At 44.4% G+C, this 71,705-nt stretch overlaps 2 protein-coding genes across 2 annotated transcripts; one reads left to right on the forward strand and one right to left on the reverse strand.

Annotated features, from left to right (window-relative positions):
- Window positions 1-17,091: 17,091 nt before the first annotated feature.
- LOC139372734 (deleted in azoospermia-like) lies at window positions 17,092-23,745 on the reverse strand. The gene is made up of 8 exons (XM_071112531.1): window positions 23,628-23,745; window positions 23,134-23,225; window positions 22,991-23,042; window positions 22,810-22,876; window positions 22,393-22,532; window positions 17,838-17,918; window positions 17,497-17,547; window positions 17,092-17,136 (listed from the first exon to the last, which is right to left on the reverse strand). Exons 1-8 carry the CDS (start codon window positions 23,667-23,669, stop codon window positions 17,092-17,094), a joined length of 570 nt encoding a protein of 189 aa, XP_070968632.1. The 5' UTR covers window positions 23,670-23,745.
- A 20,924-nt stretch (window positions 23,746-44,669) lies between these two features.
- Window positions 44,670-71,314, forward strand: LOC139372379 (putative selection and upkeep of intraepithelial T-cells protein 1 homolog). The gene is made up of 11 exons (XM_071112090.1): window positions 44,670-44,931; window positions 60,261-60,626; window positions 60,853-61,134; window positions 61,558-61,677; window positions 63,387-63,428; window positions 63,762-63,794; window positions 65,691-65,723; window positions 65,820-65,840; window positions 66,032-66,066; window positions 66,455-66,472; window positions 67,038-71,314. Exons 1-11 carry the CDS (start codon window positions 44,871-44,873, stop codon window positions 67,140-67,142), a joined length of 1,116 nt encoding a protein of 371 aa, XP_070968191.1. The 5' UTR covers window positions 44,670-44,870; the 3' UTR covers window positions 67,143-71,314.
- The last annotated feature ends 391 nt before the right edge of the window (window positions 71,315-71,705 follow it).

Here is a 71,705-nt window from a genome sequence, read left to right on the forward strand (position 1 = left end):
GATGAATTTACTGTATTACAAATCTATGTACAGAGAGGCCCCGCTAAAAGCTTAAACCCAAACAAACCGACATTAAAATAATTTCAACATAAATAGTACAAAATAAAATATAAATATGCACAGGTGAGCGTAAAAGTATTTTGGTTTGGGACAATCAAAAAACCCAACAAAAACCACAAACTAAAAATAAAAAAGTGCCACCACACATTGCCTTGTGTTATGAAAATGCAGAGGCACCAAAATTACTTCCTCTCTTCCCTGCGTGACAGTGGTTGAGGTGGTTTAAAAGCGGTCCAAACCCCAGGACCGTGGTCCTAGCCAAGCCAATCATGGAGCACAGTCAGTGACCACGCCCATCAGGTGCAAGTGTTGAGCCGCCACGGTCGGTGTGTTAAAATGGGTCTCAAAGCAAGCGAGGGAGGGATGTCAGGGAGAGAAAGCATCCTGGTAATGTAGATTTTTTAAGTTTGTTGCTTCTAGCACTCCAAAGGCCAGGATGTCATCTTGTCGCAGTGCAGACTGGCACACATCACCCCCTGTGGTGGACAGAAAACAGACAAGCATTCAGCCAACCATCAACTAGGATTATAGGGCTTTTTCAACTCCATTTTTTGATTCCTCACATCCTCTCGCCTTCTCAAGACCCATTGGATGAGGCGTGTCTGAGGTCCCTCCCCTCTGACCATCCAAGCCAATGGGTTGAGAAGTAGGCGATTCTTTCCTTTAGTTGTCAGATTGTGTGGACAGTTCTAGTATCTCAATTGGTCTTTTCTCAATTCCTCGCATTCTCTCTCCTCAAATTGCATTCAGAATGACCTTGGGTCCATCTCCTCCAACGGTTGAGAAAGAAGCGAGGAATCACAGGAAGACAAATTGAGATACTAGGACTGGCCAGTCTGACAACAAGAGGATAGAAGGTTCTTCAGGACGGACAGATTGTCATCATCCATAACAGACAGACAATGCTTCTTAAAATATTTTAAAAAAAAGAGCTGCAGAAAAATCACTTGGAGCGTTCAAATGAGTACTTAACACAATCACTAAATACTAATATCTTTGTGTGAAGAAATCACTGCAAACTGGAGGTAGAGAACAGAGAAGAGTTGTAAGAACAAGACCATAGAGGAGAAAGGAAAGACGTATAGAAAGAGCTAAAACAGAGGGAGGTCTGTGTGTTAGCACCTGGTACAGTGGGGGAGGGTCAGTGTGTGTGTTAGCACCTGGTACAGTGGGGGAGGGTCAGTGTGTGTGTTAGCACCTGGTACAACAGGGGGGGGGTCAGTGTTTGTTTGAGCACCTTGTACAAGAGGGGGGGTCAGTGTGTGTGTATGAGCACCTGGTCCAGTGGGGGGGGGGGGGTCAGTGTGTGTATGAGCACCTGGTACAACAGGGGGAGGGTCAGTGTGTGTGTATTAGCACCTGGTACAGTGGGGGAGGGTCAGTGTGTATGTATGAGCACCTAGTCCAGTGGGGGAGGGTCAGTGTGTGTGTGTTAGCACCTGGTACAGTGGGGGAGGGCCAGTGTGTGTGTGTTAGCACCTGATACAGTGGGGGAGGGCCATTGTGTGTGTATGAGCACCTGGTACAGTGGGGGAGGGTCAGTGTGTGTGTATGAGCACCTGGTACAGTGGGGGAGAGTCAGTGTGTGTGTATGAGCACCTGGTACAGTGGGGGAGGGTCAGTGTGTGTGTTAGCACCTGGTACAGTGGGGGAGGGTCATTGTGTGTGTATGAGCACCTGGTACAGTGGGGGAGGGTCAGTGTGTGTGTATGAGCACCTGGTACAGTGGGGGAGAGTCAGTGTGTGTGTATGAGCACCTGGTACAGTGGGGGAGGGTCAGTGTGTGTGTTAGCACCTGGTACAGTGGGGGAGGGCCAGTGTGTGTGTGTTAGCACCTGATACAGTGGGGGAGGGCCATTGTGTGTGTATGAGCACCTGGTACAGTGGGGGAGGGTCAGTGTGTGTGTATGAGCACCTGGTACAGTGGGGGAGAGTCAGTGTGTGTGTATGAGCACCTGGTACAGTGGGGGAGGGTCAGTGTGTGTGTTAGCACCTGGTACAGTGGGGGAGGGTCAGTGTGTGTGTGTTAGCACCTGGTACAGTAGGGGAGGGTTAGTGTGTGTGTATTAGCACCTGGTACAGTGGGGGAGGGTCAGTGTGTGTGTATTAGCACCTGCTACAGCGGGGGAGGGTCAGTGTGTGTGTATTAGCACCTGGTACAGTAGGGGAGGGTCAGTGTGTGTGTATTAGCACCTGGTACAGTGGGGGAGGGTCAGTGTGTGTGTATTAGCACCTGCTACAGCGGGGGAGGGTCAGTGTGTGTGTATTAGCACCTGGTACAGTGGGGGAGGGTCAGTGTGTGTGTGTTAGCACCTGGTACAGTGGGGGAGGGCCAGTGTGTGTGTGTTAGCACCTGATACAGTGGGGGAGGGCCATTGTGTGTGTATGAGCACCTGGTACAGTGGGGGAGGGTCAGTGTGTGTGTATGAGCACCTGGTACAGTGGGGGAGAGTCAGTGTGTGTGTATGAGCACCTGGTACAGTGGGGGAGGGTCAGTGTGTGTGTTAGCACCTGGTACAGTGGGGGAGGGTCAGTGTGTGTGTGTTAGCACCTGGTACAGTAGGGGAGGGTCAGTGTGTGTATTAGCACCTGGTACAGTGGGGGAGGGTCAGTGTGTGTGTATTAGCACCTGCTACAGCGGGGGAGGGTCAGTGTGTGTGTATTAGCACCTGGTACAGTAGGGGAGGGTCAGTGTGTGTGTAATAGCACCTGGTACAGTGGGGGAGGGTCAGTGTGTGTGTATTAGCACCTGCTACAGCGGGGGAGGGTCAGTGTGTGTGTATTAGCACCTGGTACAGCAGGGGAGGGTCAGTGTGTGTGTATTAGCACCTGGTACAGCAGGGGAGGGTCAGTGTGTGTGTATTAGCACCTGGTACAGCAGGGGAGGGTCAGTGTGTGTGTGTTAGCACCTGGTACAGTGGGGGAGGGTCAGTGTGTGTGTTAGCACCTGGTACAGTGGGGGAGGGTCAGTGTGTGTGTGTGTTAGCACCTGGTCCAGTGGGGGAGGGTCAGTGTGTGTGTGTGTTAGCACCTGGTCCAGTGGGGGAGGGTCAGTGTGTGTTAGCACGAGTACCTGGTCCAGTGGGGGAGGGTCAGTGTGTGTTAGCACCTGGTACAGTGGGGGAGGGTCAGTGTGTGTGTGTTAGCACCTGGTACAGTGGGGGAGGGCCAGTGTGTGTGTGGTAGCACCTGGTACAGTGGGGGAGGGCCAGTGTGTGTGTGTTAGCACCTGGTACAGTGGGGGAGGGCCATTGTGTGTGTATGAGCACCTGGTACAGTGGGGGAGGGTCAGTGTGTTAGCACGAGTACCTGGTCCAGTGGGGGAGGGTCAGTGTGTGTTAGCACCTGGTACAGTGGGGGAGGGTCAGTGTGTGTTAGCACCTGGTACAGTAGGGGAGGGTCAGTGTGTGTTAGCACCTGGTACAGTGGGGAGGGTCAGTGTGTGTTAGCACCTGGTACAGTGGGGGAGGGTCAGTGTGTGTTAGCACCTGGTACAGTGGGGGAGGGTCAGTGTGTGTTAGCACCTGGTACAGTGGGGGAGGGTCAGTGTGTGTTAGCACCTGGTACAGTGGGGAGGGTCAGTGTGTGTATGAGCACCTGGTACAACAGGGAGGGGTCAGTGTGTGTATGAGCACCTGGTACAACAGGGGGGGTCAGTGTGTGTGTATGAGCACCTGGTCCAGTGGGGGAGGGTCAGTGTGTGTGTATGAGCACCTGGTCCAGTGGGGGAGGGTTAGTGTGTGTGTATGAGCACCTGGTACAGTGGGGGAGGGTCAGTGTGTGTGTGTTAGCACCTGGTACAGTGGGGGAGGGTCAGTGTGTGTGTGTTAGCACCTGGTACAGTGGGGGAGGGTCAGTGTGTGTGTGTTAGCACCTGGTACAGTGGGGGAGGGTCAGTGTGTGTGTGTGTTAGCACCTGGTACAGTGGGGGAGGGTCAGTGTGTGTGTGTGTTAGCACCTGGTACAGTGGGGGAGGGTCAGTGTGTGTTAGCACCTGGTACAGTGGGGGAGGGTCAGTGTGTGTGTGTTAGCACCTGGTACAGTGGGGGAGGGTCAGTGTGTGTGTGTTAGCACCTGGTACAGTGGGGGAGGGTCAGTGTGTGTGTTAGCACCTGGTACAGTGGGGGAGGGTCAGTGTGTGTGTGTGTGTTAGCACCTGGTACAGTGGGGGAGGGTCAGTGTGTGTGTGTGTTAGCACCTGGTACAGTGGGGGAGGGTCAGTGTGTGTGTGTTAGCACCTGGTACAGTGGGGGAGGGTCAGTGTGTGTGTGTATGAGCACCTGGTACAGTGGGGGAGGGTCAGTGTGTGTGTATGAGCACCTGGTCCAGTGGGGGAGGGTCAGTGTGTGTGTGTGTGTGTGTCTGTATGAGCACCTGGTACAGCAGGGGAGGGTCAGTGTGTGTGTGTTAGCACCTGGTACAGTGGGGGAGGGTCAGTGTGTGTGTGTTAGCACCTGGTACAGTGGGGGAGGGTCAGTGTGTGTGTGTTAGCACCTGGTACAGTGGGGGAGGGTCAGTGTGTGTGTGTTAGCACCTGGTACATTGGGGGAGGGTCAGTGTGTGTGTGTTAGCACCTGGTACAGTGGGGGAGGGTCAGTGTGTGTGTGTTAGCACCTGGTACAGTGGGGGAGGGTCAGTGTGTGTGTGTTAGCACCTGGTACAGTGGGGGGAGGGTCAGTGTGTATGTATTAGCACCTGGTACAGTGGGGGAGGGTCAGTGTGTGTTAGCACCTGGTCCAGTGGGGGAGGGTCAGTGTGTGTGTGTGTTAGCACCTGGTACAGTGGGGGAGGGTCAGTGTGTGTGTGTTAGCACCTGGTACAGTGGGGGAGGGTCAGTGTGTGTGTTAGCACCTGGTCCAGTGGGGGAGGGTCAGTGTGTGTGTTAGCACCTGGTCCAGTGGGGGAGGGTCAGTGTGTGTTAGCACCTGGTACAGTGGGGGAGGGTCAGTGTGTGTATGAGCACCTTGTACAACGGGGGAGGGTCAGTGTGTGTATGAGCACCTGGTACAACAGGGGGGGTCAGTGTGTGTGTATGAGCACCTGGTCCAGTGGGGGAGGGTCAGTGTGTGTGTGTTAGCACCTGGTACAGTGGGGGAGGGTCAGTGTGTGTGTGTTAGCACCTGGTAAAACAGGGGGGGTCAGTGTGTGTTAGCACCTGGTACAGTGGGGGAGGGTCAGTGTGTGTATATGAGCACCTGGTACAACGGGGGGGGGGGGGGGGGGGGGGGGGTCAGTGTGTGTATGTATGAGCACCTAGTCCAGTGGGGGAGGGTCAGTGTGTGTGTGTGTTAGCACCTGGTACAGTGGGGGAGGGTCAGTGTGTGTGTGTTAGCACCTGGTATAGCGGGGGAGGGTCAGTGTGTGTGTGTTAGCACTTGGTACAGTGGGGGAGGGTCTGTGTGTGTGTTAGCACCTGGTACAGTGGGGGAGGGTCAGTGTGTCTGTGTTAGCACCTGGTACAGTGGGGGAGGGCCATTGTGTGTGTATTAGCACCTGGTACAGTGGGGGAGAGTCAGTGTGTGTGTATGAGCGCCTGGTACAGTGGGGGAGGGTCAGTGTGTTAGCACGAGTACCTGGTCCAGTGGGGGAGGGTCAGTGTGTGTTAGCACCTGGTACAGTGGGGGAGGGTCAGTGTGTGTTAGCACCTGGTACAGTAGGGGAGGGTCAGTGTGTGTTAGCACCTGGTACAGTGGGGAGGGTCAGTGTGTGTTAGCACCTGGTACAGTGGGGGAGGGTCAGTGTGTGTTAGCACCTGGTACAGTGGGGGAGGGTCAGTATGTGTTAGCACCTGGTACAGTGGGGGATGGTCAGTGTGTGTTAGCACCTGGTACAACAGGGAGGGGTCAGTGTGTGTATGAGCACCTGGTACAACAGGGGGGGGTCAGTGTGTGTATGAGCACCTGGTACAACAGGGGGGGTCAGTGTGTGTGTATGAGCACCTGGTCCAGTGGGGGAGGGTCAGTGTGTGTGTATGAGCACCTGGTCCAGTGGGGGAGGGTTAGTGTGTGTGTATGAGCACCTGGTACAGTGGGGGAGGGTCAGTGTGTGTGTGTTAGCACCTGGTACAGTGGGGGAGGGTCAGTGTGTGTGTGTTAGCACCTGGTACAGTGGGGGAGGGTCAGTGTGTGTGTGTTAGCACCTGGTACAGTGGGGGAGGGTCAGTGTGTGTGTGTGTTAGCACCTGGTACAGTGGGGGAGGGTCAGTGTGTGTTAGCACCTGGTACAGTGGGGGAGGGTCAGTGTGTGTGTGTTAGCACCTGGTACAGTGGGGGAGGGTCAGTGTGTGTGTTAGCACCTGGTACAGTGGGGGAGGGTCAGTGTGTGTGTGTTAGCACCTGGTACAGTGGGGGAGGGTCAGTGTGTGTGTGTTATCACCTGGTACAGTGGGGGAGGGTCAGTGTGTGTGTGTTAGCACCTGGTACAGTGGGGGAGGGTCAGTGTGTGTGTGTGTGTTAGCACCTGGTACAGTGGGGGAGGGTCAGTGTGTGTTAGCACCTGGTACAGTGGGGGAGGGTCAGTGTGTGTGTGTTAGCACCTGGTACAGTGGGGGAGGGTCAGTGTGTGTGTTAGCACCTGGTACAGTGGGGGAGGGTCAGTGTGTGTGTGTGTTAGCACCTGGTACAGTGGGGGAGGGTCAGTGTGTGTGTGTGTTAGCACCTGGTACAGTGGGGGAGGGTCAGTGTGTGTGTGTTAGCACCTGGTACAGCGGGGGAGGGTCAGTGTGTGTGTGTATGAGCACCTGGTCCAGTGGGGGAGGGTCAGTGTGTGTGTATGAGCACCTGGTCCAGTGGGGGAGGGTCAGTGTGTGTGTTAGCACCTGGTACAGTGGGGGAGGGTCAGTGTGTGTGTATGAGCACCTGGTACAGCGGGGGAGGGTCAGTGTGTGTGTGTATGAGCACCTGGTACAGTGGGGAGGGTCAGTGTGTGTGTGTGTGTGTGTTAGCACCTGGTACAGTGGGGGAGGGTCAGTGTGTGTGTGTTAGCACCTGGTACAGTGGGGGAGGGTCAGTGTGTGTGTGTTAGCACCTGGTACAGTGGGGGAGGGTCAGTGTGTGTGTGTGTGTGTGTTAGCACCTGGTACAGTGGGGGAGAGTGTGTGTGTGTTAGCACCTGGTACAGTGGGGGAGGGTCAGTGTGTGTGTGTTAGCACCTGGTACAGTGGGGGAGGGTCAGTGTGTGTGTTAGCACCTGGTACAGTGGGGGAGGGTCAGTGTGTGTGTGTTAGCACCTGGTACAGTGGGGGAGGGTCAGTGTGTGTGTGTTAGCACCTGGTACAGTGGGGGAGGGTCAGTGTGTGTGTATTAGCACCTGGTACAGCGGGGGAGGGTCAGTGTGTGTGTATGAGCACCTGGTACAGTGGGGGAGGGTCAGTGTGTGTATGAGCTCCTGGTTTTCCCCCTGGGGGAGGGTCAGTGTGTGTGTTAGCACCTGGTACAGTGGGGGAGGGTCAGTGTGTGTGTGTTAGCACCTGGTACAGTGGGGGAGGGTCAGTGTGTGTGTGTTAGCACCTGGTACAGTGGGGGAGGGTCAGTGTGTGTGTGTTAGCACCTGGTCCAGTGGGGGAGGGTCAGTGTGTGTGTTAGCACCTGGTCCAGTGGGGGAGGGTCAGTGTGTGTTAGGACCTGGTCCAGTGGGGGAGGGTCAGTGTGTGTTAGCACCTGGTCCAGTGGGGGAGGGTCAGTGTGTGTTAGCACCTGGTACAGTGGGGGAGGGTCAGTGTGTGTTAGCACCTGGTACAGTGGGGGAGGGTCAGTGTGTGTTAGCACCTGGTACAGTGGGGGAGGGTCAGTGTGTGTTAGCACCTGGTACAGTGGGGGAGGGTCAGTGTGTGTATGAGCACCTGGTACAACAGGGGGGGTCAGTGTGTGTGTATGAGCACCTGGTACAACAGGGGGGGTCAGTGTGTGTGTATGAGCACCTGGTCCAGTGGGGGAGGGTTAGTGTGTGTGTATGAGCACCTGGTACAGTGGGGGAGGGTCAGTGTGTGTTAGCACCTGGTACAGTGGGGGAGGGTCAGTGTGTGTTAGCACCTGGTACAGTGGGGGAGGGTCAGTGTGTGTTAGCACCTGGTACAGTGGGGGAGGGTCAGTGTTTGTTTGAGCACCTTGTACAAGAGGGGGGGGTCAGTGTGTGTGTATGAGCACCTGGTCCAGTGGGGGAGGGTCAGTGTGTGTATATGAGCACCTGGTACAACAGGGGGGGGGGGGTCAGTGTGTGTATGAGCACCTGGTACAGTGGGGGAGGGTCAGTGTGTGTGTATGAGCAACTAGTCCAGTGGGGGAGGGTCAGTGTGTGTGTTAGCACCTGGTACAGTGGGGGAGGGTCAGTGTGTGTGTGTTAGCACCTGGTATAGTGGGGGAGGGTCAGTGTGTGTTAGCACCTGGTCCAGTGGGGGAGGGTCAGTGTGTGTTAGCACCTGGTACAGTGGGGGAGGGTCAGTGTGTGTATGAGCACCTGGTACAACAGGGGGGTCAGTGTGTGTGTATGAGCACCTGGTCCAACAGGGGGGGTCAGTGTGTGTGTATGAGCACCTGGTCCAGTGGGGGAGGGTTAGTGTGTGTGTATGAGCACCTGGTACAGTGGGGGAGGGTCAGTGTGTGTGTGTGAGCACCTGGTACAGTGGGGGAGGGTCAGTGTGTGTGTGTTAGCACCTGGTACAGTGGGGGAGGGTCAGTGTGTGTGTGTTAGCACCTGGTACAGTGGGGGAGGGTCAGTGTGTGTGTGTTAGCACCTGGTACAGTGGGGGAGGGTCAGTGTGTGTGTTAGCACCTGGTACAGTGGGGGAGGGTCGGTGTGTGTGTGTTAGCACCTGGTACAGTGGGGGAGGGTCGGTGTGTGTGTGTGTTAGCACCTGGTACAGTGGGGGAGGGTCAGTGTGTGTGTGTTAGCACCTGGTACAGTGGGGGAGGGTCAGTGTGTGTGTGTTAGCACCTGGTACAGTGGGGGAGGGTCAGTGTGTGTGTGTTAGCACCTGGTACAGTGGGGGAGGGTCAGTGTGTGTGTGTTAGCACCTGGTACAGTGGGGGAGGGTCAGTGTGTGTGTGTTAGCACCTGGTACAGTGGGGGAGGGTCAGTGTGTGTGTGTTAGCACCTGGTACAGTGGGGGAGGGTCAGTGTGTGTGTGTTAGCACCTGGTACAGTGGGGGAGGGTCAGTGTGTGTGTGTTAGCACCTGGTACAGTGGGGGAGGGTCAGTGTGTGTGTGTTAGCACCTGGTACAGTGGGGGAGGGTCAGTGTGTGTGTGTTAGCACCTGGTACAGTGGGGGAGGGTCAGTGTGTGTGTGTGTTAGCACCTGGTACAGTGGGGGAGGGTCAGTGTGTGTGTGTTAGCACCTGGTACAGTGGGGGAGGGTCAGTGTGTGTGTGTTAGCACCTGGTACAGTGGGGGAGGGTCAGTGTGTGTATTAGCACCTGGTACAGTGGGGGAGAGTCAGTGTGTGTGTATGAGCACCTGGTACAGTGGGGGAGGGTCAGTGTGTGTGTATGAGCACCTGGTACAGTGGGGGAGGGTCAGTGTGTGTGTGTGTGTGTGTGTGTGTATGAGCACCTGGTACAGCGGGGGAGGGTCAGTGTGTGTGTGTTAGCACCTGGTACAGTGGGGGAGGGTCAGTGTGTGTGTGTTAGCACCTGGTACAGTGGGGGAGGGTCAGTGTGTGTGTGTTAGCACCTGGTACAGTGGGGGAGGGTCAGTGTGTGTGTGTTAGCACCTGGTGCAGTGGGGGAGGGTCAGTGTGTGTGTGTTAGCACCTGGTACAGTGGGGGAGGGTCAGTGTGTGTATTAGCACCTGGTACAGTGGGGGAGGGTCAGTGTGTGTGTGTTAGCACCTGGTCCAGTGGGGGAGGGTCAGTGTGTGTGTTAGCACCTGGTCCAGTGGGGGAGGGTCAGTGTGTGTTAGGACCTGGTCCAGTGGGGGAGGGTCAGTGTGTGTTAGCACCTGGTCCAGTGGGGGAGGGTCAGTGTGTGTTAGCACCTGGTACAGTGGGGGAGGGTCAGTGTGTGTTAGCACCTGGTACAGTGGGGGAGGGTCAGTGTGTGTTAGCACCTGGTACAGTGGGGGAGGGTCAGTGTGTGTTAGCACCTGGTACAGTGGGGGAGGGTCAGTGTGTGTATGAGCACCTGGTACAACAGGGGGGGTCAGTGTGTGTGTATGAGCACCTGGTACAACAGGGGGGGTCAGTGTGTGTGTATGAGCACCTGGTCCAGTGGGGGAGGGTTAGTGTGTGTGTATGAGCACCTGGTACAGTGGGGGAGGGTCAGTGTGTGTTAGCACCTGGTACAGTGGGGGAGGGTCAGTGTGTGTTAGCACCTGGTACAGTGGGGGAGGGTCAGTGTGTGTTAGCACCTGGTACAGTGGGGGAGGGTCAGTGTTTGTTTGAGCACCTTGTACAAGAGGGGGGGGTCAGTGTGTGTGTATGAGCACCTGGTCCAGTGGGGGAGGGTCAGTGTGTGTATATGAGCACCTGGTACAACAGGGGGGGGGGGGGTCAGTGTGTGTATGAGCACCTGGTACAGTGGGGGAGGGTCAGTGTGTGTGTATGAGCACCTAGTCCAGTGGGGGAGGGTCAGTGTGTGTGTTAGCACCTGGTACAGTGGGGGAGGGTCAGTGTGTGTGTGTTAGCACCTGGTATAGTGGGGGAGGGTCAGTGTGTGTTAGCACCTGGTCCAGTGGGGGAGGGTCAGTGTGTGTTAGCACCTGGTACAGTGGGGGAGGGTCAGTGTGTGTATGAGCACCTGGTACAACAGGGGGGTCAGTGTGTGTGTATGAGCACCTGGTCCAACAGGGGGGGTCAGTGTGTGTGTATGAGCACCTGGTCCAGTGGGGGAGGGTTAGTGTGTGTGTATGAGCACCTGGTACAGTGGGGGAGGGTCAGTGTGTGTGTGTGAGCACCTGGTACAGTGGGGGAGGGTCAGTGTGTGTGTGTTAGCACCTGGTACAGTGGGGGAGGGTCAGTGTGTGTGTGTTAGCACCTGGTACAGTGGGGGAGGGTCAGTGTGTGTGTGTTAGCACCTGGTACAGTGGGGGAGGGTCAGTGTGTGTGTTAGCACCTGGTACAGTGGGGGAGGGTCGGTGTGTGTGTGTTAGCACCTGGTACAGTGGGGGAGGGTCGGTGTGTGTGTGTGTTAGCACCTGGTACAGTGGGGGAGGGTCAGTGTGTGTGTGTTAGCACCTGGTACAGTGGGGGAGGGTCAGTGTGTGTGTGTTAGCACCTGGTACAGTGGGGGAGGGTCAGTGTGTGTGTGTTAGCACCTGGTACAGTGGGGGAGGGTCAGTGTGTGTGTGTTAGCACCTGGTACAGTGGGGGAGGGTCAGTGTGTGTGTGTTAGCACCTGGTACAGTGGGGGAGGGTCAGTGTGTGTGTGTTAGCACCTGGTACAGTGGGGGAGGGTCAGTGTGTGTGTGTTAGCACCTGGTACAGTGGGGGAGGGTCAGTGTGTGTGTGTTAGCACCTGGTACAGTGGGGGAGGGTCAGTGTGTGTGTGTGTTAGCACCTGGTACAGTGGGGGAGGGTCAGTGTGTGTGTGTTAGCACCTGGTACAGTGGGGGAGGGTCAGTGTGTGTGTGTTAGCACCTGGTCCAGTGGGGGAGGGTCAGTGTGTGTATTAGCACCTGGTACAGTGGGGGAGAGTCAGTGTGTGTGTATGAGCACCTGGTACAGTGGGGGAGGGTCAGTGTGTGTGTATGAGCACCTGGTACAGTGGGGGAGGGTCAGTGTGTGTGTGTGTGTGTGTGTGTATGAGCACCTGGTACAGCGGGGGAGGGTCAGTGTGTGTGTGTTAGCACCTGGTACAGTGGGGGAGGGTCAGTGTGTGTGTGTTAGCACCTGGTACAGTGGGGGAGGGTCAGTGTGTGTGTGTGTTAGCACCTGGTACAGTGGGGGAGGGTCAGTGTGTGTGTGTTAGCACCTGGTGCAGTGGGGGAGGGTCAGTGTGTGTGTGTTAGCACCTGGTACAGTGGGGGAGGGTCAGTGTGTGTGTATTAGCACCTGGTACAGTGGGGGAGGGTCAATGTGTGTGTGTGTTAGCACCTGGTACAGTGGGGGAGGGTCAGTGTGTGTGTTAGCACCTGGTCCAGTGGGGGAGGGTCAGTGTGTGTTAGCACGAGCACCTGGTCCAGTGGGGGAGGGTCAGTGTGTGTTAGCACCTGGTCCAGTGGGGGAGGGTCAGTGTGTGTTAGCACCTGGTACAGTGGGGGAGGGTCAGTGTGTGTTAGCACCTGGTACAGTGGGGGAGGGTCAGTGTGTGTATGAGCACCTGGTACAACAGGGGGGGTCAGTGTGTGTGTATGAGCACCTGGTACAACAGGGGGGGGTCAGTGTGTGTGTATGAGCACCTGGTCCAGTGGGGGAGGGTTAGTGTGTGTGTATGAGCACCTGGTACAGTGGGGGAGGGTCAGTGTGTGTGTGTGAGCACCTGGTACAGTGGGGGAGGGTCAGTGTGTGTGTGTTAGCACCTGGTACAGTGGGGGAGGGTCAGTGTGTGTGTGTTAGCACCTGGTACAGTGGGGGAGGGTCAGTGTGTGTGTGAGCACCTGGTACAGTGGGGGAGGGTCAGTGTGTGTGTGTTAGCACCTGGTACAGTGGGGGAGGGTCAGTGTGTGTGTTAGCACCTGGTACAGTGGGGGAGGGTCGGTGTGTGTGTTAGCACCTGGTACAGTGGGGGAGGGTCGGTGTGTGTGTGTTAGCACCTGGTACAGTGGGGGAGGGTCGGTGTGTGTGTGTTAGCACCTGGTACAGTGGGGGAGGGTCGGTGTGTGTGTGTTAGCACCTGGTACAGTGGGGGAGGGTCAGTGTGTGTGTGTTAGCACCTGGTACAGTGGGGGAGGGTCAGTGTGTGTGTTAGCACCTGGTACAGTGGGGGAGGGTCAGTGTGTGTGTTAGCACCTGGTACAGTGGGGGAGGGTCAGTGTGTGTGTGTGTTAGCACCTGGTACAGTGGGGGAGGGTCAGTGTGTGTGTGTTAGCACCTGGTACAGTGGGGGAGGGTCAGTGTGTGTGTGTTAGCACCTGGTACAGTGGGGGAGGGTCAGTGTGTGTGTGTTAGCACCTGGTATAGTGGGGGAGGGTCAGTGTGTGTGTGTTAGCACCTGGTACAGTGGGGGAGGGTCAGTGTGTGTGTGTTAGCACCTGGTACAGTGGGGGAGGGTCAGTGTGTGTGTTAGCACCTGGTACAGTGGGGGAGGGTCAGTGTGTGTGTGTTAGCACCTGGTACAGTGGGGGAGGGTCAGTGTGTGTGTGTTAGCACCTGGTACAGTGGGGGAGGGTCAGTGTGTGTGTGTTAGCACCTGGTACAGTGGGGGAGGGTCAGTGTGTGTATTAGCACCTGGTACAGTGGGGGAGAGTCAGTGTGTGTGTATGAGCACCTGGTACAGTGGGGGAGAGTCAGTGTGTGTGTATGAGCACCTGGTACAGTGGGGGAGGGTCAGTGTGTGTGTGTGTGTGTGTGTGTGTGTGTGTATGAGCACCTGGTACAGCGGGGGAGGGTCAGTGTGTGTGTGTTAGCACCTGGTACAGTGGGGGAGGGTCAGTGTGTGTGTGTTAGCACCTGGTACAGTGGGGGAGGGTCAGTGTGTGTGTGTTAGCACCTGGTATAGTGGGGGAGGGTCAGTGTGTGTATTAGCACCTGGTACAGTGGGGGAGGGCCAGTGTGTGTGTATGAGCACCTGGTACAGTGGGGGAGGGCCAGTGTGTGTGTATGAGCACCTGGTACAGTGGGGGAGGGTCAGTGTGTGTGTATGAGCACCTGGTACAGCGGGGGAGGGTCAGTGTGTGTGTGTGTGTGTGCGTGTGTATGAGCACCTGGTACAGGGGGTCAGTGTGTATGAGCACCTGGTACAACAGGGGGGGGTCAGGGTCAGTGTGTATGAGCACCTGGTACAACAGGGGGGGAGAGTCAGTGTGTGTGTGTATGAGCACCTGGTCCAGTGGGGGAGGGTCAGTGTGCATTAGCACCTGGTACAGTGGGGGAGGGTCAGTGTGTGTCTGAGCACCTGGTTCAGTGGGAGGGTCAGTGTATGTATGAGCACCTGGTACAGCGGGGGGGTGGGGGGGGGGGGGGGGCAGTGTGTGCTCACTTGGGCTGACCACATTTAGTCGAGTGGTCTATTGTTTGGGCGATAGGCTGACCACATTTAGTCGAGTGGTCTACTGTTTGGGCGATAGGCTGACCACATTTAGTCGAGTGGTCTACTGTTTTGGCGATAGGCTGACCACATTTAGTCGAGTGGTCTACTGTTTGGGCGATAGGCTGACCACATTTAGTCGAGTGGTCTACTGTTTGGGCGATAGGCTGACCACATTTAGTCGAGTGGTCTACTGTTTGGGCGATAGGCTGACCACATTTAGTCGAGTGGTCTACTGTTTGGGCGATAGGCTGACCACATTTAGTCGAGTGGTCTACTTTTTGGGCGATAGGCTGACCACATTTAGTCGAGTGGTCTACTGTTTGGGCGATAGGCTGACCACATTTAGTCGAGTGGTCTACTGTTTGGGCGATAGGCTGACCACATTTAGTCGAGTGGTCTACTGTTTGGGCGATAGGCTGACCACATTTAGTCGAGTGGTCTACTGTTTGGGCGATAGGCTGACCACATTTAGTCGAGTGGTCTACTGTTTGGGCGATAGGCTGACCGAGATATCTTTAGTCGAGCAGTCGCAATAAAAAAATAATAATCATCATGGTGCACAGGACTCCTGTCTGATTCGCGCCTGTCTCGGTGGACTAATCCATTGCGGACCCCGTGGGGATGGCACAGTCCATCAACAAGACATGTCACACTGGAATTGTATCTGGATAACCTTCTCCACATCCTCCATATTCCCAGTGGAGGAATAAAAAGATGCTTATGTGTTCTTGTATGTCTGACCTTTGACCCCCTGCTCCTCCCCCAGTACGCCTCACCACATGTTATATTTGGGTAAAAATAAAATGGTGCAACACTAACAATTCTAATATTTTATAACAAATGCGCTTTCTCCTGCGTTGGATACGGTCGCACCGCAGAATCGGCGCCTTTCCCTATGTTGCTAAATGCATATTAGCAAAGTTAACCAGCACATTGGGATTGAGAACAATGCGACGGAGGCAGCAGCAGCAGAGAAGCAACAGCCTAATTATCTAAGAAAATGGAGGAGAGGAAACCAACTTCATTAGGTCTATAATTAATAGCCCAACTTAAAATGTGCCTGGCTTTAGAAATCATTCATATATATCTACAGAAATAAAACAGATCTTGCTTCTGTTGTCTGTTTTGAGTGTTTGTTTAAAAGCTTACTGATTCCATGAGCACCAAGCCTCATGCAACGGCAAAATGCAGGATAAAGCAATTTAACACATTTGTCTGTTATTAAATCTTTGCTATGCTGTAATAAAGGCTTGAAAAAAAAAAATAAAATCACCAAAATAATAAATGTTTGTTTCGAAATGATAGGTCATTAATATGGTCAAATCCGGAGACTAAGGTTAATTCGTATCTGTGTGTTTATTATATTATAATTAAGCCTATGATTTGATAGAGCAGTCTGAGCGGTGGTAGGCAGCAGCAAGCTCGTAAGCATTCATTCAACCAGCACTTTCGTGCGTTTTGCCAGCAGCTCTTCATTGTGCGTGATCATAGCGCTGTTTATGACTTCAAGCCTATCAACGCCTGAGATTAGGCTGGCAATACTAAAGTGCCTATTAGAACATCCAATAGTCAAAGGTATATGAAATACAAATGGTATAGAGAGAAATAGTCGACGCGTCATAATTACTATAATAACAGCAACCTAATTTTCTTTGCTGGGAATATTGAAGAACTGGGAATTATGAACCACCAGCTTTCATATGTTCTGAGCAAGGAACTTAAACGTTAGCTTTTTTACATGGCACATATTGCACTTTTACTTTCTTCTCCAACACTGTTTATGCATTATTTAAACCAAATTGAGCATGTTTCTATATTTGAGAGCAAATATATTTTATTTATGCATTATATTAAGTTAAAATAAGTGTTCATTGTTCATTCAGTATTGTTGTAATTGTCATGTATAAAAATGCGGTTTCTGTGTTGAAAAATCATAATCGGTCAACCTCCTTTTTCTTTATCTCCAGTAGTTTCCACAACCAAGTCAAATGTCTTCCACAGATCTGACTTCTCCTTTCCCCCGAGCAACCAGTAAACATTTGCCCATTTCCAGTTTATTTTTCACGTCCTCTGCATCCATTTTGCTGTCACGTGTTACTGTGTTGAGAGTTTGTTATAGCCAATTTATTGATGTGATAATGATAGGCTATAGGTCAGGCCCATTGTTTATTTTAAAACCTTTATTTAACAAGGCAAGTCAGTTAAGAACAAATTCTTATTTTACAATTACAACCTACCCCGGCCAAACCCTCCCCCAACACGGACGACGCTGGGCCAATTGTACACCGCCCTATGGGACTCCCAATCATGGCCGGTTTTGATACAGCCCGATTTCAAACCAGGGTCTGTAGTGACGACTCTAGCAATGAGATGCAGTGCCTTTTCAGTCAGAAACAAGAAATTAAATGGCTGAAATGATGTAGCAGCTTCAGCACGGAGAGCGCAATAAACACTTGCTGTGGTGCCTTTTCACTGCAGTAGGGAGGAGAGCGAGACAACGTGCGCCAGTCACACAGACCCTCTTTTTAAACAGCGTGACCATCGGGCTCTGAGTAATTTGTGTCTTCATTATTTAATCAAACAGTGTGCTTAAAGCTTCAGTCAATCTAGTTGCATATGTAGTTGGTTTTATTCAAACACATAGGGTGTTTGTCTATATGGAAAAATAAGTTTAGAAAATACCAATCGGTTGATGAAAAGAACAGGACGACCAAGATTTTCTTTTGTCGTGGACAGCCCTAGCGGGAGGGTCAGGGTGTGTGTGTGTTCACCTGGTACACTGGGAGGGTTAGGGTGTGTGTGTGTGTTCAGCTGGTACACTGGGAGTATCAGGGTGTATGTGTGTTCACCTGGTACACTGGGAGGGTCAGGGTGTGTGTGCGCTCACCTGGTACAGGAGGGTCAGTGGGCTACAGCAGAGTCAGCAGAGTCTGGACTCCACAGTCCACAAAGTTCTGGAAACGGTGCACCACATCACATCAAATAATGAGCCGGCTGAAACAACCACAGTGAACCTTAACACAGGAGCTATTACAGCAAAAACACTCTTGAAGAAAATCCGTCATCCTTAGCCTACACATGAATTACTGATACAGACTGGCGGATGGTACTGTTTGTGAGCTCAAAAGGACTCACACGAAAATATAAGCTTTACCAAACACTGCCACCCAGTGGCCATTACTTGACCAGCCAACAATACAGACAATACAGACGGTACAAACATTCCAATCAGTTCAAATAAAATTACATATCTGGTCATGTATTCCTAACAGTAACCAAAAGGTATAGAGTTATTCAGAAGACGTGAGCGTCACCTGGTTGACAAGCCGTGTCCTCTGCTCCCCGGTCCAGTGTGGTGAGGCGTACTGGGGGAGGAGCAGGGGGTCAAAGGTCAGACATACAAGAACACATAAGAACACATTATTCCTCCACTGGGAATATGGAGGATGTGGAGCAGGTGGGACTGTCTATCATGCTACGTTACAGTATGTCAGATGTATGTAGGTGGTCTAGGCATCTAGCATTTCACGCATGTATATTAGTTTAGTATATTATATTGTTGATACTCAATGTGTCATGTTGTATTGCGTGTTTTCTCCAGAGGACAATAGAGTTGTTTTATTAATAGGTTCTCTGCCTGTACAAGTGTGTTTACCTGGTACGCGTAGGCGGTTTGTGAGTAGCTCATGGGCATCTGTGGCATCATGACTCCTTGAAGGCCGTTATACGAGTAAGGCTGAGAAGAGGGAAAAACTAATAGTATAATATATACATATATATATATTCCCTCAGTGTAAGATATAAGATGGTCAACTGTCAATCTGGTGGAATTTCAGGAGCACTTGTGTAGTTTTCTTGGGCCATGTTTAGAGCACAGCTTAGTAGAATGTTATGTAGAAAAAAAAAACATGCCTCTGACATCTAGGATAAGGAATCCCATCAGTTCTATTCAGGACATTTCTATTTGCAACGTCCAGTGTTTGCCTACTGAACATGGTGGGCAGATGCACTTTTGGGACCACTATTAGTCCAAAAGTGTGAACTGATCCAAGCCCATCTTCAAATCAAACTTTTTTTGTTACATGCACTAAATACAACAAGTGTAGACCTTAGAGAAATGCTTACTTATAAACCCTTAACCAACAGTGTAGTTCAAGAAGAGTTAAGAAAATATTTACCAAAAGAAATACGAAGTAACACAATAAGAACAATGAGGCCATATACAGGGGGTACCAGTACTGAGTCAGTGTGCAGTATACAGGTTAGTTGAGGTAATTTGGACATGTAGGTGAGGGTGAAGTGACTATGCATAGATAATATACAACGAGCAGCAGCACTGTACAAGAGGGAGGGTCAAAGTAAATAGTCCAGGGGAGATTTGATTAATTGTTCAGCAGTCTTATAACTTGGGGGTATAAGCTGTTGAGGAGCCTTTGGTCCTAGACTTGGCGCTCCGGTACAGCTTGCCGTGCGGTAGCAGAGAAAAGTCTATAACTTGGGTGACTGGAGTCTGACAATTGTATGGGCTTTCCTCTGATACCGCCTATTATATACAGTTGAAGTCGGAAGTTTACATACACTTAGGTTGGAGACATTAAAACTTGTTTTTCAACCACTCCACAAAGGTTGTTAACAAACTATAGTTTTGGCAAGTCGGTTAGGACATCTACTTTGTGCATGAAGTAATTTTCCCAAAAATTGTTAAGACCAATCATTTGGGGTACCGGTACTGAGTCAGTGTGCAGCGAAGTGACATACATACACTAAGTAGACTGAGCCTTTAAACAGCTTGGTAAAATCCAGAAAATTATGTAAACGCTTTAGAAGCTTCTGATAGGCTAATTGACATCATTTTAGTCAATTGGAGGTATACATGTGAATGTATTTCAAGGCCTATCTTCAAACTCAGTGCCTCTTTGCTTGACATCATGGGAAAACCAAATATTAATTGAGTGTATGTAAACTTCTGACCCACTGGGAATGTGATGAAAGAAATAACATCTGAAATAAATCACTCTACTATTATTCTGACATTTCACGTTCTTAAAATAAAGTGGTGATCCTAACTGACCTAAGACAGGGAATGTTTACTAGGATTAAATGTCAGCAATTATGAAAAACTTAATGTAGTTGGCTAAGGTGTATGTAAACTTCCGACTTCAACTGTAGGCCCTGGATGGCAGGAAGCTTGGCCCCAGTGATGAACTGGGCCGTACACACTACCCTCTGTAGCGCCTTATGGTCATATCCCGAGCAGTTGCCATACCAGGCGGTGATGCAACCGGTCAGGATGCTCTCGATGGTGCTGCTGTTGAACCTTTTGAGGATCTGGGGACCCATGCCAAATCTTTTCAGTCTCCTGAAGGGGAAAAAGGTTTGTCCTGCCCTCTTCACGACTGTCTTCATATGTTTGGACAATGATAGTTTGTTGTGTATGTGGACACCAAGAAACTTGAAACTCTTGACCCGCTCCACTACAGCCTCAATGTTAATGGGGGCCTGTACGGCCCGCCTTTTGAGGGAGAGGTTGGTGTCCTGGCACCACACCGCCAGTTCTCTGACCTCCTCCCTATAGGCCGTCTCGTCATTGTCGGTGTCATCAGCAAACTTAACGGTGTCGGAATCGTGTTTGGCCACGCAGTCGTGAGGTGAACAGAGACTACAGGAGGAGACTAAGTACACACCTCTGAGGGGCCCCAGTGTTGAGGATCAGCGTGGCAGACGTGTTGTTGCCTACCCTTACCACCTGGGGGCGGCCTGTCAGGAAGTCCAGGATCCAGTTGCTGAGGGAGGTGTTTAGTCCCAGAGTTCTTAGCTTAGTGATGAGCTTCGTTGGCAATATGGTGTTGAATGCTGAGCTGTATTCAATGAATAACATTCTCACATAGGTGTTCCTTTTGTCCAGGTGGGAAAGGGCAATGTGGCATGAGATTGCATCATCTGTGGATCTGTTGGGGTGGTATGCAAATTGGAGTGGGTCTAGGGTATCCGGGAGAATGCTGTTGATGTGAGCCATGACCAGCCTTTCATAGCACTTCATGGCTACCAACGTGAGCGCTACGGGGCAGTAATAATTTAGGCAGGTTACCTTCGCTTCCTTGGGCACAGGGACTATGGTGGTCTGCATGAAACATGTAGGTATTACAGACTCGGTCAAGGACAGGTTGAAAATGTCAGTGAAGACACTTGACAGTTCGGCCGCACATGCATTGAGTACACATCCTGGTAATCTATCTGGCCCAGCAGCTTTCTTAATGTTGACCTGTTTAAAAGGTTCACACATCGGCTACCGAGAGCGTTATCACAGTCATCCAGAACAGCTGGTGCTCTCGTGCATACTTCAGTGTTGCTTGCCTCGAAGCGAGCATAGAAGGTATTTAGCTTGTCTGGTAGGCTCGCATCACTGGGCAGCTCGTGTGTGGATTTTCCTTGGTAGTCTGTAATAGTTTTCAAGTCCTGCCACATCTGACAAGTGTCAGAGCCTGTGTAGTAGGATTCAATCTTAATCCTGTATTGACGCTTGCTTGTTTGATGGTTCGTCTGAGGGCATAGCGGGATTTCTTAAAAGCGTCCGGATTAGTCTCCCACTCCTTGAAAGCGGCAGCTTTAGCCTTTAGCGCGATGCGGATGTTGCCTGTAATCCATGGCTTCTGGTTGGGATATGTACGTACGGTCACTGTGGGGACGATGTCGGCGATGCACTTATTGATGAAGCCGAAGACTGACATGGAACCCAAACCGGCTGCGCGCATGTGCTATCGTGCATAAATGTATTTTGTTCCCCTACACCAAACGCGATTACAACACGCAGGTTAAAATATCAAAACAAACTCTGAACCAATGACATTAATTTGGGGATCGGTCGAAAAGCATTAAACATGTATGGCAATTTGGCTAGTTAGCTTGCACTTGCTAGCTAATTTGTCCTATTTAGCTAGCTTGCTGTTGCTAGCTAATTAGTCCTGGGATATAAACATTGAGCTGTTATTTTCTTGATTCCTGGATATCCTGGAACATATTCCAGTCGTAGCTTGCAAACAGTCCTGTAGTGTAGCATCCGCGTCATCTGACCACTTCCGTATTGAGGGGGTGGGTCACTGGTACTTCCTGCTTTAGTTTTTGCTTGTAAGCAGGAATCAGGAGGATCGAATTATGGTCAGATTTGCCAAATGGAGGGCGGGGGAGAGCTTTGTATGCATCTCTGTTTGGAGTAAAGGTGGTTTCGGATTTTTTCCCCTCTGGTTGCACATGTGACATGTTGGTAAACATTTGGTGAAACTGATTTAAGTTTGTCTGCATTAAAGTCCCCAGCCACTAGGAGCACCATTTCTGGATGAGCATGTTCTTCTTTGCTTATGGCCTTATAGAGTTGGTTGAGAGCGGTGTTAGTGCCAGCTTCGTTCTGTGGTGGTAAGTAGACGGCTACAAATAATATAGATGGTAAATAGTGTGGTCTACAGCTTATTAGAAGGTACTTTACCTCAGGCGAGCAATACCTCAAGACTTCCTTAATATTAGACATCTCGGACTAGCCGTTATTGACAAAGACACACCCCCACCCCTCGTCTTACCAGACGTAGCTTCTCTGTTCTGTCGGTGCATAGAAAAGCCTGCCAGCTATATATTATCCGTATCATCGTTCAGCCACATCTCGGTGAAACCGAAACCGGTGAAATTACTGTTTTTAATGTCCCGTTGGTAGGATAATCTTAATCGTAGGTAATCAATTTTATTTTCCAATGATCGCCATCCGTTGTTCTTGCTAATGTGCAGTGGGAGTTTACTCGCTCACCTACCGATTCTCAGAAAGCAGCCCTATCTGCGGCCCCTTTTCCTGCGTCTTTTATTCAAGCAAATGACGGGGATCTGGGCCTGTTCCAAAGAAAACAGTATATACTTTTCGTCGGACTTGTTAAAGGAAGAAGTTTCTTCCAGTCCAAGGTGAGTAATCGCTGTTCTGATGTCCAGAAGTTATTTTCGGTCATAAGAGACAGTAGCAACAACATTATGTACAAAATAAGTTACACAAAACGCAAAAAAACGATTTGTTAGAAGAATGTAAAACATTAGCCATGTTCTTTGGCACCATCTTGCAACAGTGTATGTTCTTAAAGGCACCCTGGGACCTGGTCAAAAGTAGTGTACTATATAGGGAATAGAGTGTCATTTGGGACCCAGCCAGTGGCTTTGGGGTGATGACAGGGCCTTACCTGGATGTAGGGATTGCCCCCGTTGAGTACAGGTGGGGGCTGAGCCACGCCCACTCCCATAGGAGAGCAGCAGGTGCAGTAAAGGTACTGGGAGGGGCTCATCCAGGGGACCTGACCAACCAGGTGAGACGGCATGGAACCTGGGCGGGGCAAACAAACAGAATGCCAGATCTCACAATGCCTAGATGTGGTCAGCTAACCACATAATTTGATGTAGCAATTTTGATGTCTGACTGCAGTCGATGACCTGGCACGCCACCATTGGTTGATGCTATGCAACATCTGCAATGTAGTTGACCTGGAACACGTTTAGCCACAACCCAGACTTCAGCAGTGGCAATAGAGTACAAAAGACAAGGTCAAATAGCTACTACAAACACACAGATTAACAAAATCAACACAAGTGAAGCAACTCACGTGAGCTCCTTTCCTTCATGATTGCTGGACCCAGCTTCAGTTTCCGCCCTTTAAAACTGATCTGTTGCTGCAGAGTAAACAAGGTGAAGAGGAAACACATTCACTTGTGATTAGAATGAAGGCAAAGTTTTAAAGACTTAACTCCATTTAAGATGCATTATGTTAAATAAATGGTTCTTACGTCAACGATGGTTTGGATGTCGACATCTTCATTGAAGTAAACAAATCCATATCTACACAAAGAATGACATTGTTCCATATAAGGCCAGGTTAATTTGAATGGATCCAATTGCCTTGACTAAAGCCTACTAATTTGGGACTCACCCTTTACAGATGCCGCCACGGTAAGTGATGATTTTCACTTCCTTCACCGCACCAAATCTCGCAAAGAAGTCCCGGATTTCATTCTCATCCACCTAAAAAAAGGGCAATATGAACAAGTTAGATGTTGACTTTGTATCCATTAGGGAATTATTTTTAGTTTAGGATCCGTTTAATTCCAGTGAGCAGGCCAAATGAACAGACTATCCCAGTGAAACATTTACTCATAGACAACGCAACTTCCCCATGTGGAGGCTCTGCATAATAAGTAATCAAATCAAAGTTTATTTTTCACTTGCACAGGATACAGCAGGTGTCAACGGTACAGTGAAATGCTTACTTGCAAGCTCAGTGTAGGGGTCAATATCAAAATAGAAAAAATGTAAATAAAAAAATTATCATTATAAAAAGTCAATACAAGTATACTTTAAAAAAAAAAAATGGAAATGCCAGCAGAAAGAAGACAAGAATATACACTATAGCAGTTAGTTATTCACCTTCATGTCGATTCCTCCAACAAAAAGTGTGTTTGGTGTCATTCTACCTTCAGGTAAAATATAACCATTTGACAGCTTCAAATTTAGGGATGTCTGAAATCCATCTCTCTGTTTCTGAACATCCTGGAATAAAGAGAAAATAAATATTTAATTGGTCACTAGTTCATTTGCCTGGCACTTTTCTATATGCAACCACAACAGCCTGCTGAAGAAGTTGGCAGAAAGATATTAGCCAACTACTGTAGGCATCCATTGTGGCCAGTACCTGAGGCGTCAATCATCAAGATAGATCAAATCTAGCTAGCTAGCTCAGACACAGATGAAAGGCGCTAGCTAGCTAATATCCTGGGTAAACTCAATCGCTCTAATATAATTTCCAAAAGGCAAGCGGGAAATCGTTGACAATCATGAGCACAATCCACTTATATTTCAGCAATCAGGATATTGTCATTGTCCGACAGTTCCCGGCTAGGTAGCTAGTTCCCAACCACTTAATAGAAAAACGGATTAGTCCTAAGAAATTTTTATTAGTCTGTGCTAACTACAACTTCGACATATCAACTAGCTAGCTGCCTTATGAACGAGTATATTTTAGTGCCAGGGCCGTGGCTAACTAGACTAGGAGGCACCCACCATCACCAGAGCTGGTAGCTAGCCATGTCAACTACCTACTTAGCTATAAACATGCTTAACCTTGTAATAAACTGGCATATCAACTGGTTTAATCAAGCATGCTAGTTAGTCTTTTAGATAATGACCTAGAAATGTTTCACTTGTAGCTTACAAGTTCGCTAAAGTCAGGGAACTTTAGCTCGCTTTTGCGAGAAATTGGACAGCGAAAAAAATATCACAGTTCGCTAACTTGATCCGCGTCTCAGAAAACTGTTCACTAGACGTAGTAGAGGCCGAGCAATTCGTTCATTAGTTCACTAACATATTGAATATATATGTATTGTGGTTGGATCATTGCCAAAACACAGATTTAGCTAGATACTCACCATTTCTAAAACCGTTAAAACAGAATAAATTAAACACACTGCCGCGCAAACTTTCCCCGCTTCAAGTGCACGAAAAAAAAAGTTGAAACTAATGACTGTCAAAAAGTCTCGCCCAACGCACTTGCTGAACCTAATTGGGATGTTTCAAAACGTAGACAAGGGGTGTTTTTCCGAATGTTTTTATGATCTATAATGGTTTATACCGGTCATTTAGTTACAACTTTGCTAAAAACAGTAGGCTATATTTTAAAGATTTACAATATTTAATGGTATACACTTTTATTGATAAATAACGACGTCTGATATCGAGAATCTAGTTTACAACTCCCTCCCAGATGTGAATCAATGGTGTGATACAAAAATGGGAAGTGTTTCTGTTATGAGATGCGATATGAGGTAAGTTTCACAAAGATCAAGATTGTAGCTGTTTAAAATGTGTGGAAAGTAAAAGTATACGTATCCATCCAGCTACAGCTTCATTATTTAAAAAAATCACAATATGACAGAAATGGCAATCAAGTCCATATTTGATTAAATATAAATCAGTCAGATGAGGATAAATCGAGCTGCCACATATTAGTATTGCTCATGCATAGCAGGTAGAGTGGCATGCAGAGAAGGGTCCGACTGCAGCCAGTAAACAACAATGGACCTGATCGAACAATTCAGAGCTTCTGCTCTTTTCTGTCCATAAGAAACAAATGGATTGGTGGAAGAGGCAGGGCAGGAGGGTGTGGTCAAGCAAGGCATCCCCGGAGGCTAAATGCCCTAAGGTTTGTATCAGAACAGGCGTAGATTAGTTTCACCTTTTTCTTTCCCCGACATGAGTTTGTGGTGTTTAAAAAATGTAAAACGTTTTTAAAAACTTCATAAAAATGATAGCTTACAACTGTGCAGGAGGAGAGGGGTGGGGGCGCTGAGGAGTGCATTCACATATATCTATCTACACACTTTCATACACACACAATTTTTTTTATTTTAATTATTTATTTATTTATTGTATTTTTGTTTAGCAAAAAATGTTGCTTCTCCCCTTTCCTCTCTTCTAGGTCTGTCCCTGGCATGTCCCACAGCTTCCTTCAGTGATGGGTTGTGAGTGGCTCTGTTGATGATTGACTGTCTATTGTTGATTGATGTCAGTCCAGACGTAGTGGTTGCTGATGTATCTTGGTAGTCTGTAAGCCATTTTTATTGCCATGTTTTGGATTATCTGTAGCCGATTCATCTGCTGCGGTGAAGCTGTTATCCAGGCTGGTAGGGCGTATTCAAAGAGAGATCGGATGTAGCTGATGTAGACTTTCAGCACTGTCTGAGGTGAGGCTCCATATTTTCTTTCACACAGCGTTTTTAGGTGGTTTAGTCTTTTTCGTCCCTCTCTCTCCATGTTCGCTATATGGGTTGTCCAGTGCATGTTCTTCTGGAAGGTGACTCCCAGGAATTTTGCTTATTTTTCTACTTTTATAGTTTCACCGTAGAGTTTGAGATCTATGGGTTTCCTGTTTTTTTTTTGCTGGTGCTTCTTGTGAAGAGGACACATTGGGTCTTTTGTGGGTTCAATTTTACTCGCCACATGTTAGACCATGTCTCGATCATTTCAATAGACTTCTGGAGTTTTTTTGCAGCAAGTTGAGGACATTTGGAGCTGGACCAGTAGCAGAGGTCATCGGCAAACTGTGAGACTTGACCTATGGTGGGTGGAGGGTAATAAATATCTGATATGTAGAGTAGAAAAAGTAGTGGGCTTAGAACTGCCCCCTGTGGGACACCTGCTTCAGGGGTAAAAGGTGAGGATATTGCTGTGGAAGCATTCACTTTAATTGTACGATTGTGGAGAAAGCTAGTGATGATGTTTCTGATGGAGAGTGGTAGTTTGAGATTGGAGTCTGCAAGCCGGTAACACAACCCATTGTGCCACATCTTGTCAAATTCCTTTTCTATATCAAAGAAAACCACCAGGGTAAGTGATTTTTTCTTGAAGTTCCGAAGGATGTCCTCTGACAGTCTTAGAATGTTATCGGTGGTTGATTTTGTTTTCCTGAAGCCAGCTTGGTGGATTCCAAGGAGGCCCATTTCCTCAGTGTGGCTGCTCAGTCTTTGGGTGAGTACTCTCTCAAACAGCTTCCCGACATGACTGAGGAGGCTGATTGGTCTATAACTTGTGACGTTGTATGGGTCTTTGCCAGGTTTGTGGATCATTGTGACAACTGCAGATTTCCAAGGTAGGGGAAAGTAGCCTTCCATGAGACATGTGGTGAAGAGGTTAGAAAGGAGGTGCAGGTATTCATCAGGTGCTTGTTTGATGGGTGTGCTGTCAATGTTGTCTTCCCGGGTGCTTTGTTTTTTGTTTTTTTCAAGTGAGTTTTGATTTCTTCAATAGTAACAGAGCGGGTGAGGGGATGGTCTACTGGTGTCGGATTTGAAGTGTACACTGTTTTCTGTATTTCTCTGTCGACAATGTTTTTCCAGTCTTTGTCAAAGAGAGGATCGTCGGGACAAGAATGCACATTTTGTAGGTGGTTTCTGAATAATGTTGCTTTTGTTTCATTGTCTTCGATGAGTTGGTTTTGAGACTTTAGAACAGGTATGATATTGTTGGTTTTGTCTCCGTTAATTGTTTAGATTTTTTGCCAGAAGGTCCGGGGGTTGGTGTTTGTATCTAGCTGGTGATAGAAGGCTGTCCACTGTTTCTGTTTGTGGAGGGTGAGTTGATGTCTGATGTGATTCTGCAACCGATGAACTTCTGTCTTCAGGTTGGGTGCTCGTTCTAATAAAGTCTCTCCGGATCTTTCTTTTCTTGATGAGACTGAGGATATGTGGTGGGAGTTGTTGTGGTGGTCTGATGGTGGTAAGTGAGATAGTCTCTTCCCGGGCCTGGATGAGGATACTCCCTATTCTCTCAGCCAGCTGGTTCAAATCCTTGGGGTTCTGTGTTGTTACTGCAATATTTGTTATCTTGTCTGTCATGCAATTTCTGTATTTTTCCCAGTCTGCTTTCTTGTAGTTGTATCTTTGTTTTTCAGGTGCTTGTTGGAGTTGGAGAAAGAAGGAGGCAAGGGCAGGAAGGTGGTCACTTCCCATGACATGACTGACGGAGAAGCTAAGAAGTTTAGCAGCCAAGTCCGGGGAGCAGAGGACAAGATCAAGGATGTCTGCCATGGAGGTTGAAGAATGGATGTGTGTGGGCTCGTTGGTGTTGAGGATGGCCAGGTTTGTGTTGTCGAGGATATCCCTTGATACTCTTCCCGCGTGATTTGTAGTATCACAGTTGAAGTCAATGTGTTTGGCATTAAAATCTCCCATTATGATGGTATGGCCGTTGTTGTCTAGAAGGGCAGCGATACATTTCTTGGAGGGTGTAGTGGCTACCAGAAGAGTTGTTTGTGCATTTAGGAGTATTTTTGCTGCCGTGTACTCATTGTTGTTGAGTTCTTCTTTGGTGGGGTTGAAAACGGCGGTTAGCTATCTCTCTGCCTTCTCGCTGCCATACTCCTGGTCACTACCAGATGGTGCTATTTACCTACCAGGCTTTGCTAATTACCCTCAGCTTCAGGTAGTTGACCCTGAAAACAGGGTCAGATATTTATCATCCCTCCAATGCAGGATTCAGGTCAGGATTGTAGGTAGAGTAATCTGATCCTAGAGCTGTTGTTAGGTTAAACTTATATTTAAAGTATAATATATGCACGACCCCAGTGGGAATGTTATGGAATTATAACACCATTATTACAACAAATAAATTATTATAATAATTGTAATTTTTGTAATTATTTTCAGTGTGGTGGGGGTGGGGGGGGGGGGTTACAGATACAATATACAAATTAACATAATTTCATATTCAGTTCATTCAGTTTCCATTTGTTATTTTCTACCTGTAATCTTTTTGTTGAAGGTACCGTACATAAATATACTGAACAAAAATAAAAACGCAACATGTAAAGTGTTGGTCCCATGTTTCATGAGATGAAATAAAAGATCCTAGAAATGTTCCATATGCACAAAAAATGTATATTCTCTCAAATGATGTGCACACAATTAGTTTACATCCCTGTTAGTGAACATTTATCTTTTGCCAAGATAAACCATCCACCTGGCAGGTGTGGTATATCAAGAAGCTGATTAAACAGCATTATCATTACACCTTGTGCTTGGGACAATAAAAGGCCACTCTAAAATGTGCAGTTTTGTCACACAACACAATATCACAGATGTCTCAAGTTTTGAGGGAGAGTGCAATTGAATTGCCAGAGGATTTAATGTTCTGAAACAAAGCTGAAAATGTGCCAGTTCTTCCATGGCCTGCATACTCACCAGACATGTCACCCAACGAGCATGTGTGGGATGCTCTGGATCGACGTGTATGACAGCGTGTTCCAGTTCCTGCCAATATCCAGCAACTTCGCACAGCTATTGAATAATGAGTGGTACAACCTTCCACAGGACACAATCAACAGCCTGATGAACTCTATCAAATCAAATGTTATTTGTCACATGCCCGAATGCAACAGGTGTAGGTAGACCTTACAGTGAAATGCTTACTTACAAGCCCTTAACCAACAATGCAGTTTTAAGAAAATACCTTAAAAAAGTAACAAATAAAAGTAACAAATAATTAATGAGCAGCAGTAAAATAACAATAGCGAGGATATATACAGGGGGTACCGGTACAGAGTCAATGTGTGGGGGCACCGGTTAGTCGAGGTAATTGGGGTAATATGTAGGTAGACTTATTAAAGTGATTATGCATAGATAATAACAGAGAGTAGCAGCACCGTAGAAAGGGGGGGGGGGGGCAATGCAAATAGTCTGGGTAGCCATTTGATTAGATGTTCTTATGGCTTGGGGGTAGAAGCTGTTTAGAAGCCTCTTGGACATAAATTTGGCGCTCCTGTACCGCTTGCCGTGCAGTAGCAGAGAAAACAGTCTGTGCACACCAGATACTGACTGGTTTTCTGATCCACACCCCTACATTTTTTAAGGTATCTTTAACCAACAGATGCATATCTGTATTCCCAGTCATATGAAATCCATAGATTAGGGCCTAATGAATTGATTTAAATTCACTGATTTCCTTATATGAACTGTAACTCAGTAAAATCTTTGAAATTGTTGCATGTTGCATTTATATTTTTGTTCAGTGTACAAAGTACTGATCATTTTGATTATTACAGAGCTAAAAAGTTATAATAGATTTAGTACGTAAGGGAAAATAACCAAAAGGAAGTGAGCCTCCACCCACAATCTCCCATCCCATTCCCCCAACCCCACCCATCCAACATGTCTCCATCCAAAGAAAGCTAAAAAAAAGTATAAATTCTGAAAATACAGTTGAAGTTGGAAGTTTACATACACATAGGTTGGAGTCATTAAAACTAGTTTTTCAACCACTACACACATGTATTGTTAACAAACTATAGTTTTGGCAAGTCAGTTAGGGCATCTACTGTATGCATGACACAAGTAATTTTTCCAACAATTGTTTACAGACAGATTATTTCACTTATCATTCACTTTCACTTATCATTCACTGTATCACACTTTTGTACCTGTTTCCTCCAGTATCTTCACAAGGTCCTTTGCTGTTGTTCTGGATTCATTTGCATTTTTCGCACCAAAGTACGTTCATCTCTAGGAGACAGAACGCGTCTCCTTCCTGAGCGGTATGACGGCTGTGTGGTCGTACTATTGTTTGTACAGATGAACGTGGTAACTTCAGGCATTTGGAAATTGCTCCCAAGAATTAACCAGACTTGTGGAGGTCTACAATCTGAGGTCTTGGCTGATTTATTTTGGTTTTCCCATGATGTCAAGCAAAGAGGCACTGAGTTTTAAGGATGGCCTTGAAATATATCCACAGGTACACCTCCGATTGACTCAAATTATGTCAATTAGCCTATCAAAAGCTTCTAAAGCCATGACATCATTTTCTGGAATTTTCCAAACTGGTTATATGCACAGTCAACTTAGTGTATGTAAACTTCTGACCCACTGGAATTGTGATACAGTGAATTATAAGTGAAATATTGTCTGTATAAGTGAAATATGGTCTGTAAACAATTGTCTGTAAACAATTGTTGGAAAAATGACTTGTGTCATGCACAAAGTAAATGTCCTAACCGACTTGCCAAAACTATAGTTTGTTAACAAGACATTTGTGGAGTGGTTGAAAAACACGTTTTAATTACTCCAACCTAATTGTATGTAAACTTCCGACTTCAACTGTATATGTATTTGTTGGCTTTAGCTGAGATTATTCTTTACAAAGTATACTTGTCCAGGCCTCAAAAAATTGTTGGTAAATACAGTCTGTAAACAAACTTAAAATGTATAAATTGATGGTTTGGATGGTTTAAATTGATGGTCATATTTTTCTATATTCTGTTCACATTAAAGAATTGTTCAGATTCACTTAGATCTGTGGACCATATTTTTTTAATGGTTAGCTTAGAATATAAGCTTTCCAAAAGTTATTTATATATTATAGAGATCAGTCCTTTTGGGAGCCCAGATGATTTGTTTATAAATCCCATTGTTTTTTAAACAAAAATAGAAACATATTACATTGTACATCTGTGAACAGTAAAATGATCAGATACATTTCCTCAGGCTGTGGAAAGCATGGACACAATAAGCCTGACGCCTGCTATTGGTTATCAGTTCTAAAATATCAATTTAAAAAACACCTGCAAACCTTTAAGACGTTCAACAGGGGGATAATATGACAAGTCTCCCTGTACCAGTGACACATTGTTGAGTGCAGTAAATACTGAGGGAAGTTAGTCTGTTCTAACCACAGTTCTGGAAACTTCACACAAAAATATATTTTTTACTTGTTGATGTTTGTGGTCCAGCTTTATCTTACCGGTAGCTTTTTAGCCCGCTACAGCTTTGGCAGTGAAGCATGTAGAGCAGGGAGGGAAGGGGGGCAGCAGAAGACAGAAGGACAGAGAAAGTGGTTAACCACAGCATATGCTCATATGCAACCAGCCACACATCCTCTATTCTGATAAAGAAGTGGGTGTTAACAGTGTATGTGTGTGTTTGTGTGTGTGTGGGGGATCTTCTTCTCTCCCCCATCCTTCAGTCAGGCTTCTCTCTCTCTCTCTCTCTCTCTCTCTCTCTCTCTCTCTCTCTCTCTCTCTCTCTCTCTCTCTCTCTCTCTCTCTCTCTCTCTCTCTCTCTCTCTCTCTCTCTCTCTCTCTCTCTCTCTCTCTCTCTCTCTCTCTCTCTCTCTCTCTCTCTCTCTCTCTCTCTCTCTCTCTCTCCCTCCCTCCCTCCCTCCCTCCCTCCCTGACCTGTAACACAACACAACCTTGCAATGCTACATGGAGCATGACACAGACTCAGAACACGGGCCTACAGTAGTGTGTGTACTCCAACACAACAACAATAACATGGTTACTCTTCTCTTTAACAATGTTCACCGATGTTACCATATTAACATGGTTCCCATAAAGTGTGTTGTTGCGTAACATTCCATGCTGATTATGTGATGACAGTACATCTTTTCTTCTCTTCATCAGATTGAGCTATAATACAGAGATGGAAACAGAAACTTCTCACGCACTGACCACATACCATTGTAACTAAGAAGTTCTAGGACATTCTATCAAGATGAACTATTTCAGTAGTATTCCTGTACAGCACATAGTATTGGATAAAAGGTGAATACATACAGTTAAGATGTGGTAGGGTTCTCACCTCGAGCCATGCTTCTGCGGCTGTTGCATTTCACTACCAGTATGATGGTCACCAGCAGGTAAGGAGACACTACTAGTAGACTACACAGCAGCCTGGGCAGAGAGATGGACCACACTGGGACTGCTGGAGATGGGGCTGGCCCTGGAGCTGAAGATGGAACTGGGGAACGAATTACATGACCATTACAACACACAACAATAAGACACATTTCTATACGTCGCTTCAAATAAAGATCTAATGTGTGAGCAGAGTATTGCTCACCTGTCACAGTCATCCAGCTCACTGGTGATTCTCCTTTAGGGTTGTTACACTTGTAGAGCCCTTCATCTGACTTGGATACTGCAGGGATGGTCATCTCCCCTGTAGTGTTGGTCATGATGAGGGATCCATCATTATGGAAATCAGCTCTGAAGTTTGAGGATGTTTTCTTCGTTTTCTTATCTTCATATACGCAGCGCAGAGTCACAAAATATCCCTCAGTCACAGGAATGGCAGGGCTCTCCAGGATCACAGCCCCATCTATATAACACAGGAGACGGTAGATATCAAATCAAATTGCATTGGTCGCATACACATGTTGAGCAGATATTATAGCGGGTGTAGCAAAATGCTTGTGTTCCTAGCTCTAACAGTGCAGTAATATCTAACAATACACAACAAAACATACAAATCTAAAAGTAAAATAATGGAATTCAGGATAATTGAAAAATTAGTACGAGCAATGTCGGAGTCCGGAGTAAAAATATTCAGTACCAGTCAAAAGTTTGGACACACCTGCTCATTCCAGGTTTTTTCTTTATTTTCACTATTTTCTACATTGTAGAATAATAGTGAAGACATCAAAACTATTAAATAACACATGAAATCATGTAGTAACCAAAAAAGTGTTAAACAAATGAGATTCTTCAAAGTAGCCATTCTTTGTCTTGATGAAAGCTTTGCGCAATCTTGGCATTCTCTCAACCAGCTTCATGAGGTAGTCACCTAGAATGCATTTCAATTAACAGGTGTGCCTTGTTAAAAGTCAATTAAAGGTCAAATTTGTGGTATTTCTTTCCTTCTTAATGCATTTGCGCCAATCAGTTGTGTTGTGACAAGGTAGAGGTGGTAAACAGAAGATAGCCCTATTTGGTGAAAGACCAAGTCCATATTATGGCAAGAACAGCTCAAATGAGCAAAGAGAAATTAAGACATGAAGGTCAGTCGCTGCAGAAAATTTCAAGAACTTGGAAAGTTTCTTCAAGTGCAATCACAAAAAAACATCAAGCGCTATGAATAAACTGGCTGTCATGAGGACTGTCACAGGAAAGGAAGACCCAGAGTTACCTCTGCTACAGAGGATAAGTTCATTAGAGTTACCTGGCTGTCATGAGGACTGCCACAGGAAAGGAAGACCCAGAGTTACCTCTGCTACAGAGGATAAGTTCATTAGAGTTACCAGCCTCAGAAATTGCAGCCCAAATAAATGCTTCACAGAGTTCAAGTAACAGACACATCTCAACATCAACTGTTCAGAGGAAACTGCGTGAATCAGGCCTTCATGGTTGAATTAATGCAAAAAAACACTACTAAAGGACACCAATAATAAGAAGAGACTTCCTTGGACCAAGAAACAAGAGCAATGGACATTAGACCGATGGAAATCTGTCCTCTGGTCTGATGAGTCCAAATTTGAGATTTTTGGTTCCAACCACCGTTACTTTGTGAGACGCAGAGTAGGTGGACGGATGATTTCCGCATGTGTGGTTCCCAACATGAAGCATGGAGGAGGAGGTGTGATGGTGTGGGGTTGCTTTGCTGGTGACACTGTCAGTGATTTATTTAGAATTCAAGGCACACTTAACCAGCATGGCAACACAGCATTCTGCAGCAATACATCCTATCTGGTTTGCGAGTAGTAGGATTACCATTTATTTTTCAACAGGACAATGACTCAACACACCTCCAGCATGTGTAAGGGCTATTTGACCAAGAAGGAGAGTGATGGAGTGCTGCATCAGATGACCTGGCCTCCACAATCACCCGACCTCAACCCAATTGAGATGGTTTGGGATGAGTTGGACCGCAGAGGGAAGGAAAAGCAGCCAACAAGTGCTCAGCATATGTGGAAACTCCGTTAAAGACTGTTGGAAAATAATTCCAAGTGAAGCTGGTTGAGAGAATGCCAAGAGTGTGCAAAGCTGTTATCAAGGCAAATGGTGGCTACTTTGAGGAATCTAAAATATAACACATATTTTGATTTGTTTAACACTTTTTGGGTTACTGCATGATTCCATGTGTGTTAGTTCATAGTTTTGATGTCTTCACTATTATTCTACAATGCAGAAAATAGTAAAAAATAAAGAAAAACCTTTGAATGAGTATGTGTGTCCAAACTTTTGACTGGTACTGTATATATACAGTATATATATGTGTGATGGGATGTATAGTGTGGTGGAAAATCTACCCTCAATTAATAATGAGGATGTATCTCTAGATAATGTATCTCCAGATAACAAGGTGGACGAAATTACGAAATTAGGGCACAAGTTGCCTTCCAGAGAGACATCAGAGATTGTAACATTCTTTGTTTCACGGAAACATGGCTCACTCGGGATATGTCGTCTGAGTCGGTACAGCCACCCAGTTTCTTCATGCATTGCGCCAACAAAAACAAACATCTCTCTGGTAATAAGAAGGGCGGGGGTGTATGCCTTATGATTAACGACTCATGGTATTATCACAACAACATACAGGAACTCAAGTCCTTTTGTTCACATGACCTATAATTCCTTACAATCAAATGCCGACCTCATTATCTTCCAAGAGAATTCTCTTCGATTATAGTCACAGCCGTGTATATCCCCCCCAAGCAGATACCTTGATGGCCCTGAAAGAACTTCACTGGACTCTATGTAAACTGGAAACCATACATCCTGAGGCTGCTTTATTGTAGCTTGGGATTTTAACAAAGCTAAGCGGAGAACAAGATTTCCTACATTTTTATCCACACATTGAATGCGCGACACAAGCTGGTAGCATTCTGGATCATTGCTACTCTAACTTCCGCGATTCATACAAAGCCCTCCCCCGCCCTGCCTTCAGCAAATCTGACCATGACTCCATTTTGTTGCTCCCAGCCTATAGACAGAAACTAAAACAGGAAACACCCGTGCTCAGGTCTATCCAACGCTGGTCTGACCAATTGGATTCCACGCTTCAAGATTGCTTTGATCACATGGACTGGGATATGTTCCGGATAGCCTCAGACAATAACATTGATTTATACTCTGACTCGGTGAGCGAGTTTATTAGCAAGTGCATCAGAGATGTCCTACCCACTGTGACTATTAAAAACTTTCCTAACCAGAAACCGTGGATTGATGGCAGCATTCTCGCAAAACTGAACGCGTGAACCACCACTTTTAATCATGGCAAGGTGACTAGAAGCATGACCGAATACAAACAGTGCAGGTATTCCCTCCGCAAGGCAATCAAACAAGCAAAGCGTCAGTATAGAGACAAAGTAGAGTCGCAATTCAACGGCTCAAACACGAGACGTATGTGGCAGGGTCTACAGTCAATCACGGATTACAAAAAGAAAACCAGCCCCTCTGCGTCTTGCTCCCAGACAAATTAAACAACTTCTTTGCTCACTTTGAGGACAATTCAGTGCCACTGACTCGGTCCGCTACCAAAGCCTGTGGACTGTCCTTCTCCGTGGCCAACGTGAGTAAAACATTTAAACGTGGCCTCCCGGGTGGCGCAGTGGTTAAGGGCGCTGTACTGCAGCGCCAGCTGTGCCATCAGAGACTCTGGGTTTGCGCCCAGGCTCTGTCGTAACCGGCCGCGACCGGGAGGTCCGTGGGGCGACGCACAATTGGCCTAGCGTCGCCTGGGTTAGGGAGGGGTTGGCCGGTAGGGATGTTCTTGTCTCATCGCGCACCAGCGACTCCTGTGGCGGGCCGGGCGCAGTGCGCGCTAACCAAGGTTGCCAGGTGCATGGTGTTTCCTCCGACACATTGGTGTGGCTGGCTTCCGGGTTGGATGCGCGCTGTGTTAAAGAAGCAGTGCGGCTTGGTTGGTTTGTGTATTGGAGGACGCATGACTTTCAACCTTCGTCTCTCCCGAGCCCGTACGGGAGTTGTAGCGATGAGACAAGATAGTAGCTACTAAAAAACAATTGGATACCATGAAATTGGGGTGAAAAATTGGGTAAAATTCAAAAATAAAATAAAAACATTTAAACGTGTTAATCCTCGCAAGGCTGCTGTCCTAGACGGCATCCCTAGCTGCGTCCTTAGAGCATACGCAGACCAGCTGGCTGGTGTGTTTATGGACATATTCCATCAATCCCTATCCCAGTGTGCTGTCCCCACATGCTTCAAGATGGCCACCATTGTTCCTGTTCTTAAGAAGCTAAGTTAACTGAACAAAATTACTATCGCCCATTTGCACTCACTTCTGTCATCATGAAGTGCTTTGACAGACTAGTCAAGGAACATATCACATCCACCCTTCCTGATACACTAGACCCACTTTGCTTACCGCCCCAATAGGTCCACTGACGATGCAATCGCCATCCCACTGCACACTGCCCTATCCCATCTGGACATTGACTACAGCTCAGCATTTAACACCACAGTACCCTCCAAACTTGTCATTAAGCTCGACGACCCCGCCCTGTGCAACACTGGACAGAGGAAGATTGGAAAAAAGTGTTATGGACAGACAATTCTAAGTTTGAGGTGTTCGGATCACAAAGAAGAACATTCGTGAGATGCCGAAAAAATGTAAATATGCTGGAGGAGTGCTTGACCCCATCTGTTAAGTATGGTGTAGGCAATGTGGTGGTCTGGGATTGCTTTGGTGGTGGTAAAGTGGAAGATTTGTACAGGGTAAAAGGATATTGAAGAAGGAAGGCTATCACTCCATTTTGCAATGCCATGCCATACCCTGTGGACGGCTCTTAATTGGAGCCGTGGGATCAGTTTGACCGTTTGACCGTAAGAAGTGCCCATCAAGCCAATCCAACTTGTGGGAGGTGCTTCAGGGAGCATGGGGTGAAATCTCTTCAGATTATCTCAACAAATTGACAACTAGAATGCATAAGGTCCGCAAGGGTGTAATTGCTGCAAATGGAGGATTCTTTGACGAAAGCAAAGTTTGAAGGACACAAGTATTATTTCGATTAAAAATCATTATTTATAACCTTGTCAACGTCTTGACTATATTTCCTATTCATTTTGCAACTCATTTCATGTATGTTTTCATGGGAAACAGGGACATTTCTATGTAACCCCAAAGGGTAGTGTATGTGTGTGTGTGGAGAGAGACAAAACTGGGTTACAGGATACAGACTATAATGGAGAGGTTGTCTCAGTCTGTCGCAACTGAGTGAGGACAATAGGTGCCAAGGTGACAGGAAGTCACTCCAGACATACTTTCTCTAACAGAAGCTCAACGGTTTCCCCAAGTTGGGCAAGCTAGGGCCACACACACACACACACACACACACACACACACACACACACACACACACACACACACACACACACACACACACACACACACACACACAAAACATGAATATTTTGCCCAGAAAGAGGCTCCAAACAGAACAACAGCTCTATCATTGGTGTGCAGGATATAAACTGTACTCTGTCTCCAGTTAAGCTAAGAGGAACCAGTTAGTTTCTGTCAGTTCTTGGCTGAGCGCCCAGACATCATGGTGGTCATTCTATACACACAGGCCAAATATACTTTTCTATCTTATATGAGTTAGTTTCTTTAACAATCTCAAGCCCAATGCCTAAGCTTAAAATAAGGATATTTTAGTACACAAGCATTAGTAAGGTTTAACAGAAAATGCAATCACAATAGACATTATGGGCAGTATATGGATAGAATATATAGTATATCTGAATAATACATGGATAGAATAGTATATGTACAGCAATAGTTGAATAGGATGGACTTGACTAGAATACAGTACATGCATATGAAATGGGTAAAACAGTATGTAAACATTATTAAAGTGACCAGTGTTCCATGTCTATGTACATAGGGCAACAGCCTCTAAGGTACAGGGTTTAGTATCCGGGTTGTAGCCGGCTAGTGAGAGTGACTAAATTCAGGGCAGGGTACTGGGTGGAGGCCAGCTAGCGATGGCTATTTAAATGTCTGATGCTCTTAGATAGATGCTGTTTTTCAGTCTCTCGGTCCTAGCTTTGATGCACCTGTTCTGACCTCGCCTTCTGGATGATAGCGGGGTGAACAAACTGTGGCTCAGGTGGCTGGGGTCCTTGATGATCTTCTTGGCCTTGCTTTGACACCGGGTGCTGTAGATGTCCTGAAGGGCAGGCAGTGTACTCCAGGTGATGTGTTGGGCTGACCGCACCACGCTCTGGAGAGCCATTCGGTTGAGGGGGGTGGAGTTTCCCATCCCAGGCAGTGATACAGCCTGACAGGATGCTCTCAATGGTGCATCTGTAAAAGTTTGTGAGGGTCTTAGAGTCCAAGCTGAATTAGTTCAGCCTCCTGAGGTTGAAGAGGCGCTGTGGTGCCTTCTTCACCACACTGTCTGTGTGGCTGGACCATTTCAGTTTTTCAGTGATGTGTACGCCGAGGGACTTGAAGGTTTTCACCTTCTCCACTGCGGCCCCGTCTATGTGGTTGTGGTCGTGCTCCCTCTGCTGTCTCCTGAAGTCCACGATCAGCTCCTTCATTTTATCGATGTTGAGGGAGAGGTTATTTTCCTGGCACCACTCCACCAGGGCGTGTAGGCTGTCTTGTCTTTTTTGTTAATCAGGCCTACACCTCTCGTCTGAAAACTTGATGATTGAGTTGGAGGTGTGCATGACCACGCAGTCATTGATAAACAGGGAGTACAGGAGGGGGCTGAGCACACACCCTTGTGGGGCTCCTGTGTTGAGGATCAGCGTGGTGGAGGTGTTGTTGCCTATCTTCACCACCTGGGGGCGGCCCATCAGGAAGTCCAGGACCCAGTTGCACAGGGCTGGGTTCAGACCCAATAATAAAAATATAATAACAATCTCTGTACACTATACTACAGAAACAACACAATATTCTCTGTCATCAGATATGAATGCAACAGCTTTTGGACATACCATGTACTGTGATGTTAACTGCATTGCTGTGTTCTCCAGACCCAGACTCACACCAGTACACTCCACTGTCTGATGGTACTGCTGATATGGTGCATGAAGACCCTTTAAAAAATCCCCAGTCAGTGGGACACTCTTCAGTCCCTCCTTTCAGCGTGTTCCTCACCACTCTCCATCCAGTAGAGCCCCTCTGAACCTCACAGCTCAGAGAGACAGACTCATATTCAAAGAACTGAGATCTGTCAGGACTGATGCTCAGAGAGGCTGGAGAGAGAGAAAGAGAGACAACATATTGACCACCCTTCATATCTCCTATCTCTCTACATAAACATTGCTATCACAACAAATAGATCAGAACAAATTTGTGTAACAGTATAGCTTTAGTCCGTCCCTCGCCATGGGCTCGTACCAGTGACCCTCTGCACATCTGGCCACAACTACTTCAGGTCTCAGAGCGAGTGACTTAACAATTGAAACGCTATTAGCGCGCACCACCGCTAACTAGCTAGCCATTTTACATCGGTTACATGTGCATTGACCACCATTGTGACTTAACTTAATGAGCAATGAAAACAAAGACATAAACTAGTAGGGTGTCCAATAAAATTAAATAAATATTGTTACCAATGGGTAGAATATATATAATTTTGTAGATAATCCTCTAGTAAAACTAATGGTCCAAACCTCATGTCTCTATCAGAATCCGTTCAATGTTTATTGGAGTTTTTACCCTTGTAGGATGGCCAAAATTAGGATGGCTAAGTTAACGGAGGCCAGAGAAATAAAATGTTTGTTTTTTTAAAAAGGAAAATTGCACAACATCGCCTCAGCTAGGCTGGATGGCTGCTGTGCAAGAATGAAGGCTACCTGACAGGCTCACTTTCCTGTTGAACTCGTCATGATTCGTCTCGTATCCTCAGAACATAAAACAACAAGGTAAGATAGATATCGAATTTGAGACATTACGTAGTATTTTCATATTTTAGTATGCACTTTTCATATTAATGTGAAATCCCTGTTCTTTTTCAACGATTTCTCACAAAAGCACGTCTATTTCGTTGAAATGTCAACGAAGCACTGAGCGTACCGCATGCGTTTTATTTTTCAAAGCCTTTTACATTTAATTCAGCTCACGTTATGTTCATGTTTACTTTCGCGACCCGCGGAAACAACTTTTGAAGATGACCACCACAACATGTTAATTCCTCAAAAGTTTCTGCGAGAAAGCTAGACTGTTCTGTCAACAAAGGTCGGTGCTTATCAGATGTATTAAGTTACGAAATCCGACTTTTTGGATATACTGTTAAGAACCCAATTGAACGGTTCAGGCAATAAATAATCATATTTGTAAAAAATATATTCTATAACATAAGGAAAGGTGAAATATCTCCAACAAGCGTTTTCTCCCACTCTGGACAGCCTATAACTAGATTATAGAAATAAACAGTGGTGGAAAAAGTACCCAATTGTCATACTTAAGTAACAGTATAGATACATTCATGGAAAGTTACTCAAGTAAAAGTAAAAGTCACCCAGTAAAATACTACTTGAGTAAAAATCTAATAGTATTTGGTTCTAAATATACGTAAGTATCAAAAGTAAATATAATTGATCAAATATACTTAAGTATCAAAAGTCTAAATAATTTCAAATTTCTTCTATTAAGCAAAGCATTTTCTTGTTTTTAAAATGTATGGATAGCCAGGGGCACACTCCAACACTCAGACATCATTTACAAAAGATGCATTTGTGTTAAGTGAGTTGTCAAATCGGAGGCAAAAGAGATGACCATGTTATCTTGATAAGTGTGTGAATTGGACAATTTTCCTTTCCTGCTAAGCATTGAAAATGTACTTTTGGGTGTCAGGAAAAATGTATGGAGTAATAAGTACATTGTTTTCTTTAGGAATGTAGTGAAGTTGTAAAAGTTGTCAAAAATATAAATCGTAGAGTACAGATACCCCAAAAAACGACTTAAAGTACTACTTACTACGTAAGTACTTTACACCACTGGAAATAAATGTTTAGAAGTGAACATTGAAACCTACTAACCATTAATTTGAGCATGTGCAGAGTATATCACAGTATTCAGCACTAGAAAGATAGAGGGAGAGAGACAGACAGAGCACAGCATTTTACTACTCAACATAGTGCAGTGCACATTTATAATATTGCTCAAGTTCAAGATTCCTCTTCTTGAAGCTACATTTGATCTAAATTGAATCTACATGCCCTCCACTCATGGAGCTTGGAAATGTTGACTGATGACACAACTGAAACAGTCGCCCAACTTACTGCAGAGTAGCATGTAGAGAGAGGTGTGCTGCTCCATCCTGTAGAGATGCTGCTGACTGATAGACTGAGCAGCAGAATGCATTACATAAACCCCCACATTACCTTGTACTGACGCTGCAACCTGGACTCAGGGGTAGACATAACATTGTAAATGGCTCCCGAGTGGCGCAGCGGTCTAAGGCACTGGATCTTTGCTAGAGGCGTCACCACTACAGACCCTGGTTAGATTCCAGGCTGTATCACAACCGACTGTGAATGGGAGTCCCATAAGGCAGCGCACAATTGGCCCAGCGTCGTCCGGGTTAGGGTTTGGCCGGGGTCATTGTAAATAAACATTTGTTCTTACTTGCCTAGTTAAATAAATGTTAAATAAATGGAAAAAAATATGGGACACTAATAATTATGAAATGTTATGTTTCGTATGGTATGAATTTTTGGGTGTCAATCATCCATTAGGTATTATATGTTATGAATTGCAATTCATTCAATATGTTACTAAATGTAAATATGCTAAACGTATGATATGTTATGAATTCCAATGTGTTGTGGCTAACGTTAGCTAGGTTAGGGGTTAAGGTTAGGATTAGGGGAAGGGTTAGCTAACATGCTAAGTAGTTGCAAAGTAGCTAAAAGGTAGTAAGTAAGTAGTTGCATAGTTAGCTAAAATGCTAAAGTTGTCCGTGATGAGATTCAAACATGCAACCTTTGGATTGCTAGATGTTTGCATTATACACCCACCCCGAACAACAACCCTACTTTTGTTTTTGCCTTTACAGCAGTGGGCTAAATCAAGGTCACACAGAGTGTTTCTTGGTAGTCTTAAACTAATCTACTTTGAAACAAAAGTATGCACCTCACTAGGGTTGCAAAGGGCTGGAAACTTTCCGGTAAATTTCCAGAATTTTTCCGGAAATCCCCCATGGGAAGTTAAGCCCTGGAATTTGGGGAATTTTTCTTAAATTCATCAAAAAAGTGAACTTATAACAGTGAACCTTTTTTGTGGAATACACATAAGGCAATTCTACGTCTTGTGGCATATTGTAGTTAAACTATCCCCAATTCAATGAAATTGCAACCCTCTGCATGCACAGTCCACTCTTCCATCACATGTACAGCTGATTTTCAAGCTCTTGCACACTAATGAGATGCTATTGAGCCCACACTACTACAAATAAGTTGTTTAATCTAACTGCTTAACTATTTATCTGTACATGGAATTGTATTTGTTTTTTTTCTTACTCCTTTTAATCTAATCTTAACAGGAAAATGCCATGGGCACTATCTGATGTGTGGAGACATTTCACTGCAGCTAATGTAGAAGGAAAAGCTGTGTACATTTGCAAATACTGTGCCAAATCATATGTGAAGAATGCAACAAAACAGCAGAATCATCTGGCCAAGTGCATGAAGTTCCCTCACAACAAGCAACCTCTGACAAAAGTCCCTCTACTTCCATTTGAGGTGAAAATGATGAATAAGACACCTTATCGATAGCAACAGCTCACGATAAGCTCACCTCCTGGAATCAGAAGTGTTTTTGACAAAATGGAGGAACATAGTCAGAGAAATGCTGATGAATGTCTTGCTCAAGCTGTGTATGCAACTGGTTCACCTCTGAGCTAACTTATTTTCCACCATAATTTGCAAATAAATTCATAAAAAATTTTACAATGTGATTTTCTTTATTTTTTTCTCTCATTTTGTCTGTCATAGTTGAAGTGTACCTATGATGAAAATTACAGGCCTCTCTCATCTTTTTAAGTGGGAGAACTTGCATAATTGGTGGCTGACTAAATACTTTTTTACCCCACTGTACATCACAGAAGACTGAAATATAACTAAACCGTTTGACATAGAAACATTGGGTTTTTGGCGGGGTTTCTGAAATAATGTTTGATTATGATAAATATGAATAACATTCCACCCATGAGGCTACTAGCTAATTTGACAACAGGAAAGGGCTACGTCACCTTTTGTCACATGTAACCATTGCAAATGCAAGATATCATACTCATTTGAGTGTCCGGATAATGTTACGTCTAATCCATAAGACCAGGCTGGACACTCAGACCAAACTTATAGATACAGAGAGAGAGAGTTGCAAAAAGTATGAAGCTTTCATATCAAATCACATATTTTGTAGATGTTATCGCGGGTGTAGTGAAACACTTATGTTCCTAGATCCAACAGTGCAGTAATACAAAACAATGGATGCAAATCCCCCCCAAAATTAAGAAAGGAATTAAGAAATATATAAATATAAGAACGAGCAATGTCAAGAGTCCAGAATATAAATATATTTGTATATGATGATGTGTATAGACATTATGGACAGTATATGAATAGAAAAGGTATGGGCAGTAGTTACATAGGATAAGCCTTGACTACAATACAGTATATAAATATGTCTGGTCCGGACATACATCGGCTGATGTAAAAAGGGCTTTATAAATACATTTGGTTGTTTGATTAAAGTGGGTAAAACAGTATGTGAACATTATTAAATTGATCAGTGTTCAATGACTAGGTACATAGGGCAGCAGTCTCTCTAAGGTGCAGGGTTGAGTAGCCGGCTAGCAACAGTGACTAAAGTTCATGGCATGATGACGGGTTGCCATTGGATAGGAGGGTTTAGTTTATCTTAATGTTTGTTTCTTTATTAATTTAGTCTGTAATCTGTGATTGACTACACACTCCAAAACATTAGGAGGTGGCTTGCACCTCTAACGTTTGTTTGCAATATTGTTTGCAATATTATAGAAAATTATGTATATTTAGTTTCCTTAGGGAGACGAGAATATTGGGGTAGAATTTTGTGCTTCACTGTCGCTGATCCACACTCCAGTCCAGTTGGTGGCGGTAATGCAATTTAAAAGTTGGTTGCCAACCTCAATAAAATAATCCACAGAAGAAGGCAAAAGTGAAAGTAGATGTGGCAAATTTTTCTACGGTTTTCTGGAATGTTCGCCTGTATTCCTTCAAATGTTCAATATGTTATGGTTAATTTAACTTCAATCTAAGTGCAAAATATACTTTTTATTTCGAATGGGCCGATGAAAAAAGCCTAGCTCCAAAGACCTTCTGTAGACTTATTGAACGCGGAGTTTTTCCTCTACTTGATATTTGCATCTCCCTGTTCCAGTGATATGAAGAGTTATTCGTCAGGCTCACTGGGCATTATTTTGATTTCTCTACTACTGGAAACAGGTAGGCTAAGGTCTTATCGAACCATAATTGGGAGTCCTAAGTACTGTATGGTGTTCATCTGGCTAAATACAACAACAAGGAAACGATGGAAAAATTGAACTTGCAATATTGTTTAGTTTTTTTAAGGGCAGTATATTTAACCGGCAGAAAATGAATGTCGTCGGAAGGCCGACGCTAACCTAGGCAGGCGATAGTGGTTGCGAGATCGGGACTATCATCTAGGATTGATTTGCATTCCGGGTAATACACTTGTGTACTACATGGACCGGCTTATACAGCATTTTCCATTCAGGCTGCAAATGCATAATTCTCCTCCCCAACTACCTTTAATAGCGGAGAAAATGTGACTCACCAGCTGGATTTGGTCTTATGTAGCAACATTTGAATTAAAAAAATGTTTTTACATTGGATAAACGTATTGACTCAGAGCTACAAAATGGTATATCATACATAACATTTTTGAGGAACAATTGCAAGTAATTCTGCTTTGAAAGTTGATACACTTGTTAACTCACTTTTGAGAAAAGGGCCTTTGAATGTTTTGGTACCTACTGGAGAGCTCTCCTTTGTCTACACCTGTTCAGCATCATTCACACCCTCTTAAGCCAGACCCACTCATCTTTTTAAAGATTCACATGAGGTCATGTGCTAAACAGTGAGTGGTGTGGTAAAGATCAAGACAAAAATTGGTAGTAGCCTACAATAAGGAAAAGTTCCAGGTAAAAATATTAGATGACGCTTACCCAGACATAATTGTCTAAATTATGTGAAATAAATGCTTTAACCCCCAGCCACATCCAGTGGTGTCATACTTGAGTAAAAGTATAAATCTTTTCAAATTCCTTATATTTAACCAGGTGGCACAATTTGTCTCTTTTTTTTATTTTTATTAACCACTCCAACACTCGGATATAATTTAATTTGTGTTTAGTGAGTCTGACAGATCAGATGCAGTAGGGATGTTCTCTTGATAAGTGTGTGAATTGGACAATTTTCCTGTCAAAATGTAATAAGTACTTTTGGGTGTCAGGGAAAATGTATGGAGTAGAAAGTACATTATTTTCGTTCGGAATGTAGTGAAGTAAAAGTAAAATTGGCCAAAAATATAAATAGTAAAGTAATGTACAGATACCCCCCAAAACGACATAGGTAGTACGTCACAAAATCATATTACGACCACACATTTTATATATCAATATTTTACTAAGTGGATGGGTCTCTACAGAAGGTGTAAACGGTACAGCCAAATTGTTACTTGCATAGTAGCAATATCAGAAATAGTTAGTGTCAAATTAGAGGGGACACAGGGAGCTACTAGTAGGTAGCTAATATGGCTAATTGGCAATTATAAGTAGCAATCTAGCGGTGTGTTAGATAGCTAGATGGCTATGAAGAGGCATAACTGGCTAGTGTCACAACAAGACATCGTAGAACAACTTTATGTACAATAAGTTGATTTTTTTGTTTGCATTGAAACAATTAGATGAATAGCTAGCATGGTTATTTGTTTTCTACCACAGATGGCTATCAAGCTATGATGCACTAAAGTTACTCTAGAAGGGATCACTAATGGTATGTGACTCTTCAAAAACAAAGGACCTATCTGAAAGCATCTGAAACTATCAGACTATATAGTGTAACGTTGTTAGTGTAATGTTGCTTTAGCTTTTGTTTATTTTTGTGTGTGTGTGTGTGTCTCTCAGTCAGTCTGTCTCAGCATGTCTGTGGCCGTCTGTCTGCTTAGGAGTTCCATATGTGACTGCAGGAGAGTAGAGGCGAACAACACTGGAGGGCATCTTCACTGAGCAATGAGCACATGTAGGACATGTACAAGTAAACATCCATATTGGGTACTACTACATGGATAGATAGGAGGCAGAGATTGCGAGTATAGAGGAAACTACTGTATTTTGAAAGTCATTACCTGTCATTACCTAGCAGTGATTGTGTCATACACAGACAGTGTCTGAAGCACCCCTTCTCCTCATAGGCAGTACTCAAATGCGTTGAACTTGTTGCAGAGTTACTGTCATGTTGCTGAGTTATGACCGATTCTCCTCCCTTCTCCCAAATTGTGCACTTGCATACTTCCATGATGAGGAGTTTGCAAGTGCACACCGTAAGAGAAGGGTGAAGAATTGGGATGTAGCCCTCCTGTGCTCTCTCAACCACCTATTTACGCCTGTTCCTGTAGCTGAGGGTTACAGTGATATTACAATGAGGGGATTTGATTAAGCTGGCCAGGGTGGGCATGCACTGGGTGAAAAGTGATCATTTTGAAAACCAGGTTGCCAACCGGGTGTGAGCGGGGTGCCATGTTCAAAGCCCACAGCGAAGTCGGCTCAAAACAAAGTGATGTTTGTCAATATCGTGAAGACGCATGCAAAGTGTTTGCTCTTGGTATAAAAACTAATATATACCGTATCTGCCTTCCCAAGTAAAACTAGTACAATTCTAACATGTACTATATGGAAAATACTTGTATGTTTTCTGACCAATGAACCATACTGTCTTGTTGACAATATGGCCTGGCGGTGCAGATTAGTGTTAGATTTGAGCAGGGCGCTTCTCCCTCACCGCTTTCATCCATTCATATCACGGGCCAAGCCCGGTGCACCCCAGTCCAGCTTAATTAAACTACCTTAATATAAGGGCTACACTACGGCGTGGTTGTGTCCACAGTAGAAGAAAAATGGAGTTGTATTCATATTGTAGTCCGATGATCCTCCCCCGCAGAGTTCTTGTATGTGACATTTTGTTTATTGCAAGTCAAGCGTTTCTTTGCATGCCAGTGAATTTTGTCAACCTTAAAGTATTTCATGATTATATTCTACAGGGAACAGTACCAGAGCCTTTGTAAGGGGGAATATGATCTATGATATGGATTGGAATCAGTCTGATTCTTTTGACTTTCTGTTGTCTGATCATCACCAATGATATTTTTAACTTTACTGATGAGGAAGAAGAGGGCAGGCTTATCCGTTGTCCCTGAAATGCTTGAAGTGTTCAGTCAAAATTACAGTGCCACTTTGTTACCACTAGTCAATGAGGCTTTGCCAGTCATATGTTGGAAACCATTATCAAGGAAACATACAGTAGTTGAACAATTTGTGTAGATAGTAACCTGGTTGTTGAACACCAGTGATTCTAAAAACAAGAATAACTGGTACCTGTAGAGACATTGTCCTATCACAGCTCACCAAGGGTACAGTAAGGTACTGTATATCCTTAATAAAATAAGTAGTGATGGTTAATTGTGCATGCTTCTCATTTTACATTCGATATGGAACAACTTAATATGCAATATAGTTTTGGGGCTGTAGGCGTCATTACACATCCTGGTTCGATTCCAGGCTGTATCGCAACCGTCCGTGATTGGGCATCCCATAGGGCGGCGCACAATTGGCCCAGCGTCGTCCGGGTTAGGGTTTGGCCTGGGGTAGGCCGTCATTGTAAATAAGAATTTGTTCTTAACTGACTTGCCTAGTTAAATAAAGGTTCAATAAAATAAATACCAATGGCTTGCATTGTTGTTAATTTCCTCCCTGAGATTTGAAGGTCGGACAGTTCGATCCCTGGCCGAGTCATACCATAAGAATGGGACCCGATTAGAGGTCAACTGATTAATCGGAATGGCCGATTAATTAGGGCCGATTTCAAGTTTTCATAACAGTCGGAAATAGTTTTTTTTGGACACCGATTTTGCAGATTAAAAAATATATATATTTTTACACCTTTATTTAATCTTTCTTTAACTAGGCAAGTCAGTTAAGAACACATTCTTATTTTCAACGACGGCCTAGAAACAGTGGGAAAGAACGACAGATCAGCGAAAGAACGACAGATTTTCACCTTGTCAGCTCGGGGGATTCAATCTTGCAACCTTACAGTTAACTAGTCCAACGCTCTAACCACCTGCCTCTCATTGCACTCCACGAGGAGACTGCCTGTTACGCGAATGCAGTAAGCCAAGGTAAGTTGCTAGCTAGCATTAAACTTATCTTATAAAAAACAATCAATCAATCAATCATAATCACTAGTTAACTACACATGGTTGATGAGATTACTAGTTTATCTAGCGTGTCCTGCGTTGCATATAATTGATGCGGTGCGTATCGTTGCTCCAATGTGTACCTAACCATGAACATCAATGCCTTTCTTAAAATCAATACACAGAAGTATATATTTTTAAACCTGCATATTTAGCTAAAAGAAATCCAGGTTAGCAGGCAATATTAACCAGATGAAATTGTGTCACTTCTCTTGCGTTCATTGCACGCAGAGTCAGTGTATATGCAACAGTTTGGGCTGCCTAATTTGCCAGAATTTTTATGTAATTATGACATAACATTGAAGGTTGTGCAATGTAACAGGAATATTTAGACTAATGGATGCCGCCCCTTAGATAAAATACGGAACGGTTCCGTATTTCACTGAAAGAATAAACGTCTTGTTTTCGAGATGATAGTTTCCGGATTCGACCATATTGATGACCTAAGGCTCGTATTTCTGTGTGTTATTATGTTATAACTAAGTCTATGATTTGATAGAGGAGTCTGACTGAGCGGTGGTAGGCACCAGCAGGCTTGTAAGCATTCATTCAACCAGCACTTTCGTGCGTTTTGCCAGCAGCTCTTCATTGTGCGTCAAGCATTGCGCTGTTTATGACTTTACAACTCCCGAGATTAGGCTCATGTAACCGATGTGAAATGGTTAGCGGGGTGCGCGCTAATAGCGTTTCAAACGTCACTCGCTCTGAGACTTGGAGTGGTTGTTCCCCTTGCTCTGCATGGGTAACACTGCTTCGAGGGTGGCTGTTGTCGTTGTGTTCCTGGTTCGAGCCCAAGGTTGGAGCGAGGAGAGGGACGGAAGCTATACTGTTACACTGGCAATACTAAAGTGCCTATAAGAACATCCAATAGTCAAAGGTTAATGAAATACAAATGGTATAGAGAGAAATATACCTATAATTCCTATAAAAACTACAACCTAAAACTTCTTACCTGGGAATATTGAAGACTCATGTTAAAAGGAACCACCAGCTTTCATATGTTGTCATGTTCTGAGCAAGGAACTTAAACGTTAGCTTTCTTACATGGCACATATTGCACTTTTACTTTCTTCTCCAACACTTTGTTTTTGCAGTATTTAAACCAAATTGAACATGTTTCATTATTTATTTGAGTCTGCCGATAAGAATAAGGTGATTGACAGAGTTGAAAGCTTTGGCCAGGTCGACGAATACAGCTGCACAGTATTGTCTCTTATCGAAGGTGGTTATGATGTCGTTTAGGACCTTGAGCGTGGCTGAGGTGCACACGTGATCAGCTCGGAAACCAGATTGCATAACGGAGAAGGTACGGTGGGATTCGAAATGGTCTGTGATCCGTTTGTTAACTTGGCTTTCGAAGATCTTAGAAAGGCAGGGTAGGATAGATATAGGTCTGTAGCAGTTTGGGTCTAGAGTGTCTCCTCCTTTGAAGAGGGGGATGACCGTGGCAGCTTTCCAACCCATTTAGGAAAAGAAATTGCAAACTAGATATTATTTGTCCATTTGCATTTCCAATTGAGTTTCCAGCAGCTAAATTCTTCCATAAGTCGTGAGCTGCCCAGTGACTCGAGCCTACCAGACGAGCTAAATGCCTTCTATGCTCACTTCGAGGCAAGCAACACTGAACCATGCATGAGAGCACCAGCTGTTCTGGGAGACTGTGTGATCACATGCTCCTTAACTGATGTGAGTAAGACCTTTAAACAGGTTAAGATTCACAAGGCTGCAGGGCCATACGGATTTAAACTGCATTGTTGGTTAAGGGCTTGTAAGTAAGCATTTCAATGTAAGGTTGTATTCGGCACATGTGACAAATACAATTTGATTTGATTACCAGGACGCATACTCGTCTCAGGAGGCTGAAAAGATTTGGCAATGTCCCTCAGATCCTCAAAGTCCTACAGCTGCACCACTGAGTACATCTTGACTGTCTGCATCACCGCTTGGTATGGCAACTTCTTGTCATCCGACCACAAGGCACTACAGAGGGTAGTGCGTACGGCCCGGTACATCACTGGCGTTGAGCTCCATCACTGGGGTTGTAGCCCTGTGTTATTATGTAATTATAAATGGCTATGTTTAGTTAATTAAATTGGAAGATATCAATTGTGATCATGGTCACAGCTCTATCACAAATGTAGCATTATTCACATTTAATGTCAGTTTCATTGTGGACTTTTCCCAGAAATGAGACGTTGGCCTATCAGGGGCTATAGGCTACCTGCAGCTTACTCAGCGAATCATGGCAAAGTTTAATTGCAATTATAAACCCAGATTTTAGTCACTAGCCTATGCCTATTGAAATAACAATTAAATCTCGCAAATGGGCCATTTATAACAGTTTGTAGTCTTAACATTAGCAAATAATAACGTCACAATTGCCAGAAAATAGCATTAGTTTTTTAAAAGTTCGTCCAAGTGTTTCTTGCACAGAGATTTCGAGATCCTCTGTCCAACTTTCATCACACAAATTCTCCTGTCGGGTTAATCTATGGTTTGAGCCCTGAATACTGATTGGTTGAAAGACATGTTATATCGGACATGTACCACTGGAATTACTAAAACGTACTTTTTACTGTTCTAATTACGTTGGTAACCGGTTTATAATCGCAATAAGGCACCTCAGGTTTGTGGTATATGACCAATATACCACAGCTAAGGACTATGTCCTAAGAACAGCCCTTAGCCGTGATATATTGGCCATATACCACACCACCTTGGGCCTTATTGCTTAATCATAGCAGTCAAAACATGTTAAATCAACATCAATTGATGGAAAATGATCTAGAGTTTTTAATAAGGGAAATTTATCTTTTCTCTTATTATTTTGATGGAAAATAGAATTTTGCTTTTTACTTTATGTCGTTAAAAATTTGCTCGATAACGTTATGGAAGAAAGGGTTTATTGGATAACTGTGGGAACGCCTCTCTTGCTGCAATATTTTTTGGGGGGGCTAGTTTTCAGGCGTGGTGGGCGGGTTTTCTGAGGTGGGTTTTCTGCAGTCATTGGACTGGAAATTTTTGTTAGACCTGGCATCCCTGCTTCCCAGACTGCCTCCAATCTTAATGTTCCTTAAGGTATCTAGTATTGGTGTACCAATTTTGATACTTGTATCATAAAATAGAACAATTATTTCACATATGCTGGACTACAAGTGTGTGCAACATTCTAAATTGTATGGAAATGGTGGTGGGAAAATTGTGTTTGGTAAAGAAAGTATGCATATTTTCTGTTTGTTTTTTCGCCTTCTCGCCGTTAAAGCTAGTTGAGGAGGGAAATGATGCCTTTGCAGCCTGACTGGAGGATGCTTTATGTACAAGCCGTCCACGAAGGAGTGCCTTTGAGTTGACGGCCTGCGCATGAGACTACCATTAGACCCAATGATGTGTTTCTGCGCATGAGCTTAGCTAGCCAACGTCAACATGACATCGCCTACAAGCGTGATCTACCTTCATACTGTACTGTTTGACTTGACTATATTGTCAATACAATAGACACTCTTTGGTGTAGTTGCTTAATCAATGTAGGGTGTGTTCATAAATTCCCTCTGGAGTGCCAGAGTGCGCTCTGGGCGTTCATTAATACTGAGCGTTGTCAGACTTTGTCCGTTCATAAATTCAGAGTGCACACTGGACAATGGCGGAGGAGTAGGGTTGATTCCAGCGTACTGACCTCACAACGGCAGTCAAGCACTCAAGCTAACTGGCTAAAGACACAAATGAGAGAACACCTCACTCTGACCATTTTACTCGCCCCAGCAGAGCTGGTTAGGCTGTTTTATGTTATTAAGAGCGTTGATGACTAACTGTGCTGCTGGCAACAATTTAATTACGTTTTTTTTGCCAACATTCACTGACACTGGTCATATTCAACAGGTGTTGCACGTTTATAAATTAATCAGTTTTTCTGCGTACTGGCACACGCAGATGAGAGTGCTTTGAAATCGGAGCAGATAGCCAGAGTGAATTTACCATAGGTGTGGACTCGAGTCACATGACTTGGACTCGAGTCACATGACTTGGACTCGAGTCAGATTCTAGTCACAAATATGATGACTTGCAACTCGACTTGAACTTTAACACCACTGACTCGTGACTTGACTTGGACTTGAGCCTTATGACTCGACCTGACTTGGTACCCTCCCCAAGCCCAAATATTAAAAATTATGTTATTTTTAAAAAGTGTGCAGCGCTTCAACTCTTCACTTAACGGATTAAAGTTTGAATCGGACAGCAGCCAATCAAATGGTGCCAGCGGAGAAAAAGTTGCGGGTGGCAGTGCAGAGGAACATCGGCAGGTGAATTCAGATGGAGCAATTGGACAGATTATACACAAAAATAAAATTTTTGTATATACAGACTATGCTGTAGTCAACAAAAAACATATTGCAACTTGCAAAACGTGTGGGAAGAAAATTACGAATTGCAAAAATCGCTGAAGTTGGAGACTTTCATCTCCCTCACCAACTTCAAACATCTGCTATCTGAGCAGCTAACCAATCGCTGCAGCTGTACATAGTCTATCGGTAAATAGCCCACCCATTTTTACCTACCTCATCCCCATACTGTTTTTATTTATTTACTTTTCTGCTCTTTTGCACACCAATATCTCTACCTGTACATGACCATCTGATCATTTATCACTCCAGTGTAAATCTGCAAAATTGTAATTATTCGCCTACCTCCTCATGCCTTTTGCACACAATGTATATAGACTCCCCTTTTTTTCCCTACTGTGTAATTGTTTACTCCATGTGTTACTCTGTGTTGTCTGTTCACACTGCTATGCTTTATCTTGGCCAGGTCGCAGTTGCAAATGAGAACTTGTTCTCAACTAGCCTACCTGGTTAAATAAAGGTGAAATAAAAAAATAAAAAAATAAACAGATGGAGGCGCAACAACTTTCAACTTTATTTCGACATTTGAAGCTGCACAAAGAACGGTAGTCGTGGCTAATATAGCCAACAGCTATATATAACTTTGCTAGTATAGCATGTAGGCTAACATAACGTTAAATCAATGAGCCTCCACACAGTCAGCCAGTGCGGGAATGTGATCATTGCACCCAAGGTTGAGACCAGGCAACATTGTGCTACTGCCCCACTCAATATCTTTTTTAGATGCTTACAGATTTGAACAATACCAGATGAACAAAAGTGTCACACAGGAGTTGGTGGACATCCTGAAGCCATTTGGAGCAACAGATACAGTGGGGTGAACAAGTATTTGATAACCTTCAAAATCGGCAGTGTTTCCTACTTACAAAGCATGTAGAGGTCTGTAATTTTTATCATAGGTACACTTCAACTGTGAGAGGCGGAATCTAAAACAAAAATCCAGAAAATCACATTGTATGATTTTTAAGTAATTAATTTGCATTTTATTGCATGACATAAGTATTTGATCACCTACCAACCAGTAAGAATTCCGTCTCTCACAGACCTGTTAGTTTTTCTTTAAGAAGCCCTCCTGTTCTCCACTCATTACCTGTATTAACTTCACCTGTTTGAACTTGTTACCTGTATAAAATACACCTGTCCACACACTCAATCAACCAGACTCCAACCTCTCCACAATGGCCAAGACCAGAGAGCTGTGTCAGGGATAAAATTGTAGACCTGCACAAGGCTGGGATGGGCTACAGGACAATAGGCAAGCAGCTTGGTGAGAAGGCAACAACTGTTGGCACAATTATTAGAAAATGGAAGAAGTTCAAGATGACGGTCAATCACCCTCGGTCTGGGGCTCCATGCAAGATCTCACCTCGTGGGACATCAATGATCATGAGGAAGGTGAGGGATCAGCCCAGAACTACATGGCAGGACTTGGTCAATGACCTGAAGAGAGCTGGTCAATGACCTGAAGAGAGCTGGGACCACAGTCTCAAAGAAAACCATTAGTAAACACACTACTCCATCATGGATTAAAATCCTGCAGCGCACGCAAGGTCCCCCTGCTCAAGCCAGCGCATGTCCAGGCCCGTCTGAAGTTTGCCAATGACCATCTGGATGATCCAGAGGAGGAATGGGAGAAGGTCATGTGGTCTGATGAGACAAAAATAGAGCTTTTTGGTCTGAACCCCACTCGCCGTGTTTGGAGGAAGAAGAAGGATGAGTACAACCCCAAGAACACCATCCCAACCGTGAAGCATGGAGGTGGAAACATCATTCTTTGGGGATGCTTTTCTGCAAAGGTGACAGGACGACTGCACCGTATTGAGGGGAGGATGGATGGGGCCATGTATCGCGAGATCTTGGCCAACAACCTCCTTCCCTCAGTAAGAGCATTGAAGATGGGTCGCGGCTGGGTCTTCCAGCATGACAACGACCCGAAACACACAGCCAGGGCAACTACGGAGTGGCTCCATAAGAAGCATCTCAAGGTCCTGGAGTGGCCTAGCCAGTCTCCAGACCTGAACCCAATAGAAAATATTTGGAGGGAGCTGAAAGTCCGTATTGCCCAGCGACAGCCCCGAAACCTGAAGGACCTGGAGAAGGTCTGTATGGAGTAGTGGGCCAAAATCCCTGCTGCAGTGTGTGCAAACCTGGTCAAGAAAGACAGGAAATGTATTATCTCTGTAATTGCAAACAAAGGTTTCTGTACCAAATATTAAGTTCTGCTTTTCTGATGTATCAAATACTTATGTCATGCAATAAAATGCAAATTAATTACTTAAAAATCATACAATGTGATTTTCTGGATTTTTGTTTTAGATTCCGTCTCTCACCATTGAAGTGTGCCTATGATAAAAAATACAGACCTCTACATGCTTTGTAAGTAGGAAACACTGCCGATTTTTGCAGGTTATCAAATACTTGTTCTCCACACTGTATGTATGACACAGGTGGAGAAGATAGTCACAATCAGTTATGTTGTTCTCTCGGTCCTGTCCCTGAATCACCACCTGGAACAGTGGAAGCCTCAAGTCCATTTCCTGAGCGGCCTGGTCAGAAGTCTCCAGGCATCCCTGAACAAAATATTTATTGGAATCTTCATCAATGTGAAAATGGCCAGGACACAAGATGGAATCACTGCCCCCTTTTCAGATCCAGTCTACCTCTAAGCAGCTACCTTGGATCCGGCTTTTTCTCTGATGTGGGTGGAGCACCATGTGCTGGTCAAGGAGGAGGTGGCACAAAGAGTGAAAGGTAAATATTATCGAGTTTAATGTAACTTTTTCTCATAATTTAATCCAATTGTCTGCAACAGTAATACTTTTTCAGTTTAACCCACTGCATCTAATACCGACCCTTTTGTTTGTGCTATGCTTTTACATGTTTTGCCAGAACTGATTCTGCATGATGCTACAGGGACAGAGCAAGCTGTGCCTCTTGTTGATGAGGAAGAGCGAGAGGACCATAGATTTGGACAAGAAGAAGGGCTGTTTGCAGCATACTGTAAGAGGCAGAAGAAAGCTGTTGGGACCACTCCAGCACTAAAGCTAAATCAATACCTTGACATATGCGAAGGACAGAATGCCCTCTTGTTCTGGGCAATGAACAGGAAGGCTCTTCCTTCACTGTCCCGAGTGGCCATCAGGGTCTTGGCAGTGCCTCCAGTCCTCCGGTGGAGCGTGTCTTCAGCCATGGTGGCATCATACTGCGACCTCATCATGCACAAATGACTGACAGACTTTTATCGAATTTGGTCATTGCAAATGCAATGCATCATAGGGCCCTGAGATAAGAGAAAAAGTGAAACTGTTTATGCATTACACGTAGTCTCCATGTTCAGGTTTTATCTCCCATCTTTGGAATCTGTATTTTTTCTCAGACATTAAGTGTTCAAATTATAGGCCTCAGTTCAGTTGTTTAGATGTACCTTTAAATAAATGATTGTAACTTTATGGCAGGATTGTTTTAGGTGAGAGAGAGAGTACTACAATATGTTGTTTTTGTTGTCATATTGATGTGTCTGTCTCATGGTTACCCATGTATTTCTATGGAAATATAAAGTTTATTTGGAAAGTAATAAATATATATATTTTTTTAAAGCATTCATAATTTGCGTAAATTTAATATACTATACCTCTTGTTAAATATGAAATGGTATTACATTTGGTGAAGAGCACATTATGACTTGTCAAAGTTTAAGACTTGAGACTTGACTTGATACTTGACGGTCTTGACTTGAGACTTGAGTGCTAAGACTTGAGACTTACTTGTGACTTGTAAAATAATGACTTGGTCCCACCTCTGGAATTGACCAACAAACCCGTGGTCACGACAGTAGCTAGTATCATAGAGATCGAAACGCCAGTTTTAGCCTGGGTATTTCCATTGAGGATTTAGGCTAGTCAACTGGGTGGGACTTCCTATGGGTTAAGGAAGGATCACATAATTCCATCCAGGTCACCAGGAGGGATCAGCCAATGAATTATACTTGTGAGCAAATATTCCATTACTGCAGGTGGCAGTAAATCGCCAACCTTGCCTGTATACCTGTTCAAATGACACACTCCAGGTGGCAGTATGTATCCTTTCAGAATGTTTGCCAACTCATGAAGATGGCCTCAATGGCCCTGCCCGTGCTCTTACAGGTGCCATAATGGGACAATGATGTGATATACAGTGTATTCAGACCCCTTGACTTTTTCCACAGTTCGTTACAGCCTGTAGCATGCTCAAGGGTGTTGGGTTTCCACATCACCAAGTTCAATAACACAACATGCACCATTAGCACAACTAGAATGCAAATGGGGAGTTTATTAGGTATTTTGTACACTGGGGAAAAGGGGGAAAGTCACCAACTATTTCACAGTCCACAAACCGGTCTCATTGTCCGTTCCCTTCTCCAGGGGTAATCCTAAAACTCGGGTCCTCAGCCAATCCGGTTCAGGTCATAGGGGGGTAATCAGACAGTTCAGGTCACAATGGGTAATCACACAGATATTGCTCTCTTTTCTCCCACTCTTCATCACGTACACTTCTCTCTCCATTCTCTGCCCCTTTGTGCAAGCTGCTTCCTCCTTTATACCCAAGCACATCCAGGCACTCCCAGAGCCTCGCCTCGATGGTGCAGGAAGTTCATATAAGGCTCGGCAGTGGAGCCAGCGGGCTGCAAGATATCTCCTCTCAATAACCACTCCCCTCACCTCTCCCTGCCATCTGCCACAAACCTTATTCTAGAATTGATTAAATTATAATTTATTCTCATCAATCTACACACAATACTCAATAATGATGGAGCGAAAACAGGTTTTCAGACATTTTTGCAAATGTATTAAAATAAAACAAATAGACCATTTATATAAATATTCAGACCCTTTGCTATGAGACTCAAAATTGATCTCAGGTGCATCCTGTTTCCATTGATCATCCTTGATGTTTCTACAACATGATTGGAGTCCACCTGTGGTAAATCCAATTGATTGGACATGATTTGGAAAGGCACACATCTGTCTAGATAAGGTCTAACAGTTGACATTGCATGTCAGCAAAAACCAAGCCATGAGGTCGAAGGAATTGTCCTTAGAGCTCCGAGGCAGGATTATGTTGAGGCACAGATCTGGGGAAGGGTACCAAAAACTTTCTGCAGCATTGAAGGTCCCCAAGAACACAGTGGCCATCATTCTTAAATGAAAGAGGTTTGGAACAACCAAGACTCTTCCTAGAGCTGGCCGCCCATCCCAACTAAGCAATCGGGGGAGAAGGGCCTTGGTCAGGGAGGTGAACCGATGGTCACTCTGACAAAGCTCCAGAGTTACTCTGTGGAGATGGGAGAACCTTCCAGAAGGACAACCATCTCTGCAGCACTCCAACAATCAGGCCTTTATGGTAGAGTGGCCAGAAGGTAGCCACCCCTCAGTAAATGGCTCATGACTGTCACGCTGGTATAAAGGGATTGGGAGACAGGAGCAGGAATGCGTAAAGAGGTTTTTATTTACCCAAATTACAGCGTGCCATGTAAAGGCACGGGGACGAAGACCAAACAAACACTATACAAAACACAGGGTTGAAACCCAAACAAAAGAGTGAGGAGTACCTCGAAAAAATACACCGGGGTGAGACCCGTAACATACACACACACAATGATACCACACGGAAAGAGACCCGTAATCATCTGTGCAATACAAGCGGCACGAAAGCCAAAACAACACAGCACAGGTACTCACACAACCAAAGGACATTGGAAGAATAATCAACAAGACAATGGTGAACAAAGGGCACAGTTATACAATTACTAATCAATGGAGAATATGGGGTCCAGGTGTGCGTAATGACAGTTCAGTTCCTAGAGGCCGGTGACGTAGACCTCCCAAACTGGTGCACGGAATGAGCAACAGTACCGGAGGGATCCGTGACAATGACAGCCCGCTTGAAATTAGCCAAAAGGCACCTACAGGACTCAGGCAAGATTCTCTGGTCCAAGATTGAACTCTTTGGCCTGAATGCCAAGTGTCAGGTTTGGAGGAAACCTGGCGCCATCCCCACGGAGAAGCATGGTGGTGGCAGGATCATGCTGTGGGGATGTTTTTCAGCAACGTGGACTGGGAGACTAGTCAGGATCGAGTGAAAGATGAACGGAGCAAAGTATACAGAGCTCCTTGATGAAAACCTGCTTGAGCGCTCAGGACCTCAGACTGGGGTGAAGATTTGCCTTTCAACAGGACAATGACCCTAAGCACACAGCCAAGACAACGCAGTAGTGGCTTCGGGACAAGTCTCTGAATGTCCTTGAGTGGCCCGGCCAGAGCCCGGACTTGAACCCGATCGAACATCTCTGGAGAGACTTGAAAATAGCTGTGCAGCAACACTCCTCATCCAACCTGACAGAACTTGAGAGAGGATCTGCAAGCAAGAATTGGAGAAACTCATTATTGGGTATTGATGAGGAAAAAATGTATTTAATTAATTTTAGAATAAGGCTGTAATGTAACAAAATTTGGAAAAAGTGAAGGTGTTTGAATACTTTCCGAGTGCACTGTAGAGCCTAAGTTTATGGCTAGTATTCTGCCAGTAGCACAGGGATGAAACGGTGACAAGCAGCGGCTTTTCGAGCTAAATCAATATAATGTAATGTGTGTAGGGCCTGCTGTAGGCTACAGGTTTTAGAAGCATGGTTTATATCTTAGAATATATTTTACTTCACATATTGTTTTTGCACGCTGTGCTGTTTGCTGTTTATTTTAAGTTTAATCATTATTTAATTGAGTTTTTACCCAATTATTTACTTATAGATAACAATCACAGTTAAAGGCAGGCCTACTTGACAGGGTGACTGTAAATATGTGAATTTTAAAGTATCCTATGATGTGATATGTTCTTAATCTTTTCAGAGACATCTCATGTTGTTTCGCCTGATCCCGTTGTTGCTGTTGCTGATGATGATGTCATTCTACCATGTTCCCTGTTGAATTTCACCAAGAGTGCTGGCTTGATAGTGAAATGGTCGAGATCCAACCTGAAAGACCCAACTGGGAAAGACAAGGTTGTCCATTTTTACCGTGACGCTCGTGACTCCAATGTGGATCAGGATGAATCCTACAGGGGAAGGACGTCCCTGCTTAAAGAACTGAAGAATGGCAACGTCTCCTTAAAACTGTCCCGAGTGAAACTCTCTGATGAAGGCAACTACATGTGTTACATTCTAGTTCCGGAACCGAACAGTCTAGTTCATGAAACCGTCATTCAACTCATTGTTGGTGAGTCATGGATCTTCTGTCTCTTAAACACACAAGACCGCCCTCTTGACTTCTTAGTCAGCTGCGTCACCGAAAAGCTAACAGTTCAATGCGTGGGTGGTGGTATTTCAAGGGGAGGAGTGAGATTTACCAATTCAACTCTGTTACATGTGTACTTTTATTACAGTATCATAAGCACATGTATTGAGTACATATCTCTGATCATTGTTTTACCTTGTCTGTTTAGTTGCTGTGTCCAACCCAGTGATCTCCATCAATGGAACCAAAGGCAGTGGGGTGGTCCTGAAGTGTGAGGCTAAAAGCTGGTACCCCAAACCCGAGATGAACTGGCTGGACAGTGAGAGACAGGTCCTCCCTGCTGGATCCGCTGAGACACACAGGGACACAGAGGGCCTCTACATTGTGAGACGCCATGTCACCGTGAACAAGAATGTCACCAACACGTTTACCTGTAGAGTTCAGCTTCAAAAGTTTAATTTTACGAGGGAGACAGGGTACAATGTTCCAGGTGAGCTTCTTCTATTGAGAAAAATATAAACACAGTACATTAGTGACATCACACCTTCCCTAAGGTGTCTAAAGGCAGCTGTCGCTCACAGAGTGACAGACTACTCTATTGGCTAAGATAGTTGGCTTTGCGTTGTTGCGCAGAAGATTGTGTTAGCGCCCTGCTTAGGGCAGAATATAATCCACTCTGTTTCATAGGCATGAAGGATTTGAGAACAAAACTACAAGCCTCTGATATTTGTATGGTGGTTACCACCGTGAAAGCACTACTATTTAAATTGTGCCTTTTTTATTTGTGAACATTTACCATCAAGCTGGAAACTTGAATTGAATCAAATCCCACACGTCGGGAAATAACACACTTCTCTTTGGAGCTGCACTCTGTAATGTGATATGATGGTTTAATATGACATCTGTGTTTCAGATGAGATGTTTCCCACAGTTCCCTGGGTGTGGATTGCTGTTCCTGTTTTGATAGTATGTGTTTGTGGACTTGTGGTTGGTTTCATGTGGATAAAATACCAGAAACTGAGAAAAAAGATAGGTAAGTTATGGTTGGTATAACCTAACCTTCAGGGGGCATTTTTAACATCAATCACCACAGAGAGAAATATAGGACATTTTCACTCACTCAATTCAATTCAGTGGTCTTTATTGGCATGGGAAACATATGTTTACATTGCCAAAGCAAGTAAAATAAACAATACACAAAAGTGAGAAGAAACCAATTTACCATCAGCAAAAAACTATTAGAAATTCACAGGAAACATTGCACTGAAAAAAATAGACATTTTAAGTGTTATATTATCAGCTATGTATATTGTTTTAGCAATGTGCAAATAGTTGTAGTACAAATAGTGAGGGAAGATAAATAAACATAAATATTGGTAGTATTTACAATGTTTGTGCTCCACTGGTTGCTCTTTTCTTATGGCAACAGGCCTGTCTCTGTCTCTGTCTCTCTGTCTGTATCTCCCTCTTTCCCTGTCCTCTCTCTCTCTCTCTCCCCACTCTCTCTCGCTCTCCTTCTGTCTGTTTCTCTCTCTCCCCCCCTCTCTCGTGCTCTCCTTCTGTCTGTCTCTCTCACTTTCTCTCAATTCAAATTGTTTATTGGCATGATGTAACAATGTACATATTGCCAAAGCTTACTTTGGAGATTTACAATATTAACATAATCAATATTGTCAACTGGACAACAGTAACAACAATAATCAAGGGTCAAAATAACCATGCATTGAACAATAACAATGACATGTGTCAGACACCTGCCAACCCACAGGTTGACACCTGCCAACCCACACCCTCTCTGAATCCTCCCCCAACAGGATGGGTAGCCTACTCTCATCAGATTTGGGGAAATTAAACTCTTAAGTGTTTTATATTTTTGACATTTTGTCAGGAAATGCAGCTCCGTCTCAGGTTCTGCTGTTGTGCAGTGGTTGCACAGCCTTTCCTCTACAGGGAGCCAGGTTTTCCTGTGTCTACCCTTCTCAATGGCAAGGCTGTGCTCACTGAGCCTGTACTTTTCAAGGTTTTGATCAGTAACCATGGTCAAATAGTTTGCCACTGTGTACTGTCGATTTAGGGCCAGATAGCACTGCATTTTGCTTTGTGCTTGTGTTTCCCAATAAGTAATGTAGTTTTGTTTTGACTGTGTTGTAAGTTGTTTTATTCTGATTGATTGGATGTTCTGGTCCTGAGGCTTCAGTGTGTTAGTAGAACAGGTTTGTGAACTCAGCTTTTGCTATTGCAGGGCTTGGTAATGACATGACAGGGCTTAGTAATGTCACTGTATTTTAGATGTTTCCTAAATGTAATTGCTATTTTTTTAGTTTTTATTATTAGTGGATATTGGCCTAACTCTGCCCTGCATGCGTTGTTTGTAGTTTTCCTCTGGACATGTAGGAGAATCTTACAGATCTGTCTCTCTCTGTCTCTCGCTCTCTCGTGTCTCTCTCCTCTCTATGTGTCTTCACACTTTAGGCTGGGATCCAAGCCAATGTAAATAAACAACCTGTGTAACAGCCTGTGTGATTGACTTTTAAAGGTGATTTCTGTTTGAACTGACATAAGTGAACAGCATACATGATCTCTCCAGTGTATAGCTGTGTGCAGATCATTCATCTATGCTGGTTTGGATCCTGGCCTTAGTCTTATTGTAAATCACTGGATAACGCCAGACGAGAGGGAAAAGTGTGTGTGCGAGAGCTCATAATTATATAATATAATAGTTATATTAATTTGTTTTCTTAGACGTTGCAGATCAACAGATAAAAGAACTCACTGATGAGTTGGGTAAGTGGTATGGAAAATAACGTATGTGTGTGTGTGCCGGCCTGTTTGTCTCTCTGTCGTGTGTGTGTGTGTGTGTGTGTGTGTGTGTGTGTGTGTGTGTGTGTGTGTGTGTGTGTGTGTGTGTGTGTGTGTGTGTGTGTGTGTGTGTGTGTGTGTGTGTGTGTGTGTGTGTGTGATTATCAATGTGTTCTCACTTTAATGCTTTGTTTTACTGTTCATCTACAGACAGTTCCAGAATAAATTCTGGTAAGTTGTGTGTGTGCTCGTGCGTACACGTGTGTGAACTCATGATTTGAATAATTATTTTAATTTGTGTTTTCTTATACTATGCAGATCAACGTATAAAAGAGCTCACTGACGAGCTGGGTAAGTGCTGTGGAAAATAACTAGTTTGTCTGTCTGTAATATGCCTGTCTGTCTGTGTGTTTGTCTGTCTATAATATGCCTGTCTGTCTGTGTGTTTGTCTGTCTATAATATGCCTGTCTGTCTGTGTGTTTGTCTGTCTATAATATGCCTGTCTGTCTGTGTGTTTGTCTGTCTATAATATGCCTGTCTGTCTGTGTGTTTGTCTGTCTATAATATGCCTGTCTTTCTGTGTGTTTGTCTGTCTATAATATGCCTGTCTGTCTGTGTGTTTGTCTGTCTATAATATGCCTGTCTGTCTGTGTGTTTGTCTGTCTATAATATGCCTGTCTGTCTGTGTGTTTGTCTGTCTATAATATGCCTGTCTGTCTGTGTGTTTGTCTGTCTATAATATGCCTGTCTGTCTGTGTGTTTGTCTGTCTATAATATGCCTGTCTGTCTGTGTGTTTGTCTGTCTATAATATGCCTGTCTGTCTGTGTGTTTGTCTGTCTATAATATGCCTGTCTTTCTGTGTGTTTGTCTGTCTATAATATGCCTGTCTGTCTGTGTGTTTGTCTGTCTATAATATGCCTGTCTGTCTGTGTGTTTGTCTGTCTATAATATGCCTGTCTGTCTGTGTGTTTGTCTGTCTATAATATGCCTGTCTTTCTGTGTGTTTGTCTGTCTATAATATGCCTGTCTGTCTGTGTGTTTGTCTGTCTATAATATGCCTGTCTGTCTGTGTGTTTGTCTGTCTATAATATGCCTGTCTGTCTGTGTGTTTGTCTGTCTATAATATGCCTGTCTTTCTGTGTGTTTGTCTGTCTATAATATGCCTGTCTGTCTGTGTGTTTGTCTGTCTATAATATGCCTGTCTTTCTGTGTGTTTGTCTGTCTATAATATGCCTGTCTGTCTGTGTGTTTGTCTGTCTATAATATGCCTGTCTGTCTGTGTGTTTGTCTGTCTATAATATGCCTGTCTGTCTGTGTGTTTGTCTGTCTATAATATGCCTGTCTTTCTGTGTGTTTGTCTGTCTATAATATGCCTGTCTGTCTGTGTGTTTGTCTGTCTATAATATGCCTGTCTGTCTGTGTGTTTGTCTGTCTATAATATGCCTGTCTGTCTGTGTGTTTGTCTGTCTATAATATGCCTGTCTTTCTGTGTGTTTGTCTGTCTATAATATGCCTGTCTGTCTGTGTGTTTGTCTGTCTATAATATGCCTGTCTGTCTGTGTGTTTGTCTGTCTATAATATGCCTGTCTGTCTGTGTGTTTGTCTGTCTATAATATGCCTGTCTTTCTGTGTGTTTGTCTGTCTATAATATGCCTGTCTGTCTGTGTGTTTGTCTGTCTATAATATGCCTGTCTGTCTGTGTGTTTGTCTGTCTATAATATGCCTGTCTGTCTGTGTGTTTGTCTGTCTATAATATGCCTGTCTGTCTGTGTGTTTGTCTGTCTATAATATGCCTGTCTGTCTGTGTGTTTGTCTGTCTATAATATGCCTGTCTGTCTGTGTGTTTGTCTGTCTATAATATGCCTGTCTGTCTGTGTGTTTGTCTGTCTATAATATGCCTGTCTGTCTGTGTGTTTGTCTGTCTATAATATGCCTGTCTTTCTGTGTGTTTGTCTGTCTATAATATGCCTGTCTGTCTGTGTGTTTGTCTGTCTATAATATGCCTGTCTGTCTATAATATGCCTGTCTGTCTGTGTGTTTGTCTGTCTATAATATGCCTGTCTTTCTGTGTGTTTGTCTGTCTATAATATGCCTGTCTTTCTGTGTGTCTGTGATGATTTATCCATGTGTTCTCACTTTAATACTTAGTTTTACTGTTCATCTACGGACAGTTACAAAAGAGGTGTGTGTGCATCGTTTGGGTTACAGAGCTCATGATTTGCTTGGGTTTTATTATTCTCTGTAGGTACACGCGAACAAGAGCTCACTGAACAGCTAGGTAAGTGGTGTGTGTGTATGTGTGTGTGTGGCGTATTCGTCTCTAGTGATTATCTCGGCCTTCTCACTTTAATTGTTCTGTGTTACTTACCTACAGCTAAACTCAAACAAGAGAGGGGTAAGTCGTGTGTATGTGCCGTATGTGTGCTATGCGTGAGTTATACTCTCCAGGTAGGGTGAAAATGTTAACTAGTTCAATAAGGGTTTGTCAATACCATAGAGAACAAAAGCTAATGATTTAAATTCTTACTTATATTCATTTATAATTTATTATTATTGTTTCTTTAAATTGTGTTTTCCCATCTCCAGCTGCACTTGTCTCTTCAGTTGATAACGGATGCCATGTAAGTAGTGTTTGTGTGTGTGTGTGTGTGTGTGTGTGTGTGTGTGTGTGTGTGTGTGTGTGTGTAGACATCCACATTCAGATTTTAAAAATCTATATAGATTATTACAGTATACATTTACAAAATAAATTCAGTAGAATTCAGGATATAAACTTAACTTACAAATATTGTCTCTGATGACGGGTGAATTCTAGTGAATTGTCCTTATTATAAAAACGTGGTGAAAACAGTTTTTTTTTGTAATAATTTTAAAGTACTATAAGGGACACAAGGCCGTGGTATATCTTGAATATCAGCCGTAACGGCAGTCTGACCGTAACTACACTAACAAAATACTACAATCCATCGAACCTAATTTCTTAATTACTTTATTCTCTCACTTTTCCAGAGATTTTCATTCTCAAGGGTAAGTTGTTGGCTTGGTCTTAAAACACTGTCAAAGTCTGGCTTTATTGTGATTGAATTACATGGAGAGATTGATTTGTTCTTAGAGAACCCTGTTGATTTCGGTCTCTTAACAGACTTCACTTTCTTCATTGTAGCCTAACATCTTTCATAGTTGTGTTCACTGTTCCATGGGAGAATATCACAGTTCACCACTGCCAACAGGCAGGCAACTAACAGAAGCAATAACTATGGGAAAATGTTTAATATATTTTTTACTTGCACTTACATGACTTTCAAGACATTTGTACTAATAATTTGACTATAACAAACACCAGGTCATATTAATGAATATCTCAACATGTATGACATGCATGGATTTTCTTACTTCTACAGACGTTATCAATGTCACTGTCAAACGTAAGTATCATGTGTATGACTGGGCTTTTAAAAGCCTGTGTTTGTGTGCGTGTGCGGGTATGCATGTGTGGGTGGAAATTAGTATTAGACAATCTCAAAAAGATTGTCAAAGTCTGTCACAGGAAAACGTTTGTATTTGTCAGCACCGGTATGTGTGACTTTTTCAGAAACCACTTAGAAGAAATACAATGGCACATTCAATGACTGAAAAGGCAGATGTCAAAGAGGATGAAGAGACGAACCCGTTACACCAAACGATCAGAACCGCTTGACGAGGTCGCTAGTTGGGTTAAAGGAATAGTCCACACAAACGTATCTTTTTTAAAACTTTTTTTTTTTAATCCACTGTTGCTGAATGTTTATGCATGTCAGCAATCAGGTTTTCAATACATAGGACTTTCAAGATGATGATGTCTCCATGATCATATGCTGCACTTTGCTTCTTGAAAGTGCTATATCTTGAAAACCTGACTACTGACTTGCAAACATTTTTGGGGCTGTATCAACATTGGACTAAGGAAACAAATACCAATTTTTTTATTTTTTATTGGAGCAATGGTACTATTTCACACTTTCTATGTCACACTAATTTTATGTCACACTATGTAGCCTCGAGGAAGCCTTTCTTTGGAGAAGGTTCTTCATTAGGTTCTTTGCTTTCTGAATGGTTGCAAAAGAATCGTCTTGCTAGAAGGTTGTGGGTGAATTCCTGTTTTTATGTTGCATTATTTCACATCGCTTGGCCTGTGTTTTTGATTGTTTTATTCTACCTGTATTGCCTCTTTATGTTCATGGGTTCTTTTGGGTTCTGTTGGTCAGGAACCTTAAGGGATGTCAGCATCTACAGTACATTCGGAAAGTATTCAGACCCCTCAACTTTTCCACATTTTGTTACGTTACAGCCTTATTCTAAAGTGGATTCAATTAATAAAACAAGTCCTCTTCAATCTACACACAATACCCCAGAATGACAAAGTGAAAATAGGTTTTTAGACATTTTTGCAAATATAAAATACCTAAAACAGAAATATCTTATTTACAGAAGTATTCAGACCCTTTGCTATGAGCCTCGATAATTGAGCCAGTGCATCCTGTTTCCATTGATCATCCTTGAGATGTTTCTACAACTTGATTGGAGTCCACCTGTGGTAAATTCAATTGATTGGACATGATTTGTAAAGGCACACGCCTGTCTATAAGGTCCCACAGTTGACAGTGCATGTCAGAGCAAAAACTAAGCCATGAGGTTGAAGGAATTGTCCATACAGCTCCAAGACAGGACTTTGTCAAGGCACAGATCTGAGGAAGGGTACCAAAACATTTCTGCAGCATTGAAGGTCCCCAAGGACACAGTGGCCTCCTTCATTCTTAAATGGAAGAAGTTTGGAACCACAGACTCTTCCTAGAGTTGGCTGCCCGGCCAGACTGAGCAATCGGGGGAGAAGGGTCTTGGTAAGGGAGGTGACCGAGAACCTGATGGTTACTCTGACAGAGCTCCAGAGTTCCTCTGTGGAGATGGTTGTTCTTCTGGAAGGTTCTCCCATCTCTGCAGCACTCCATCAATCAGGCCTTTATGGTAGATTCGCCAGATGGAACCACTCCTCAGTAAAAGGCAAATTACAGCCCTCTTAGTCTACCAAAAGGCACCTAAAGGACTCTCAGACCATGAGAAACAAGATTCTCTGGTCTGATGAAACCAAGATTGAACTTTTTAGCCTGATTGCCAAGCGTCACGTCTGGAGGAAACCTAGCACCATCCCAACGGTGAAGCATGGTCGTGGCAGCATCGTGCTGTGGGGATGTTTTTCAGTAACAGGGACTGGGAGACTCGTCCAGATCAAGGGAAAGATGAACGGAGCAAAATACAGACAGGTCCTTGATGAGGTCCTTGCTCAGGACCTCAGACTGGGGTGAAGGTTCACCTTCCAACAGGACAACGACCCTAAGCACACAGCCAAGACAACGCAGTAGTAGCTTCGGGACAAGTCTCTGAATGTCCTTGAGTGGCCCAGCCAGAGCCCGGACTGGAACCTGATCAGACATCTCTGGAGAGACCTGAAAATAGCTGTGCAGCAACGCTCCCCATCCTACCTGACAGAGCTTGAAAGGATCTGCAGAGAAGAATGGGAGAAACTCCCCAAATATAGGTGTGTTAATAAGCTTGTAGCGTCACACCCAAGAATCAAATCAATCAAATCAAATGTATGTATAAAGCCCTACTTACATCAGCTGATATCTCAAAGTCCTGTACAGAAACCCAGCCTAAAACCCCAATGCAGGTGTAGAAGCACGGCGGCTAGGAAAAACTCCCTAGAAAGGCCAGAACCTAGGAAGAAACCTAGAGAGGAACCAGGCTCTGAGGGGTGGCCAGTCATCTTCTGGCTGTGCCGGGTGGCGATTATAAAAGTACATGGCCAAGATGTTCAAATGTTCATAGATGACCAGCATGGTCAAATAATAATAATCACAGTGGTTGTCGAGGGTGCAACAGGTCAGCACCTCAGGAGTAAATGTCAGTTGGCTTTTCATCGCCGATCAATAAGACTCGATGCTGTAATCGCTGCCAAAGGTGTTTCAACAAAGTGCTGAGTAAAGGGTCTGAATACTTATGTAAATGTAATATTTCCATTTACATAATACTTATGTAAATGTAATATTTTTATTTGTTATAAAATTGCACTGCATATGACACAACCAGACCCCATTATATGAAGATTCTAAGGCTGAATCACTTTTCTGTCATATAATACTGAGTTACTTTTCTGTGATATAATGCTATTTCTAATGCTGAAGCACATGTATTGGTGGTATGTCTTTGATACTTCCAGTGGGAAAAATGTTTGGAGTCTTAAGCTGATTTAATCCAAGGTGCTTTTTAGAGCAGCTACTAGACAGCCTTTATAAAGGCAATTTCCTTGGATTGAGTCCCGGCTTTATTCTCTTATTATATTATTATTATTAGTATTGTTGCAGTACTAGTACGCCTCTAGATAGCACCTTATATTAGTTCTACCTGGAACTATAAATCATATTTCATGAGAGGGTTCTACAAAGCACCACAAAGGGTTCCCCTACAGGGACAAATCAAAGAACCCTATTGATCCCAAAAGTGGTTTCTAAGTAGAACCTTTAACCTTTGAATAACATTTATTCGTATTTGCTAAAGATCCAATGCAGATGTTTTTATCTCTATCAAATCATTTCTGGGTAACAATTAAGTACCTTACTGTGATTATTTTCAATTAAAATGGTCAAAAACAAACAAAAATCGTTTTTTAGGAGTGTTTTCTGGGAGTGTTGTGGGGAGGGGAAACTAGCTGTTATTAGCAGAGAGGTTTGGAACTCTCTTTATTATTTGTCTATTAACTAATTCACTGCTTGGTGATGATGCTGATGATGATAATAATAATGTTTTATTGTCACATGCACCGGATAGGTGCAGTGAAATGTGATGTTTTACAGGGTCATCCATAGTAGTGGAACAAATTAGGGTTAAGTGCCAGGCAGGCCAAACTCTATCCAGCTAAAACAGGCTGAAATGCCAGTCTTTTCAAACAGCTCCAACACTAAAAGGGCATAATCATCATTTTCACAATTTCACAGTATTATTCCAACCTCATAGTGTGAAAATAAATATAAAACACAGGAAAACATATTTTTGACTGCACTGGGCCTTTAACATACTGAATAATCATTGCTTACATAGTTTAGACCACCCAGGTCGTAGGTCATTGCAGTTCATCAGGGCCAGAGACATGAATATGAACATGCCAGTTACTAAAGTAGCTATGTTTACAACACCAGAGGCTGCTGAGGAGGACAGTTCGTGATAATGGCCGAAACGGAGTGAAGGGAACGTCACCAAACCTATTGAAACCATGTGTTTGTCTTTGATACATTTCCACCTATTCCACTCCAGCCATTACCACAAGCCTGTCCTCCCAATTAAGGTGCCACCAACCTCCTGTGGTTTACGAAGATCCTGTCATTATGCATGTACAATGTGTGCAAAACAAGACGGCACGATAAGGGTCTCTACTTAGAACCTTGATGCTACTTACGGTTCTAAATAAGGTTATCCAAGGCCACAAAAAGGGTTCCCTTTATTTTATATTTTGTTCTAGAGTGTTCTAGAACTCTACTCACTACCCTGTGCTTTGTTCAATACAAATACTAAAGAGTGGGAATTCTCACTAAACAACACTCATCAGATCAAGCACATGCAGAAAGACTACGTAAAGAGTAGCGCATACATCTTGGGCTGTTTGTATAAAAGGTGCTAATTAATTTAAGTTTATGACTTTTTAGTACTGTGTCCAGTCTCATTTTGTTTTGTATAGTCTGTTTTAGCAAGTGTTGTGCTGTTAATTCTTGTCACTCTCTCACCCGCTCTCTGGAGACTGAGCTCTCATACCTCAGAACCTCCTGCTGGGTCTGTGGAAGTGATTTGTCCACAATAAAAATTGACAATCATTTGAAAATCACTCTGTTCATGTCTTTACTATAGATATAGAAAATAGTAGTACAGTAGACTATAAGTAAGTAGTACAATGACGGCCTACACCGTCCAAACCCAGACAACGCTGGGTCAATTGTGTGCCGCCCTATGGGACTCCCAATCACAGCCAGTTGTGATACAGCCTGGAATTAAACCAGGGTGTATGTAGTGACACTTCAAGCACTGAAATGCAGTACCTTAGACCACTGCGCCACTCAGGAGACCAAATATAACAAATAACCACAATGTGTCAGGAACGACAATCAAGTCTATTCCTATGATTGAATATAATCAGAGTCAGGTGATGATCAATCGAGCTGCCACATATTGATATTGC

This window comes from Oncorhynchus clarkii, chromosome 18, assembly GCF_045791955.1.
Source record: "Oncorhynchus clarkii lewisi isolate Uvic-CL-2024 chromosome 18, UVic_Ocla_1.0, whole genome shotgun sequence".
NCBI lineage: Eukaryota > Metazoa > Chordata > Actinopteri > Salmoniformes > Salmonidae > Oncorhynchus > Oncorhynchus clarkii.

Coding starts and splice junctions, on each gene's coding strand:
- LOC139372734 (XM_071112531.1), bottom strand. CDS start 23,669: ATGACACCAAACACACTTTTTGTTGGAGGAATCGACATGAAG. Junction 23,043..23,133: donor CGTGGCGGCATCTGTAAAGG/GTGAGTCCCAAA, acceptor TTCTTTGTGTAG/ATATGGATTTGTTTACTTCA. Junction 22,533..22,809: donor CATGAAGGAAAGGAGCTCAC/GTGAGTTGCTTC, acceptor TGCCCCGCCCAG/GTTCCATGCCGTCTCACCTG.
- LOC139372379 (XM_071112090.1), top strand. CDS start 44,871: ATGAAGAGTTATTCGTCAGGCTCACTGGGCATTATTTTGATTTCTCTA. Junction 65,724..65,819: donor AGAGCTCACTGAACAGCTAG/GTAAGTGGTGTG, acceptor ACTTACCTACAG/CTAAACTCAAACAAGAGAGG. Junction 65,841..66,031: donor TAAACTCAAACAAGAGAGGG/GTAAGTCGTGTG, acceptor TCCCATCTCCAG/CTGCACTTGTCTCTTCAGTT.